A 72,089-nucleotide genomic window follows, 5' to 3' on the forward strand; every position below is an offset into this window, starting at 1 on the left:
TTTCTCATCAAATTTGTTTTAAAAAAAGTCTCGGTAAAATAGAAATGTTTCTTGATTTATAACGAAGAAGACACGATAAGGTTGGTCCAGTTAACTAAATGTTTTGACGTTTAAATTTCACTTAGTTGGCCAGCCCTGCTGGCGTTGGCACAAAGCCAACATGATTGGTGAGAGTGTGAGAATTAGGGTCATTGCACACTAAAACATAGAAACAACAATTCCAAGGCTGAACCATACAAGAAAACGGATCAAATTTAATTTTTCAATTAATATAAGTAAAGATTTATACACAAAGCATATTTATATGTATAAAGATGCTCATTTATTTCAAATGAGAAATCTGTCTGTCTGACTTTGAGAATATGATTTTTTGATATAATATTTCTGATAGTTAAAACTTATAAGTGAAATTGAAAACAAACATCTTTACAAATATTATTATTATATACATTTATAATTTAAGTAGACAAATTACCGGATGGTAAGTGGTCACCACAGACCATTTGCCACCAGCCTTGGATATTATGTTCATAACATGACCACAAATGTTAAATGAAAGATCGAAGATATTTGAAGACTAAAGATAGTAGGCATTTGGCATAAAATATGGAGGTCTAATATCTACCAAATAATGTCAAAACAAAATTCTTAGTGGCAACGACAATTTAATGGGTTGGCAAATTCAACACGACCATGAAGAGTTCTGGCACAGGATTAATGGCATTATGAGCTTACCGAAGCACATCCTTGCAATTTCCAGAATCCAGACTGCTATTGAAAAATTCGAGCTTAGGAAAATCGCCCCAACGCGGCGTTTGAACCCGGGACTTCCAGATTTTCAGCTTTATATCTAGTCACTGTATCATCGAGACATTCGAAATAAAAAAATAATACAAAAATATTATTATTATTATTATTTACCACTTCAATAAAGCAACATAGCTTACTCTATTAACTCTTTTTCACTGAGTTGAGTACCTTAGCTTCTACTAAGACAGCACCCTTACAAGTTCTGTATCACAGAATCTTCAAGACAAAAACAAATCGTAGCTCTTACGGCAACAGCCTTAAAAGCTATAATGCAACGGATTTTATATTTTAATTTGACCACGACATACTTGATCTTTTATTTATAAGTTAAGCATAAATCTCTTCAGCGACACATATTGAAAAGCGACAATGTTTTATGTATATTTCCGATCGATATCTCTTACGTTTTCAGAAAATGTTTTCCTTTACACGTTTCCTTATTTAAATATTTTAAGATAAAAAGATAAAATATAATCGCATCAAGTTTATTGCGTATTTTATATGCACTTTTAATATTCAGCCGAATAAAATCGCTTTATAATCGTACTTTAAAATAATTGTCTGGCTTCATTTATTAGTTCGAGCGATAGAAAAGCGGAATTTGAAATTGAAAGCTATCGTTTATAAACACTAAGCTTACATGCCCTTGAATGTTAATCTCTAAGATCGGCTTGAATTAACATTGGGATTTCGGTAAAATATTTCCTATGTTGGGGTCAGATTTGAATGAATTATTAAAATAAAATATATTTTTAATTATTCACATTTGATTTAGTTTGATAATGGTATTTAACCAGTTGGTACTTATTCTGTTTCATAATAATTTTAATCTTATTAATAATTATAAATAATAATTATTTTATTGTATTTTTGTAAATGTTTTTCAAATATTCTTATTTATTTATTTCACGTTTACTGCCCCGGCTTCAAACGGGTAAATTCATTAATATACAAAGATATAGAAATAATAATAATAAATAAATATTGGACAAAATCATCATCCAATGTAAGTAGCTAAAGCACTTGTGTTATGGAAAATCAGAAGTAAAGACGGTACCATAAACACCCAGACTCGGGACAACATAGAAAAATAATGAACTTTTTCTACATCGACTCGGCCGGGAATCGAACCCGGGACCTCGGAGTGGCGTACCCATGAAAACCGGTGTACACAAATATAAGGAGTAATAATGATATGACATAAAATAAAACAATTACCTCCATAAAAATAAAAGACAGTGATTTTTTTTTAAATTGCATCATTAGTTCCTGAGATTACCTCCTACATACAAACATACATAAATTACATCTTTATACTACTGTTATATTATATATTATATTATATTAGTATATAGGATGATAATCACAATTTAAGTTTTTCCTATAAGAAATATATTTTAAAAGGGTTCTATACAATAATACTTATTTTTAAAATAAATAGTAATTTTATCTTCGTAAACTTTGCCACAAAAAGAAAGAAAATCTGACACAACAAACATTACATCATATTTCTTTTGAATTTCGTCTCTCGTCGGTCCCAAATTAACTTATATCTTCAAGGTTGGTACACGGAAGTTTGGTCGCCATTTATCACAAAAGAATAGCTTAAATACACACACTCACACAAGAGTACCGTCGTATAAAATATTCTGTTACACGTCGATATTTTTTCGAGATTTTATGGGATACGTATAAATGTTACCTTGATTTGTTTTGTCGAAATTTCTGATTTAAAAAAGTATTTATTTGTGTATATTTGTTTAATATATACCGTGTGTATAATCGCATTTTATGGAGACTAGCAAATGTTCCACCCTATGGCCACTCCTCCCCACGACATTGTCCAATAATTGTCCAATATAATTGGCCAATGTCTAGGGGATTGTATTACGTACGCTGGGATTTCAAATCAATTCGTTCTTGTGTCTTTAATTACACACTCACTTAACTTTTTCATTAGATGATAATATGTAAGATATTAATCAAGTAGGTATTAACTTACTTCATATAAATTTGTGTATCCTGATTCAATCGAATAAGGATTAAAGATAAACAAACTTTATATTTATACATTTGTCACACAAATTTCCAAAAATGCCATATTTATAGTTTTACTGTCGAGGCCGTATATACACTAACGGGTTCATGAACTGCATCAAAGTTCAGGATTACTTTCGAATTAATATTTTTGATAAGTATGAAGGCTTACTCTTACTAGAGTCACACCTAATGACCGTGATACGCCACTGTGCGCCAATGCCTAGAATTTAGAAAAGAAGCAATTCTGTTCAGCTGCATTTATTGATGTTCAACAAGCGTTCGATCGGGTCTGGCACAAAGGGTTGCTGGCCAAAATTAAACAAATTCTTCCACAATTCGCCTACCCGCTGACATCTTCCTATCTATGCAACTGAAGGTTCTAAGTAAAGCATCGAGACGTAACATCTTCTCTCTACAGTTGCAAAGCGGGCTACCACAAGGCTCCGTGCTTGGACCAATCATCTATAACATATATACTAGTGACCTACCCTAGTCACCTGGAGTATATGTAGGAACTTTTGCCGATGATGCAGCTTTCCAAGCCTATAAATAAATATGATTATATTAATAATAATGCCATCTTTTATTTCTTTAACTTCATTCATTTAGATTTTTTCTGTTCTCTAACTAATAATAATAAATTACATTACCAAAACCTTATTTATTTATAATATAAATAAAAAGTATATATTAACACAAACATGTTAATACATTCATATCGATATTCATTCAATTTCAAGCCTCTGACTCTCCTAGTATATTATAATTAATTCCTATAATTAGCCTTTTTGAAAGCATTATTTCTTTGAAGTAAAGTACAAAGTTTTAATTAATATTTTCTCCTGCTGCGTTCATGTAATTTACTGTCCCATTATAGTAGCTGTGGTTCACAATTTCGCATTATTTTTAGATCATATCATATATTTCTTAACCGTAACCTATATCGGTAAATAAAAATCGGTATTACCGATTAAAAAAACGTAAAGTAACAGCTTGTAAATGTCCCACTACTGACCTTTCTATTTTGAGGAAAAGGTTACTAGAGTTTATTCCACCACGATGCCCCCATATGTTATGGTGGATAAACACGTGGTATATTTTATTAAAATTAGACACATTCAGGATTCTTCACGATGCTTGGTTCACCTTCCAGCACGAGATCACCTGATGGTAAGTCACCAGCGCCCAATGACATTGGTGCTAAAATATATATTAACAATTCCTTACATCGCCAATACTTCAACCTTCAGAACTAAGATCTAATGTCCCTTGTGACTGTTGATACCCTTCACACAATAATACTGAGTATTGATCTTCCGCGGTAGAATATAAGATAAGTGAGTGGTACCTATCCAAACAAACTTGCACAAAACCCTACCACCAAGTACACCAGGTACCACGTTATAGTCCGATGATAATTAGATAATATGTATTCCATATGATATATATAACTCTTTTATTATATATCTTAATTTTTCAAATCTGTGGGTTACAATTAAGACTAACGAGCTTAAACTATTCTTTTATAAAACTCATATAAACCTAATGGTTATAGCCGGTTTAATCTAGCATAGACTATTATTTTAAAGAATATCGAATAAGTTCCCTATATTAAATCGTAATCATTAAAATATGCAACGTTTAATATTCTACGGTATTTATATTCATAATTTTTTTCATAGAAGTTCCTGTAAAATGTTTGCTTCTGGAATTTAATATTATAAGGCCGTTGAAAAATACTTTGAATGTTACCTGACTGAACTTTTTAATTAAGTTGTAGGTGAGGGAAGTGCGTTCTAGATTAAATTGCTTCGTATATTTATCAAATAATACGCTTATTATTAAACTAGATAAAATCTGACTTTATTTGAACGATGTTTACCACTTCTTCACCTTGGGAATGAAAAGATCGCCTCCTGGCTGTTTCTATTCATATACAATTATGTATGTACTTGATTTGACAAAAAAAAAAGACCCGCTGAGTTTCTTTCGCCGGTTCTTCTCAGGTCAGGGTGTTCCTTTTTCCGAACCGGTGGTAGTGTTTAATTTGACCATCAATAAGTAAGTATAATGCTTCTATGTTGAATAAAGGAATTTGAGTTTGAGTTTGAGTTTGAGTTTAGACTTTGACTACCGTGGTCTCAGATATTCTACCGCCAAACAGCAGTTCTCAGTGTTGTTGTTGAAGGATGAGCCATAACTACACAAAGGATATAACATCTTAGTAACCAAGATTCGCGTCGCATTGGTGATATCAGGAATGGTTAATATTTCTTACAGAGCCATTGTCCAAGGGCGGTTGTGACCTTTTACAGTGGTCATTTGCACGTCCGCCTTTCTATATCATAAAAAAAGTCTCACGCTAATATTTTCTTATCGTAATCTTAATTTATATTTAGGTTAAGCGACTTTTATAACTTTGTCTTTGGATAAGATAATTTAGCGTATAATGAACCTTTTTAAAGCTTGTATACCACCGAAAATTAACTCAGTACCTAATATATTTTATAGTGAATTCAATTACTTTTACCAATTTTATACGACTAAATTGAGTTGTCCTGTATTAAAATAACCAACTTCTAACCTCTTTGTCATACTGTCGTCCTTCTGCCGCGTTTGTCTGTTAGTCTGAACGCGATAAACTCAAGTACCACGGGGTTTTTTATACGATACTGATGAAACAGTACATGTGTTATTCCTGGTGAAGGTTTGGTGACATTTATTAAGATTTTGAGTAAATTGGCTGAAATATGACGATGAATATCGGAAAAGGTCATTCTAACTGAGACCGGTCTTGGCTTGCGCCCCGTAAACCAATAGACTGATATTATGTATTATTATATAAACATTTCATGTAGATTGTAAATCCTTCTACTACACAAGCGATGCTGGGACGAATATTTTGTAATTATATATGTTAATTTGTTTTATTTAGTAATGTTAAATTATAATTCTGTAACAAACAGTCATATAAATCGCCATAACATAACTATAATATTGTTGCTGTAAGAGAATTTCATACTTATTCTTAGGTTCTCACTCTCATTCTCATTCTCACACGATACCTATTTTGTAATTTTTTCTCGTTAATTATTGTAGAAAAAGCATTAAAAATTGTAAATAAAATTAATTTAATTGGTTATAAAATTGTATGTGTAAAATATTGTAGTGGTGGTCTCTATCTGAACTGAAGATATTGTTGTAATATGATTTAAAGAGTTAGTGTTATTGAAGGCAATAAATTGACGGGACATGATGATGTAAGAATTGATTTATATACTTCTTCCAACGCCTATTATATATAAACATGCTATGTATAAATAAATGAACGATCGCCTACTATTATGATCAAATTAATGTCTTATATGTTTCAATAAACAAAATAATTGTTTCAAATATCGGTCAAAGCTATCCTATATTTCATCAGAATCAACAATCCTTTGTTATATTGTAAAAAATATATATTAATAATATTATTTTTGTAGATAATGATTTTATCAATTAAAATATACTTTATTCAAATAGGCTTTTACAAGCACTTTTGAATCATCATTTAAGAAACTATTTAAAGTAAAGTTACCACCGGTTCGAAATGTAGATCCTACCGAGAAGAACCGGCAAGCAACCTAGAAAAATATACCTGATCAACCAACCGGAAATAAGGAAATAATCCGACAAATCATCCGGTCACCGACCAGTAGTATATAATATTATTTGGCACCGATTTAGCCAGACGGTGATCGTATATGCTTATCTGACAACATATACCCTAATAAGCCCTTTAGCTTGATAAGCAAATTACAGAGTTATGCGGGCTTTGCTAATGAATCTCTGGTCTTCATTAATACGTCAATAATTATTTAGAGGTCATTGAATTTAATTTAAGATAATTTAATGATGACGTCTGATATATAAAGATGACGTCATTCGAAATAAATGAAAGCTAAAACATTTTTTTATGGAAATTATTTTAAGGTTTTTTAGTTGGAATATATCAATGAGTAAAAGCAGTAAATTTGTCTACTAGTAAATCTCACTGACTCATACAGTGTAAAACTCACAGGGTAAGTTTCTTACAGCTGTGCAATGGTATCCTCCCCTTTAAGATGTTGATCCCCTATAATGATACTGCTCTATGAAAAATACACATGACTATGGAAGACCTTCATCTATCACACACGCATCGGTACACAGAATATTTTATTATTATTTGTTAAATATTATAAACTTTATAAACCTGGGCTTGAAATAAAATCATAATTGACAAAAATCTCCTATTTACACTAAATCGGTTTTTTTTTTAATTCTACTTTAACGCGGGAAAACTTTTTGTATTAAATTTTAAAGCTTAAAAAGTTAAAAGTTTATAAAATATATATATATATATTTTATAAATATTTTATGTAATCGGTAGTCGGTAGGCGGTCGAGCAAATGGGCCATCTGATGGTAACTGGTCACCACCGCCCATAGACAATGGCGCTGTAAGAAATATTAACCATTCCTTACATCACCAATGCGCCACCAACCTTGAGAACTAAGATGTTATATCCCTTGTGCCTGAAGTTACACTGGCTCACTCACCCTTCAAACCGGAACACAACAATAATGAGAACTGCTGGTTGGCGGTAGAATATCTGATATGTGGGTGGTACCTACCTAAACGGGCTTGCACAAAGCCCTACCACCAAGTATATAATTATAATATAAATTTAACTGTATAAATAAGTATTTCTAACACACGCAAGTTTGATCACGAATATCTCCTTCGCCACAGATCCAACAGATGAATTATAATCTCCTAGATTTGCATTCAAACCTCAAGTCGCGACATTAGTAATTACTCTAAAAATATGTATGCTAATTTTAGTTTTTATTTATTCTTTGAAATTCAAACATGTTATTCTATAATGTAGAAGAAAATTGAATAAAAACTTTTGCTAATAAAAGTGATGACCATCACTAACTATATATCTAACAAAAAGATTGAATATATTTTTATATTTTAGTGATTATTTCCGAGTAAATTAATTTAGTAAGAAATGGAAGGTTTTTAGTTCTCTTAAATTCACTTAATTTTATATCAGCTTTTACTTTTGATCAGAAAACATCAGACTAAAAGGATATTACACGTTATTTGTCTATATTAAAATGTTGTACCTGGTTGAAATAAATCACGTACACCACAATGGCCAATCATAATGAAACACTGGAAAAATGAGTGTAACTTTTTCAGGTATGTGAGATTTTTTTGGACCATAACTTTCAAATGTCTAAAAAGCTTCGGTTAATGATAACAATCGGTTTATTGCTACAATTCTTGTATCATACCATTGAGTAATATTGCCTACGAGTGCCCCTGGGAATATTACTCATCATATTAATAAATATTAATCTAAAAAATGTGTATCTACCTTGTACGCGCACGACCAGTTCAACTTCTTCGGTATATTTGAAAATCGTTTTTAATTTAATAATACTAATGTACTTATTTTTTCACCACTACTATATCAAACATTCAAAAATTAATAATTGAAACGAATTTGTAATAAAATTTGGTATATGATGTACACATTGTAGTTATTAAGTTATCTATTTTAAGCGTTTTTTATACTTATGGGTTGGCTAGCAAATTTATCGTACAGTTTTTATATCAACCTGTGCGCGCGCATCACAAAAATCCTCTTTCATCATTTTTAGGGTTCCGTAGCCAAATGGCAAAAAGTAAACCCTTATGGATTCGTCATGTATGTCTCTTCGTTCGCTGTCACAGCCACTTTTTTCCGAAACTATAAAAACTGGTGAAACTTGGTAAGTAGATGTATTCTGTGAATCGCATTAAGATTTTTATACAAAGATATAAAAATCAATAAATTTTGGGGGTACCCATACTTACAACTGAATCAAAAAAATTTTTTCATCATACCTAGCTAGCAGTATTTTACCAATCGTAATTCCGATTTTTTGGAGAAAATGAAGCAGTCGAAATTAAAGGAAGTTGCGAAGAATGGAACAAGCACATAAAACAAAAAAAACATCTACACGAAATGTGTTTGTTTGGTTCGTCAGTTTTCAAGTAGTTACAACTCTCGATGCTCAGATCTTTTTCGCCGACTCAGTTCGGGTTACAACGGCTGCTATTTTTATATGAAAGTTTCATATCAATTGGATTAGTAGTTTATCCAATAAATACCAAAAAAAATAACTTAATCTATTCTTTAAAAAAAACATTTAGAAAAAACTTTTTATATAACATAGAAATAGCGTATTAATTTTAGAAATAAGCTATAATTAACTGATAAATAAAACATATATAAATATATCTTAATTCGACGCAATTGTGGTACTTATTAAGATATAAAAAAAGTACGACAATTGTAAACAATAATTATAAATTAAAAAAGTATTACGTTTGGAAATATACTTTTATACATTGCTAAAAACATTTTGTAAATGTAAAATGTTGATAAACGACACAACATCCGTTTGTTTGACTTTATAATACTGCGGCTCACGTGACTTCTCTGTTGGACAGATGCTTAAGCTCTTTCGGTTCTGTGCGGTTTTATATTTCGCTCATATCTGATCGCGGTAAACTCTGTGTGGTCTAACCTGAGTGTCTGTTTATATGTATACTGTATTATATATATTTTTATAGAGTTTCTTTTGCCGGTTCTTCTCTGGTCTGAGGTGTTTCTTTCTTTCAAAACATTCTTTATTCAAGTAGGCTCACAAAAGCACTCTTGAATCGACATGATACAATGTTGAATTAATCTAAAGCTTCCACCGATTTGGAAAGTAGATTCTAACGAGAAGAATCAGCAACAAGTTACTCTTTTCAATAAAGTACAATTAGATTTATATTTTAATATATAAGTTGAATTTTAATATATACTCTTACAAGAACTACCCCCTCCTCAAGCTGGACCGAGCGGAATCACATAAATATGACAGAGCGCTTAGTAACGGGTTTAATGTTCGGTTGTCTGTCGGTCGATTAGGTTCGAGTCTGTTCGTATCGGTCGTGATATTTATTCTGATATACTTATTAACTCTCTATGTATTGCAATATTCTTGTGTAGTTGATTAAAGTTATATACTGACGGTAATTGTGTTCGATTATAAATAAATAAAGAAGTATAGGTTAGCCACTCGTGTTATTTTTTTTATTTAATTAATCTTAGGGTTTGTTAAAATACAGATAGTAATGCCTGCCTCACTAAAGCAGCGCGTTAATGTCTCACTGATAGGTTATGGTTCCCCATTTAAGGAAAGGTGCTGGTGACATGCTAGTGACATGCGGGTTTCCTCACGGTGTTTCTCTTCACCGCCGAGCATGAAATGATTTTTAAAAACAAATATGGATAAAATGATATTAATACTCAAGTCGGTATTAATTGGTTTAGGTGTTAAATATAATAATTGTAGCTTAATAAAATTTAAATTAGAACATTTAAAATTAACTTAAAATGAATAATAATTTGGTGTTTTTGCACTTTCCTTTTAACACCTTTTTCAATTCGAACCAATGTCTAATTCTAACGTCCACCTATAGGTAAGGTAACCAATGTGCTAGGGAAGGTTATAAATTATATTTCGTCACGGTAGCATGCGAAAGCGATCTGTGGCGTCTGCCGAAAATACGTAGAGGGTATCGATGGTTTTCTAGTGGGTGTTACGGTGTACTAAGGCGTCCTGGGCACCGGCGATTCCCACATAGCACCCCCCCCCCACTTCAGGTGGGTAGAACTGAGGAAACGCATAATGCGTTTTTGCAGCGAGAAAAAAAAGGTTATAAGTTATCTATATTCCATTTTATCTAAATCCGCTCTTCATACAAGATTTATTGACAAACACCAAATCATTTAAATCACATAAAAACAAGTAGTATTATATTGAATTACAATATGACTTCATGGCTAATAAATTAACTTTTTGTTTTTTAATTAATTATAACTATTAAAATATTAACAATAAGAAGTTACACAAGTATTAACTATAACTGCCTTATATGTAGATGCAACATTACTCGAAGAACTTTAAAACATATTGACATTTGACGTCCTCATAACATCTGTTCTTGGAGTTATTCTTTGTGAACATTTTCCAAATATCTACAAAAGAAATTATGGAAATGTTTCGAATATTAATACATTTCCCAGCCTTTCATTCCCTTTTTTATCGCCTAATAAATTAAGGGAAATCCAATTTTAAAGTATCTTTATCGTTGGTTACTCATACTAATACACGCCGATAACTTAACTTGGGGGGCGCAACTTCGTGAATAAATACAAGTATAAAATCTCCATTGTCATTGGGACTGTAAAAAGTATTTGATATAATTAATAAAGTTATCTATAAAGGAACACAAAATATATCTTTGAAACCAGTATGAATAATATAAATAATTTTTTTTTTTTTATGTTAGAGGTGGCAAACGAGCAGGAGGCTCACCTGATGGAAAGTGACTACCACCGCCCATGGACATCTGCAACACCGGGGGGCTTGCAGGTGCGTTGCCGGCCTTTCAGGAAAGAGTCATAATCATCATCATCTATATTATGAGGCGCTAAAATATAAATACACGTAGTTATTAATATACGACCTCCATGGTCGAGTAGTATGTCCACCGGTTTTCATGGGTACGCCACTCCGAGGTCCCGGGTTCGATTCCCGGCCGAGTCGATGTAGAAAAGTTCATTAGTTTTCTATGTTGTTTTGGGTCTGAGTGTTTGTGGTACCGTCGTTACTTCTGATTTTCCATAACACAAGTGCTTTAGCTACTTACATTGGGATCAGAGTGATGTAAGTGATGTTGTCCAATATTTATTTATTTATGAATATTCAAAGGAGAAATTTAAAACACAATTTATTAGTACTATAACATTTATCAAACGAATAAAGAATTTGTTCATATATGGTTTGAATGCAATAAATAATCAATTAATTATAGCAGACTTGTAATTAATGCGTTCCACGGAGTAAATGGAAATCTATCAATCATTTTCATTATTAGCAACATATTTGTTAGTTGTTATATATAATATAGTATAATCTCATTAATCTTACTTACTTGTGTAATTAATATTGAAATTGATCATATTGTGGATATTTTAATTTTGATACTTATATATGCCTTATGTTATATATCACCTTGATTTCGATTTTTACCGCCTGATGATGTCATCAGCACACATAGACAATAACAATATTTATAAATAGTTATATTATTTTAATATTTATTATATATATGTATATATAGTTTGATAGTCGATAATTATCGGTCCATAGTATAAAATAAATTCGCTTTCCGCTGTCTGTCGGTCTCTACGTATGCTTAGATTTTTAAAAACTTTGCGACGGATTTTGATGCGGTTTGTTGAACAGATTTAACAATTTTTGAGATTTCTAATGCGATGTTGTATATAAAACATTTTTTTGCGCTTACATTGCAAACGCTGGCTGAACCCTACGAGATATATCATAATAATGTACTTGAGTATTGTACACCTTAATAAGGCTCACAAAAAGGTCCGCGATATTATATGTCGAAGCGATTTTGAACAGAACAGCATTAATTCAATTAAGTACCTTAAATACATTGTGCATTCTAATATAGATCAATATGGCTCCGAAATGACCGAAAATGCTGTGAATGTTGTATATAAAGACATTCTGTATATTAGTATTAGAAGTGCACACATGCAAAGCAGGCATGTACATATATGTTTTACAAAAAAGCATTTAAATAAATAAATAAAATACACAATATATACATACCACCCACCTTGAAGACGAAAATACATAAAATAATGACAATCAAACCGTCCTCTGTTGATAAAAGTACGATAGGCATTCCTTAGAATCAGGCGCATTTTTTCATAAAGCCTCCTTGACATGATCGATGTTCACACCGTCTCTCTTATTGTTATCCAAACGAGCAAAGATATTAAATGCTTCGAAACGGATTCAAGAAAACTGGGTGATATTTTTGTAACGGTTTTGGTTTCTGTTGCCGTCTGTTGTCTGTATTTATTACCGTTATTAAGGTTTCCGGCTAAAGCTAAAAATATTAGGCTCAAATAAAACAAAATTATTGGATGAGGAATACTTGGTGGTACGGCTTTGTGCAAGCCCGCCTGTGTCAGCACCACCCAATCCTCTGCTAATCTACCACCTAACAGCAATACTATTGTTTTCTGATTGGACGGGTGAGTGAGCCAGTGTAACTACAGTAACAAGAAATATCACATTAAAATTGCCAAGTATACTGGAGCATTAGCCATGTAAAGAATGTTTAATGTTTCTTACAGAACCAATGTCTATTGGCGGTGGTGACCACTTACCATCAGTTGGTCCATTTGCCCGTGCCTCTAGCTATATAATAAAAAAAACTTAGGAAAATCTAATAATTATGTGTGATTTTTTTTTTGTAATACAATGAAAAACTACCAATCCAATATCCATAAGACTTACACCATAAGATGCAGTGCGTTTCGTAGAAGGTTTTAGTACATAATTATTATTTATAATAAATATTATTACAAACCAACGACTACTACGCAGTTTATCCCGCTAAAAATTTAGATTATGGATGTGTACAACGTGCATTTCACGTTCTTGCAATAATTAAATAAATCGTCGCACTATTACGCACAAAATATGACAAGAAGATTTCGAGTTTAGTTACGTTTTGAAATTTTTATTGCCGATATAAAAAAAAATGGGGAGAAGAAAATAATATACACATCTTTTGCTATTTATAACTTCTTCCCCTGTTACTTGCGATCTTTTAGAAGCCTTTCAAAACACCATTAGGAAAAAAACACTGCAGGAAAATTTTGAATTTTAACAAATCCCATTCATTGCGTTTACGTATAAAACGGCAAAAATTGTCTGTCTTCTAATAAATTCACGTGAAACAGCCCCTGAAAATAACAAAAAAAATATTTTACTTTTCAGCTACAATTTTTTTACGGTACCGTAAACAAACAATATTATAGGTTATTTAAACAATACAAACAAACTGAATTATATCCTATACACTCAGCATAAGGATCATTTTTGTATCATATAAGAAAATCATTAAATGGCTTAGGTATAACGTTACATGACGAGTCATGTCTGAATAGTATGATTGATGATCACAAACATACTAAGGGTGGAGAACATGATATGTAATCAAAGGAGAGTGTATTAAAAATATAGATTTTACATGAAATAAAAACACTCACACTGAATGACTTCAAAATAACATAATTATGTAAAGTATACAGTATATGAGATCGAAGCACATACTGGTCACGGCTCAAATCACTTTTCTTAGAACTGATTAAAATATACTTAAATCGGAAACTTTAGTGCACACATGTTCTTACTATAAAAACTGCATAGATCAGCTTAAAATTAAAATATAGTGCTATGAGTATGCGATCACCAGCTACCTGATGGGCGTAGTTGTGAACAAAAAGAAAATATATTTAGCATTTACCAATATACATTGAATTGTACCCTTAAGCACTTCTAGCAAATTTTTATAGATGCTATTTTACCTGAAATCTACTAGGTGGTACCTACTAAATCGTGCATACCCGTCTTGGACGAGTGATCCAATCATTAGATATTCAACCGACAATTAGCAATTTAAAATAAAGTATTGAAGTTTGAGCAGCAGCATGAAGTGAAACTGTAGTCATAACATCTTAGCTCCCAAGGTCGCAACTAGCCATTGGTGTGACGTGAGGATGGTTAATATTTCTTACAGCGGCAATATCTATGAGCTAAAGTGGCTACTTACTATCAGGTGGCCCATTTGTCCATTAATATATATATGTTAGATGAATGTTGCAGGAATACATACGAAATCACAATAAAACAAATATTTATGTATTCATATACTTTATTACAAAAATAAAAGTAATTAACTAAATTTGAAATGACAAAGGCGTTTTAATGAAGCGAATATTTGAGTTCTGAGGCATTCTGTTATCATTCCTCTAGAGACGGTACGGCAAGGTCAGGCATTGTTGCATAGCGACAAAATAAAATTAAAAAATAGTGTCACAGTTACTAGAGCATTCAGCTAATTTGGAAGAGTACTTTGGGTACGACACGCGCAGTGGGTAAGCTTATCTAAGTAATAAGTTACTTGTTGGTAAAAGTCTGTCTGAAGTACCTCGTTATTACATATTTTAGCGCCAAAAAGTAAAACTTAGCATATCCACTAACTACACACAAGGGACATATAACATCTTAGTTTCCAAGATTGTAGGGGCATTGGCGATGTAAGGTTAAGTAAATTGTTGATATGTGACCACTCATCTTCAGAACTATTTTCACGTCTGGCTATTCATATTGTATTAAAATATATACATTGGCTGAAATCTCCTCACGATAGAGACCCTAAATTCAAAGCACCTAAGTTGCTTCTTATACACGACCAACACTACCAAGTTTCCAATATTGAATATTCCGAATTTGTCAGAAAAACTCAATTAGGTCGAGCCGAGGTTTCCGTCTAAGACTTACGAATCTGTTTTATGTATGTATGTGAACAATATGTGACTGTTCCATTGTATCATATCCGATTCCAGTATTATTTAGTCTGAGTCACATTTATTCACTTTTATATCTAACTCACTTCCATGCCAAATGGCAAAGAGTCAAGTAAAAACAAACATTTTGCCAAATCGTGTAGATTAGTGAGAAATGTCTGGCGTCGATATTATACGAGGAAGGAAAAACAACACTTATAAATGAATCTAGAAGTACCGTCAAGAATCTTTGTAACTACCCTTTTTAACCAATTTCAAAGTAAGTTGGAGGCTATCAATTCGGTTGTAATTTTTTTTTTTTTTGCTTTAGTACTCCTTAAGTATGAACTCATTAGGGTGATCATTTTTTGTTTAGGTTGTAGTTACCACTCCGATAATATAGGTCCCATTTAAATTTGAAGTCGGTTTCTTTTGGTTACAATTTACTTGAATTAAAAACATATCGCTCTTTATAGTATTTTCTTATAGGCCTTTTTTCATAAATATGGTAACGTTGCAGTTACTTGCATGCACTGCTTACTTGGCAGAGTTCTGGCTGCATGCCAGGATACTAGAAATACTTTCAATATCTAAAGTAATAAGTCTAAATGTTCTACTACTGGGCTAAGGTCTCGCCTTTTGAGGGAAGCTTATGTTACCTCGCTGCAACAATACGGGCGCGTGGCTACTACACGTCCCTCGTCTATTGTATAGTATTATTTGGTATTATGAATGAATTGTAATAAAGCAATTTAGGATAGGCGTAAACAAGGTTATACGATATAAGGTCAACGCCACATGAAATAAACACGAAATACGACTTAAATCAACGTCATCAAGTTTAATGTATCAAATATACCTATAATAACTTGAAAATTAATTAACATTTTTTTAATAAAAACTAAGATTTTAATACAAAAATTGATATGTTTTTAGAGTTTAATAAGCTTTTATTAAAATAAAACTTTTTTTTTTCAACATTAAAATTTAATAATTACACCGCTAATTAATTTCTGTTAATAATAAAATATTTACGTTGCAAAATGTTACGACCGTTTCCAAAATGATATGTATAATTCAATAAAAAATACTTATTGTCTTTAAAGTCAAGTGAAATACATAAGTTGTGGCGAAATGAATTTGCTAGATCCATTTAAAATCACCTCACATTATTGTATTTACGACTCTCTATTGGCAATGAGCTCTAAGTCACTTTGTGAGTTCACTATCTATTTATTTTAATATATATACATATAATAAAACTTAACCTAACCAATTTTAGCATATTCGTATTTTTGCTGCGATGTCGTTAATACGTAAGTACTAAGTACCTATTTTATTTAAATTCGTATTTTCATAAACTTCATTTTTAAAAGCTTCTTTATCCCTATGATTATTTCAAACCCAAATCAGAAAAAATAAAACTAAATAACAAGTAATACGTAATTAGTATGTGTAATAATTGGTTATAAAACGATGGTAGATTTTATAGAAGTGGGTGGGTACCACCACTTATGCTACAAGCGTGTATAGTTAGTGTAATTAAGCCACAAGGGACAAAACATACTATTAATAAATAAGCGAAAAGATTTTTTTAAGATTTGAGGACCTTCCGTGATTTTGAAAATAACATTTAGACATGTGATATCAAATAACAAAACAGAGCTGTCTGATATATTTATAATCTTGGAGCTCGAGACTCCTTTCGGGATTTTTCAATAAAGTAGGAAAACTTACAGTTGCATCAAGATATATTTAAAACAATGTTATGTATATTCACAGTAACATTGATCAATATGACATAATCAGTTTTAATCATTGTATAAACACGAGAAGTAGATGAAGTCAATTTTTTTTTTATGATATCGGTAGGCGGACCTGCAAATAGGTCACCTAATGGCGCTGTATGAAATATTAACCATTCCTTACATCTATAATTAAGATGTTATGTCTCTTATGCCTGTAGTTACACTGGCTCACTCACCCTTCAAACCGGAACACAACAATACTGAGTACTGCTGTTCGGCGGTAGAATATCTGATGAGTGGGTGGTACCTACCCAGACGGGCTTGCACAAAGCCCTACCACCAAATAATTCCTAATTAGGGGAAGTTAAAATTCCGTAGATATTTAAAAAAAAAACATTAAAAAAAAGGTATTTTATTTAACATAAGATTATATAGATGATAAAAAAGCGTGGAGCTAATACTTATTGACTTTCAAGCGGGATATATTATATATAATTGTATTTAACTAACATAATGTATTTCAAATGTTGGAAAACAGAAAATACTGAGTTTCTTACCGGTTCTTACCGGCAGAAACTATATTCTGAACTGGTGGTAGCTTTCAATATAGTTATAAATATATGTACGATCCAAAAGTGTTTCTAAAAGCCTATTTTAAAAGATATTTTGATTTTGAAATATTTCAAGAAATTTGACCTCTGTTTGCCTATTTAAAAGATTAGCAATTTTCCTTTATACCCCATCTTAAAGCTATATTTCAAAGTCACTATTTCAGAATTAATCCGGGAAAATCTCTCCTTATCTAACTGAACGAACGATGTCACAACAGACTCATAAAATATAAAGCTAGTATATTTCTTAAACTGTCTTGGCAACCGCTTTCGCGTTTAGCGCGTGCACCGAAATCAAAACGGATACGCGAGATTTTATGACATTTATTAACCGTTTACCCGATTTGATATCTCGTAACAAAGACACAAATTTTTTTTTTGTGTATTTAAATTTTTGGTGCTCGCAGGTTACAATCATACGAAGTATTACTATTTGACGAAATTCAACAATCGTATATATTTTTTAATGAATACTTTAGATCATTTAAATGTGAAAATTGATCAAATGACAAAGTTCCGTAGTTCTTATTTGTTTTATGTCATCGGTGGGTGGACTTGCGAATGGGCTACCTTCCATCCATCATTTATTCTGTTGCCAAACAACAATACTTAGTATTGTTGTGTTCCGGTCTAAAGAGTTGGTGAGCCAGTCTATCTTCAGGCACAAGGGACATAACATCTTAGTTCCCAAGATTGGTGGTGCTTCGGCGATGTAAGGTACGGTTAATATTTGTTAAAACGTAAATATTTATAAGCGGTGGTGACCACTTAACATGAGATAGCCCATTTGCCCTTCAGCCTACCTATTTCATATAAAAAAACCTAGACGGGCAGATTCGGAAACTACAAACCCTTAAACCTTTAAGAGAACAATTAGCTTGAGATTGTAATCATTAAAATATTCACAGGCGTAATTGTATGAATTCATATTTTAACTACAGAACCTTAAAACATATATTGAAATCATAAGGCGTCTCAGTTAAATATTTGAATACGAAAATCTCAATATTATTAAGTTTAGTTATCTAAATTACAGCGAAGTTGAACCCTTGTTACGTTTTAATTAAAATTGTTCCGACAATTTCGTTTCGACTTTTCGAGCAATTAATTGCTTTTAAAAAAATTTAACGTAAATTTTGAAAGATGTATCCATCCCTCATTTAGAGTTATTTTCTATTTGATAAATACCCCGGGGGAAAATATACTAAGACAGCTCAATTTTATTCTGTAAGAACTCACTTAGTATCTCACTTGTTAAATATTGACAACCTACTTGTCGATCGACTGCTTTGAGGTTTGTATAATTTCTACCACTATACATTATATTCCGGCTTAAAAAGTTAGTAAGCCAGAGTAACTACAGTCATAAGGGACTTAATCAAGTACTTAGTATCCAGGGTCGGTGATGGGGGTTGGTTAATATTTCTTAAAATGTTTTTATCTATGGCCGATGGCCAGGATTAAAAAAATTAAAATCAAAATATTCATTCAAGTCATAAAAGCACTTTTGAATCGTAATGTTAAAGTGTTGAATTAAATCAGGAAAGTATATTCTACCGAGAAGAACAAAAAGTCAGTAGTTACTCTTCTCCATCATTTTAACTACAGAGTATGTCAGTAAAGAACATTTTTTTTTTTATATAGAAGTCAATAAAAACTAAGTATACACTGTCCAATATATTTTATTCTTAGTTACAATTCTTGAATAATATATTAACAAATACTGATAAAAAAATAGATAACATTAAGTGCTCAAATATATATACAAATAGATATGAATTAAAAATAGTTACTGTATTAATCTTGACCGCGTGGAATGGTGACAAGAATGCTAGCAGCATTTCCCCGTTGAATCGCAATTCCGATCCTCTGGGCTAAAAACGAACCAGCCCTCCTGTCACCAGTGGAGCCAATAAGGCGAGGTGTTATACTTTTGATGAAGCTTTTTGCGCCACTAATCCAAGGGCCAAGTGTTTCGACAGCAAATGGGACAAATAAGTAATTTGACATAAGACACGAATATTTAGATGCTTCAGCTTTTTCCGCACCGGCACCGGCTCTTAACATTGTTTCTCGGATATGAGACGGGGCCAACGTGTCAACGCATGTAGCGTCCCACACAAAGACCCGTCCTCGTTCCCAGGGAACTAATGTTATTAAGAGGATATTATTATTAGCACAAAAGCATGGAGATTGTCCGTACCGTGGTCGGCTTTACATCACTGCGCTTTGAAAATCAGGTAACCCATCGTTTCCTGCATTTGAAATTTTAACAATCATTTTAAGTTTCCGACCTATCTGATTATTATGAAAGTTCGAAAATCAAGAGTAATTTGGTATATGCAGAGTTACTAGAATGTTATACATAGCATTCTGAAAGAAGACTAGCAGTCTCCCTTGACTGACCGAAATATATCAGGATGAATACGCATAATATTAAATACAAATGCGCCTTGCATTTTCGACGAGCTATATGAATATTATATTTCCCCTTTTAGCAGACGGTTGCACCGTTTTGTAAAAATATATATTTATATGCAGACATTTTAAATAAAATCGTATTTTATACAAAGTTGCAAGAACTCTAGCCATTGAATTATCCGTTTTGGTGAGATACACAGCTTAATAAAGTTAAAATTTCATTTCGTATAAAGGCCCATTTAGAATAACAACTTAAAATTTACAAGAAGCTATCAGGGTTAATTGTTAGATCCAACGCCTAGTTAATCGAAGCCTTCTGTGATTAAAATGATATTGAATTTATGATCATATAATCATTATGTTATTGGTGTGTCTGCTCACTATTTACATCTATTTCATATTCTTTGATTCTTATAAACGTTATGTTAACCTCTAAAATATTACTTTAAAGTTTCCACCAGAAAAAGACTTAACTTAACAATGTTCTTTTTTAGACACTGTCATAATTCTTTATTCTGAACTAATTTTTATTGTTCAAAACAAGAATGTAGTCCAGATACAAAAATAGAAGAAAAATTATCTGTAGTGATATCTCCCATGAATAATTCTACTACCAAGCAGAAATACATACTTAGTATCGTTTTGTTCCGGTTAAAAGGGTCAGTTAGCCCATGTACCGGCTCAAAGAACATAACATCTCGGTTCTCAAGGTTGGTGGCGTAATGGCGATGTACGGAATAGTGAAATTTTTACGATGCCAATTTCTATTTGCAATGACCACTTACAGTCAGGTAGCTCATAAGCCCTTCCTAACTATGATACAAAAAAATGTTCAAAATATTTTCTTATGAAGTAATATCTATACTTCAGTATTTAATTATTTGGTAACCATTTGATGTAAAAAATGTTGCGCAACGAACAAGTGAGTAAAGACCATTATTATATCTTATCGAGTTCGACTGCACAAATAACAAATTACGTCTCGTTCCTTAGACTCGGCTTCCAATCGCCTTTCCTTATCCTATTAAACCTCGTATTTCGGGAAACTGTTTATAATACTGCTAAATTATAATTTTCAAATTCGTATCTGAGACAAAAATAGCAAGAGGCAATTTAATACTGTTAATAATTTGACAGAAATATTTGTACTAAAAATGATTTTAAAAAAAGGTCGTGGTTGGAATAAGGATACTTGAGAACATTCTCTACCAATCAAGCTTAAGTTTTATGAGAATTACTCGAAAGCGTCTACGACTATTTAAATAGTACCTTATCAAATATTTAATACTCTGTAATTAAAATTATGGTAAAGAGTAACTACTGATTTCTTGCTGTTTCTTCGCGGTCGAATGAGCATTCCGAAACGGTTTTAGCTTCATATACTTACTTACTTACTTACTGGTACTTACATGTAGGATGATGATGTTAAATTAAATTTTAACACTTAAATAAGTATCTACTCATTTTTAATCAGTGTCCCAAAAATAAAGTTTCATGTTTTTAACTTAAAAAATGTCTGACTCACATAAAAACTTCAACCCTTATTTCACCCCCTTAGTGGTAGATTATCTAGTAACACTTAAATACATATCTAGTCATTTTTAATCAGTATCCCAAAAATAAAGTTTCATGTTTCTAACTTAAAAAATTACGGACTTCCATACAAACGTTCAAGCCCTATTTAACCCCTTTAGGTGTGGAATTTCTAAAATTCACTCCTTACTGAGTGCCATCATATGTTAGTTTATAAGTGTACAGCCTAAAATATAAGTTTTATACTTCTAGTTCTAAAAATGACAATACTTTCAACAACTTACAACTTTTCACTCCCCTTTTCAACCCATTACTACACTTTTTTCCAAATAAAAAGTAGCCAATGTACTTTCTCAGGCTCTAGACTATTTGTGTACCAAATTTCATTTAAATCGGTCCAGTAGTGTTGGCGTGAAAGCGAGACAGACAGACAGACAGAGATACTTTCGCATTTATAATATTAGTATGGAAGTATGGATTTCTAAAGCAGTTTTATTTAAAAGTAAAGCAGTTTGGTAAAACTCATTTAGAGACCAGACAACCACAAACCCAATCTGTTACTTAAATAAAATAAAACGCTGATCTTACTAAAAGGTAGTTTAAACCGATTGCTGAACACTATTAAGGTCATCAAGCACTTAATTTGCTTAAAATATTAGAAGAAATTCCTAGCCATGTATATTTGAAGCTCCTTGATCGATGTAGTGGCATTTGCTCAGTAGTGACACACACATAAACAAAATACTTTGAAGAGAAAATTCTATTACTTTACTTGCTTTACACTGTGTTTCAATGATTACAGTTCGTTCGTGTGTGAGAAGAGAGACTAGCAATTACGTCCTTCCGTGCGTGCGTGTTCGTGTGTGTTTGTGTGTGTGTTTGTGTGGATGTGTGTGTTGTTTAGTTATTCCACAAATTTAAGTTTATATATTCATATAGTAATTTATCATAATGCCAAAGAGACAACATTTTAATTCTCATAGCTGGTGCTCCATCAATTAGCGATGTAAGGAATGGTTACAATTTCTTACGTTATGAATATCGAGTGGCGACCAATTACCATCAGGTGAACCATTCGCCCGTCCACCTACCAATGAAATAAAAAAAAAGTATATATTTCTTCAATATCAAAATAGTATAGAATAACAAAGCGCTACTCAAATTTTTATCCACTTAAGTGCAAAATCCCTGCAGCACTTTATCGATACTGAATTCCGCATACACGTTCACACTCGGCGCCAGTAGAATGAAGGTCTGTTGCAACAGATCGGACAATTCGTTTTAACATTTCACGATTCTATTTCAGTCTGAATTAATATGCAAATGGCTTCATTTGCATACGCGGCCAGACATTCGTTGATCATATTTCAAGGTTTTGTGCAATTTTTTCACTTAATTTGCTATTTCATTCGTATTCCTTATTTACTTACCTTACCATTGCGACATTAATTCCAGTATATGTTATGACATAGTGGGAATTGCCATACGGTGTGTATTAACAATTTATGTTCATAATATATATATGTATATATAAGTAATGTAACAGCCTGTAATTGTCTGGTCTAAGGCTTTCTTCTCCTTTTAAGAGAAGGTTTAGAGCATATTTCACCAAGCTGCTCTGATGCGAGTTGATAGATACACACGTGGCAGACTTTCGTCATTCACCGAGAAAGAGAATGTGCTTCACTTGCTTTCATTGTCCGGGTTTGAAGCAATTTTCATACGATCATTCATAGCATCTATTCATAACATCTCGGCTGTATAAAACGAAGTTCACCATAAGCATTTATTTATTTATCATTGAGATTTAATATGTGTTGAAAGCCTGAAGTAGTTACCAAAATAATTTCAATTCCATTCCGAAAACCATTCGAAAATGAAATATCGCAGACCAAAACTAAAGAGGGAGAATCGGGAACTATTTCTATAATAAGGTCGCGAGTAAATTTAAATAGTGCTTAGATTGCATTGAAATCGTAACGCGATGGCTATAATATGCACGACTTTTCTACTTTAGATATTACGGAAAAATAATTCAAGAGATCATAATATTGTAAAAAGTCAGATTTAGTAAAGGAAGATATCGACTGAAGGTGATACGTGAGTGTAATTACCAGATCGTTGTCCTGCAGATCAAAATTAAGCGTGAGTTCTGTACGCATACTGAACTCTACAGTTCCTGATAGTTATTAAAAATATTTCTGGCCTTCTTACTTTGAAGAATCAGTAAGTATCTATTATTACTCAAATATAACAAGTAAAATATTCTTTCTTAATAACTAAATTGACATTGTCTATTAGAATATTCGTGGGACTAAATCTTGAATCCAAATTATGTAATGGTACACGTCGACGCGGGGGGACACGTGTCAATGCAAATTGATACCTTGTATTAACAAGACACGAGACGATGTGCGTAGTGTCGACATTTTCTTCTGACATTTGAGATAAACGTTTCTTTAGTGATCTGTTTTGTTTTTGAGAATATAAAAATAAGATTAATATTCTTAGCATTTAAAAGTTTTATTGAAAACTTATAATATATACTTTTAACGACGTAATCTCCAAGAATCATGTCTGTATTAAACGTTTACAACGAAATTATAACTTTTGGAAGTATTGTTGTTTGATATTACATCGTCACAGTTTGACTAAAACTTCTTTCTTAAATCATTTATTTTGTATCGCTAATAACCTGCCCACTTATATTGTTAACGTGACAGTGTGTTTTTATGGACAAGATGCGTGTGCGGAGTCCGGACACCGGGATGTTCCACGATATTCCTAATATTCTCCAGCTCTTCAAATATAGTGTACATCTTCTTCTCTTTCTCAAAATTGATCTCTAAGTTTAAGAGAAATACGGAAATACCGATTTTGACTGATCAAAAAGACAATGTTGACTTTTTTCGAAGATGTATCTACGAATTTTTTTTTATTATAGTTCTAAGTTTTAATCAAATCCATTTATCGAGAACTATTCAAACGGTTCAATATATAATATTAGTAAGATAAGCAATTCCTTTTAATTTTTTAACATGAGTTGGTATCTATTTGAAATTAATAGTATTTTTTATAAACCGTTAGACCACTTACCATGATAATTAGTATTTTTGTCGGTGTTCACTATTTCTTTTGAGAGAATCGGAAGGCAATAGATTTGCACCCTCCAAAGTCAACCACACCTTAACAAGACATACGAGTAGGTCTGGATTGCGGTCAAATCAAATTCGTTAATCCCGTAATTTATCCATGTTGAATCTCTGAACACATTCAATTCTTAATAGCTAGGGATACCAATTCATATGTCATATACAAAGCGTATTCGACATCATCATCATCATCATCAGGTCGGCGCAGCATGTTTTCTTCTTCCATACTTCTCTGTCGGACTACATCTCACAAGTAACATTCTTTGTAACCATATCGTCTTGCACAGAACCCATCCATCGTTTCTTGGGTCGTCCCCTACCTCTATATCCATCCACATCCATCCTCAAGACCTTCCTCACAACATGGTCCTCATTCCTCCGCATAAGATGCTCAAACCATGACAGCCGGCTTCCACATAGCTTCTCGGTTACCGGTGTCACTTTCAAACTTCCTCTTATGTACTCATTCCTTACTCTATCCATTCGCGTAACACCTATTCTTCTCAACATTCTCATCTCCGCCATACGTATACGAGATATGACTTTGATACATGATTCTGCTCAAAACAGTACATTTCTAGCTTATAATGCACAGTTCTATTTTGGTCTGTATATGATATTTTTTTGTACATAGCGTGTATATCTGTTTTGTAAGTCTAGTCAATAGTTTCAAGTCCAGGATTTTTAGCAGCGACTCGGAGTAAGATTATTGTCTAGCTTTTAATGTAACACTGACTCTCGTTTGTCTTGGCGTCCTATTGTAATATGATATCCTAAACAGTTGGCTATTAATTGAGATTTATGAAATGCGATAAGGGCCTTTCTATGGATATATATGTATGGAGGTCACCAATAATATACATACTGGTAATATTGAAAACTAGTTATTTTATAATAAATCTAATTCAATAAATACGAAATAAACCCATTCAAATACACATTTTATTCAAAAAACATAAATAAAACTAGCTGAATTCCGCACTCTAGCCCAGTTTCAGGAAACTTTTTTTTTTTAAATATTAACTTGAGGAAATAAATCGGAGCATATGTATATTTATTTGTTTTAAAATATATACCATACCAGCTGTTGCACGCGACTTTGCTTGCGTGGAGGTTGAATATTTTTACAAATTAATTTAAAATATTACATTAGATTAAGACTTTGTATAACATTATATATATATATTGTTTGTAAACCACTTTAGTGGTTCGATAGTCGTGCACCAGAGCCACCAGACTGCTCGCAGAGCTCACTCTCGAACAGGCTACGTAAAACCGTCCATGCGAAAAACAATCTTTTATTAGGTCTACTCCAGCCATTTTAAAGGTTTGACATTACACTTTATTAAATGTCATTGCGAAGTAGACTTTAATCGGGAACTGTATTCTCTTGAACTCAAATAGGTATCATGATTGTATCAAAGGTATTTGTGGAATATTCACCGTTTCTTCTTTAGCACATCCACTGTAGATATTAAGATGATATTAAGATGGAGTGCCGAGTGGATGGACTAATAGTAAGTAGGCTGGTGCTGTTGCATAATTTTGGAGGTGTTAAATTTCTGAGTAAAATTATTTTAGCCTTAATCTTAAGTGTGAGAATGTTTTCCGCCTCGGAAATCCAGCAGGGTAATAGGTTTTTTTATGATATCGGTAGGCGGCCGAGCAAATGGGCCACCTGATGGTAAGTGGTCACCACCGCCCATAGACAATGGAGCTGTAAGAAATATTAACCATTCCTTACATCACCAATGCGCTAACAACTTTGGGAACTAGGATGTTATGTCCCTTGTGCCTGTAGTTACACTGGCTTACTCACCCTTCAAACCGGAACATAACAATACTGAGTACTGCTGTAGTATACTGATGAGTGGGTGGTTCCTTCCAAGCTAACCTATATACGAAATGTTAACCCCTTTTTCACCCCTTAGGGGTAGAATATCTAGAAATGCTTAAATACGTATATATTATTTTTTTATCATTAGCCCAAAAATATTTTTTCATGGTTCTAATTTCAAAATTGAAGGACTTCTATACAAACTATAAACCCTTTTTTTACCCTCTTAGGGGTATAAATTCCAAAATTTCTTCTTTACTCAATAAAACGACCATAATGACCAAATTTCATGGCCCTAACTTTAATAGTTTACGCTCGGCGATTTTGAATCAGTCAGTCATATTTTTTATAAGTAAATGTAAAACATACAATCGGCAACTTTATAAAAATATTAATGTAACTGCTTTTCTGATTAGCTTTAACCTTTAATTAGTCACGCGGGATCGATTGGACTCCAAGCAATTGCGTTCTCATGTTTCAGTAAACATGTATGCACTGATTATTTTAGTAGTTCCCAAGCTTTCATGCCCTTCCATTTTCAGTGTTTCACTAACCACGGCACAGTCTACACCTGCTTAATGGACGAACATGGGGTCCATTGGACCCCACGCGACTAATAGTGTATGTAGTACAATGTTGATGAATTTCATACATATTATACGTTTAGTTATTTTTTTCACAATTTCAATTAAAATGACATTTTATTTTTCTGTTTCAATTCATTGGTAAAACACGATGACAAACCGCCACTTTAATGAAAATTAGTAGAATTAAAGGAATATTAGCGATGGTTATAGAACATGAAACGGAGCCAATTCATGAAAGTTACGATTACGTACAATTAACTTACAGTTGAGGTTTGAAATTAAGGTTTTGTCTCTGTATAGAGTGAAAGCAGGTTCATCTGTTTCAGAGAACAATGTAGGCAAGAGATAAAATTCTTCCTCTGCCCTAGGATTTAAAAGGTCGATTTCTCAATGACTTCAAATATTCAAGCAGAAGCAGTTCAAGTTGTTCCAAAGGCCGTTGTCATTGTTATGCTGAGTCTAATCATGGAAAAGCAATATTGAAGTTTGATCTTGTTCATATGGCAAGTAATAAATGTTATAATTTTTTTTATTCCATATTAACATTTGGTTATTTTCTAGAAACTTTATATTACTCATAAAATAAATATCTTTCATTGCTTAATTTGTTTCTTTTTCACTACTGTACTGACGCCACGCTAGTATACATCTATTCACTGAAGAAGACGTGCACCTTGACGTTAAATTTTAATATTAATAAGTATGAGTGGGTGACGCTCGTGCTTACAAGATATCTGAGCGTGAGATGGCTAAGTGTAAAATATAGCAATAAAGTACAAGAGAGATTATATTTTAATTAAAATTTATTAACTTAACGTAGAGTGTTGTACGTTCGTGGATGAATAGATGTATTTTGTCGCGATCTAGCTGAAGATTAAATTAGGTATGCTTAATGGTGGCATTTGCCAAGGTTTGACCAAACTTTCGGTTAAGACTGATGTATCTTATTTTTTTCTCACTGGAAAACGCGTTACGCGCTTCCCCCTCGTGATGTTAAGTGGGGGGGGGAGGATGTGGGACTCGCCGGTGCCCTGGACGCCGAGTGCGCCCAGGTACACAGGAATACCCAATAAAAACCAGCGGTACCCTCTCCGTCTTACGTCGGGCGCCACAGGATCGCTTACGCATGCTACCGTGATGCCCTGACGGTCGGCCCGCCTTTGCGGGCCTCCAACACCTAAAGGGGGTTCTCGGGTTAAGACTGAAGTACCTTTTTTTTTTTGTTGAACGAGGAGGAAATGCATTTACGCATGCCGCCCGGTCGGGGGACCGGGACGGGTATGTGGGACTCAACCGGGACCTAATGCCCCGTGCCAGGGCACGCTGATGCTAATGCCCTGTCCTACCCACTAAAACCATCCTCGGGTTTCCACCATGCCGCCGAGTGGTGAGGCAACGGGATCGCCAAGGGCATGCAACCGCGACCCCACCAGCGGCAGCCGCCGTAAGGCGGCTGAATATTCATGGAAAGCGCGACTAGTGCGCGCCTTCCCCCTCATCCTCCACGTGGGAATGTGACGAACTCCCCCGAGTCCGCCACTGGAGGCTGGGCGTCAACGAAGCTGACGCCCTGCGGCGGATAAGATGGTAGGCTCCGCCGCTGACCGCCGGTGTAAAACACCTGGGAGGCTCGAGTAGCGAGCCCTCCCACTCCCTCCTAGCCAACGAGGCCACTCACATGGTCCGCCCTGACGCCGATCAGAGACGTACCAGGAGCGGCCCCGCGGCATCCCTCCCGCCAGTCTTAGCCGCGGCCGACGAGCAAGCTCAAGCCGGCCCCGTTGCCCAGGGTACACCACGAGGAGGTGACTGACATGTACCCCAAAAGATTGAAGTACCTAACCAACCTTACCTAACCTAACCATTGAACTATCTCGGTATTTTCATGCATACCAGGCACAAAAATAATATTAAATTAAATTAAAAAAGAACATATTCCTTACCTGACAGTAGAAATTACTACAACAAACTTGATGTAATAGTAATTGCTACTCTTAACAAATAATAGCACTAATAAATAAAGCAAGGCAACATTTTCAGCTTTAAAATATTCTGCGTTTGCAATGATACTTCAAGATAAACTTTAACAACGTGTATTTTTATTAAAGGTTGGATATTAATTGCTCTATCAAAATGCTAAATTTTCGACCTTACTTAGCAAAACTCACATATAAAGGTGTGCGCTTGACGAGGGTTTCAACCTCTGATGCTATATTAGAACAAATGAAATATTTAAGCTAATAAACATTTGTCTGTAAATGGCCAAGGTTTCAAAATGTTGTTGGTAAAATAGTTCCATTCAAAAATAAAACAATACTTTTAACAAAATATAGTCTTTAAGGTAATACATAACAAGGACTCGTTCTCAAGTTTATACATGATATAATTTGATGTACAATACATGCTTCTAAATATCGTTGTGCTGGGTAAATTCGACGGAGAAAATGGGACAAAAAAAAATGACTGGCGCTTGCCCTGGTACCAACCCGTTTAAGATGCACGTGAACAAACCAGTGTCCCCTTTCGGTTCCCACTAGACTATTTCTGTTCCAAATATAAATCACAAAACCTTATGTAAGATAATAAATTAATACACTACATCTTGCATATTATAAATTTAAATTAAACAAAGAAAAAAATACATTAACTCAAGCAGAATTATCCGTCCCCTGAGGATTTAATATCCAATCTACATTGTTGCATTATACCTTACAATTCTACATCTTAAAAGGCTTTATCACTCGTATTTTATTCAATTCATAATTTCTATTCTAAAATGAGAATTTTCCGACATTCAACATTTAAACGTTTAAGATTAAACTATTCACAAATGTTTGTATGGGTTAATTACGCAGAGTGGTGCCATCCTGTATTCAACTTTGATGTTTCCACTGAATAACTTTATATACGTATAATGTTTTAGTTTGTAAGAGCCGCACTATTTATTGGATGAGTCTGAATAGAAGTTAAGTACTTAGATACTTTGCAAGTTCTTGGCGATAGTTCCTGTATATGAAATACATGGAACTTTAAAAAAATACTGTTCAAATCTCAAAAAGCACAACAGAGTTGTTAGTTGAATAATTTGTGTTTTTAATAATCGATTTCGTGCTCGATAGAGTTACGTATGCTTGACTGAAGTAGATGGAGCGGCGACTGGATTAGCATCGGTCACGGGTTGACAGCCGTCATTAGAAAAATAAAGAAATTATCAAAAATATAAAAAGATATTAATCATTTTAAAAGAGTAAAATATCTTTGATATTGATACAATGTCTCATCCATCTAATCACGAATCTGATAACGAGGACCTCATTTACCTCCGTTATATATTTTATGAATTTTATTACAATAAAGAACATTGTCAATAGAGTGGGAGGCAAATATGGGTAAGGCTTACGGTAGTTTTAAGTGTCGAATTAATGTTATAAATTACGATGTATATAAATTTTATAGCATATAATAAAAACTCTTTTATACTAATATTATAAATTCAAAAGTAACTGTGTTACGTTTTAAACCGTACCGAAACCATTGAACCGAATTTCATGAAATTTAGTATGACGCAACTTTGGCCTCCTAGTAAGGAAGGTATTTTTGCTCCTCACACATGACGACTAACCCCTAAATCGAAGCTGCTGGCGATAACTAGGAATATAACATAAATGCTCTAATGCGGGCCGGCTTTTGTCTATTTGGAAAATATTTAGATAACATAGATTTTTGCATCATGAGTATTAATCCTAACCAATTATAAATGCGAAAATGAGTTTTTTATTTTTTTTTATTTTTACACTTTCACGCTTTGACTACAACTAAAAAAAAACATGATATTTTGCAAGCACTTTGTCAGAGATAAAGGGATAATAGACATACCTACGATGGACATACCTATATGCCCTCTTTCTCGCGTACTGTCAAAACTACTTGGATATATCTAATTACTTGCTTAACTTGTTGTTTGTTTTATTGTATGACTGCTCTGTTGGTTTAATGGCTGGGTCTAAGGCCACAGATTCTGTGGTTATAGGCTACAGATAAGGTTCGATAAAAAATTAATCGGTTACACTGTCGAAAAATGTCATAGTAACAACAAGAAGATGAATGTGTGTATACTTCTTTTCTTACGTACAGTCGTTGGTTCTGCACCTGTCTGAACTCTTTCCAGTCGTGTTCGACTTGCCATCCCATTGAATTATGAGAATGAAGAAATAGAGTGCACATGTAATTGTACACACACATGCACTATGATATTTCCTGTGTTGAAAGAAGGCTGGTCTCCTATGAAATTGGCTGAACAAAGTCGCACCTTGTATAAAAGCAAAACCATCGGCAAACGTTATCTGCCATTTTTTATTTCCTAACCTTAGAAACTATCTGCATCTCCTGGTACAATTTTTATGTATATTGGTTTAGTATTTTTATTGACTTAATAAGTATCCGTTAAATTATTTAAAAAAGTTACATTATATAACCGTCATTACTTCTGATTTTCCATAACATAAGTGCTTTAACTACTTGCATTGGGATCAGAGTAATGTATGTGATGTTGTCCAATAGCAATGGTCCGTATTGACTTTCTTTTGCCATTATTTCTTAGATTATACGTAAGTAAAGGAATATTAATGAAGTAGTATTTCATTGACTGGAATATTCATGAACAATACTTTATTAAATATATTTTCCATATATTTAAAATATTAGAATTATATTCTTAGAATCGATGCGATTAGTTGTTAATTTATAATAGGAAGATAGGAAAGATACCGATGCGTATTTTACGTATTAGTGTCGTTGAAATGCGGTGGCCAAACCACAAGAATAATTAATATTCGACTAAATAAAGAAATACGATATAACCGCAAATGTCTATGCCAAATTTATAAAGCTTATGTTAATTTCAGCGGCGCGTTCGAAGTTGATGAATTTTTAAACTCACGTCGTTCACGTCAAATTTATTCGAAATTTCGGCGATAAATTTGGTTTATGCTAAAACAATATAAAGCGAAATTTGAGATATTTATAATACAAACCGAATTAGAATATAAATTTCAATTTGCACATCACAAATTAAACAAATTAAATCAAGACAACTGGAATGCTGATATCAAAATAATTGTCTAGTGACACTATGACGTCATTTTCTTACGCCTTAAATCCACAGAGAGAATTCTAGAACAATTTGAACTGATTACTCAAATATACATATAACAAAATATAACCAATAACTCAAATATAAACAGTAACTTTCTCTCTTACATCATTTATCAAATTTATTTCGCTAGTAATAAGCGAGAAATTATGTTTTAAAATGACAAATTACTATAGCAGAAACTAATAGAAAAAATCATTAAATTCATCAGGCAAAGTTAAGCCTTCAGCTAATTCCTCTGCTGGACACAGGCCTCCCCCAAGGAGCGTTATTTACCTCGGGTCCACCTTTTCGGTTCATCATTCCGGCTGAAGAGTGACCTACGCTGCGAGACTTATTAATCCACAGTCTTCACTATAGAATCCATGCTCTTAATATAATAATAACTTATGCAAGAGTGTTGTTTTAATTAAAATACATATATATATTTTTATTTTTTTTTGATTAAAGTATTTATGAAACTGACACAAGCGCCTTTTTCAGCACAATACCTGAAAAGCCGATAGAAATACGGACAAAAGGTAGACGTCGAAGTCAGTCGGTCGTGTAAGCTTGTTACGAAATACACGGACGAAGAGACTTGAATAAATTATGTTCAGTCAATTTTTACCGTGAACTATTCTTACTTGATTCTCGCTTGTTATTGAATCACAAAAGGTTTCTGGGTAATTTACAAAACTATAGACGTTTTTAAAGAATTTTAAGAATAAAATCCTATTATTATAGTTCATCATTCAGGGTTTTATTATTTAGATAAAAACTTGTTAACTATTTAGGAAAGCTTTTTTGTAATGATATACATAAACTTTGGCACTGTGAGAAATATAAGACATTCTATACAGTTTCTTTATTAGTTCTCATCCTTGCTAATGAATAAAAATATAATATTTATTTAATTTCATGAAGTAACATTTTGTAAGAGTTCGGCCTGTAAAGGCTTCCATAAAGATCGACATATTCCGACACATTCAAAGATCTTCGCCGGTTTTTTTTACCACCAAACAATAGTTTCGATAATCAAGCTCCCATTTCTTGCATATTTGCAAAGTATAACGAAATATCTCTATATACATACCTGGCGTCGACATATTCCATAATACTAATTATTCAACAAAAAATCACCCATTACCTCATCATCTGTGAATCAAGTCAAGACTTTTTAGTTCACGTATATTTTTCGTTAATGTTGTGTAACGCGTTGATGTATAGTTACATATCAGAGAGTGTATCGTCCTTAATATAATAAATACTAATATTATATTATAAATATGAAAGTAGCTCTATCGATCTGTCTGTCCGACTGTTAATCTTTCACGGTCAAACCACTAAAGTGAATTTGATGAAATTTGCTATGAATTAAGCTTGAACCACGAGAAAGAATATAGGTTACTCTTTACGCCTAACGCCTAATCATCAAACGAGAGCGAAGTCTCGGGCGACAACTAGTATTATATAACATGTATATCGTAAATTTACCTGTACAGCAATAAATAAATATATACAAGTGGAATTATAAATTGAAATTAAACACATGAAAATTAACAGAGTTGAACCAGCAATATTAGGCTAAAGTTGATGTGTTCTGACTGGGTAGTCTCGTTGCACCAGCTTGATTTAGGAATATAATTCGAAACACACACAGACTTGCGTATTTCTAATATTAATAAAAGGGCTTCATTTCATTTCGTTTGTCCTGTCCACGTTGATACATCGTTTTGTTTGTCGAAATATTTCGTTTACTCGCATAGCCAAATTAAATCCACACGCCAAACTGAACCTGCAAAAATAAAAATATCTCGCTAAATATTAAGCAATAAAAAAAGCAGAGCAAGTGAATTCCAAAAATCCAAAACAGAATTACGTATCGGTGTGACTGGGGATTCACTGGTCCGATTTCACTCACTGAATTCTAAGGAAATTGCATTGTACGAGGTACTGACGGGGCGAAATGTGTTGTTCACCCGCAATCCTAAAATTACACACTATTGATTCTTGCCTCGACCAATTGTCACAGTTTCGTAGTCATTCCTTTCATTCGTAATAGTATATTATGTGCATAGTAATATATACGTACGAATATGAGTGCTAATTAATAAATAAAATTTATATAGATTATATTTAGATTTATACTCGATACCAACTACTCATCAGATATTCTACCACCTAGGAGCTATAGTTAGGTGTAACTCCATCACTTACCATCGGTTGGTCGCCTATCTCAATGGGCAATGGTGACCACTTGCATCAAGTGGCCACACCCAGCCAGTTCGACCACCAATTCCATAAAATACGTATATAACACAAATGTACCATTTTGTACAAAATAAAAAAGTATGATATTACAATTGTTGCAATCACAATACTTTTCACGTGATAAATAAAGGGGGGCGGGGGTGAATTTTTCAACACATGGAGGTATTTCTTCTTTGACGCGAATCAACGATTCTCGCTCGAGGCTTACCCTCGTCATATTGCTTTTGAAGGATATACTAAATGTGAACTAAAGAATTCTCCTTCTTGCTCATTTAAACAACGTTTAAGCATTGTGAAACGTATTTTGAAATCATGGAAATATTTCGTTTCGAATATTTTTTTCTTATGTTACTCAATACTTATAGATGATATTACTTTATTTGGATTTAAATTTAAGGAAATACAGGTAGTATAAAAAAAAAATAATAATGTCATAATGAATGCAAAATACTAGTATTTAAATGTTAATACGAATCATTTTGTTGAAATGTCGCACTACAAAAGAAGTAAACCAAATGAGCCAAATTTATTGTCTTGGTGTTCGTAACGTCTCGACGTGACACTCACCAAACATTATACTACTTTTGTAGTGTGCGTGTGCTTAGTGGCTAACTGTTGGCCACTATTTTTTTCGACGCGTTCTCATCTTTGACTATCATTCCGACATTAGATATAAATAAAATCAAAGGAATAGGGTTACTTTAAAAAATCTAAATTGAAAACTAATTAGTTAAAATATTTTCAAAGATTATTAAAATGTTTTTATTTTATTTAAGAGTTTTAAACTCTCTTAAGTGGAAACAATTTAACTTTTAATGATGTAAATCTTTTCAAGCTAGTTTACGAGTTCGATATTCTTAAGGAATATTTATTTGCTTCCTTAAGCAATTTTCCGTTTGACATTCCATTTTTTTACATATATTAACAGCCTGTAAATTTCCCACTGTTGGGTTAAGACCTCCTCTCTCTTTGAGGAAAAGGTTTAAAACATATTCCACCACGCTGCTCCAATGCGGATTGGTGGATACAAATGTGACAGAATCTCGTTGAAATTAGACACATGCAGGTTTCCTCACGATGTTTTCCTTCACCGCCGAGCACGAGACGAATTATAACACAAATTAATTTAGTTTGAATAGTAAGGCTGTTTAATGTGTTCGTCTTTTAAATTAAAAACTAGAGGTGTAGTCGGACACCTGGCTGGAACGAAGTTGCCTTCGCTACAGATTGTGTATTAGGTAATAGACAACATGAAATAAAATTGTTATTAAAACGCCCGTGTGAATTACAACAATGACAAAACCGTTTATAAAACAAAAATACAGGAAGAACTCTTTCTTCCTGTATTTTTGTTTTATAAATGGCCGGGAAAGGTCACCTGGAGGGGTCATAACGCTTTTTTTATTAAGTGACCATTTCTGCCAGTTCCCCCACTGTAAGCCGCGTGAAAAAACTCCGCCCCAAAAAAGGTAAAATTAATTATATAAATTGTACAACTAGCATTAGCATTATTAGCATTAGCAGCCTGTAAATTTTCCCACTGCTGGGAAAGGCCTCCTCTCCCTTTGAGGAGAAGGTTTGGAGCATATTCCACCACGCTGCTCCAATGCGGGTTGGCGGAATACACATGTGGCAGAATTTCGTTGAAATTAGACACATTCAGGTTTCCTCACGATTTTTTCCTTCACCGCCGAGCACGAGATGAATTATAAACACAAATTAGCACATGAAAATTCAGTGGTGCCTGCCTGGATTTGAACTCGAAATCATCGGTTAAGAAGCACGCGTTCTAACCACTGGGCCATCTCGGCTACAACTATTATAAACTCATTATGAAAATATCAGCATCTCAAAAATGGAGGATCTCTTATTCCTCGGTTCAGGTGCGAGCCAAGAATGCAGCGAGCTTACATATAATAACATAAACATAATCAGCCTGTAAATTTCCCACTGCTGGGCTAAGGCCTCCTCTCCCGTTGAGGAGAAGGTATGGAGCATATTCCACCACGCTGCTCCAATGCGGGTTGGTGGAATACACATGTGGCAGAATTTCGTTGAAATTAGACACATGTAGGTTTCCTCACGATGTTTTCCTTCACCGCCGAGCACGAGATGAATTATGAACACAAATTAAGCACATGAAAATTCAGTGGTGCCTGCCTGGGTTTGAACCCGAAATCATCGGTTCAATCAGCGAGCTTACAATCAATTTTAATTGGTATTATTTATACTTATAAATCTGAAATTAACAATGTCTGTCTGTTGCTCTTTCACAGCGAAAACGACGTGAAATTTGGTATGAAGGAAGCTTAAACTCCAAGGAAAGACATAGGGTAGTTTGTATACCTAACACCTGATCCTAAAACACAAGCGAAGTCGCAGACGACTACTAGCTTAAAATAAATATTTTTTATATTGCAATGTAATAATATATTATTAAATAAATTAACTTATTATATAAATTAATTATTGTTAAATAACAAACAAGCTGATGACTGGCTACGGAGAGAGAAGTCCTACTCGAGTATTTCTCAGAAAAAATATAGTTACAGGATAGATCACCACAAACGACCGCTGTAAATCTCCGTGTCAAATTAACAAGGGACAATTTTGTGTCTATACAAGTTCAGTAATTACGTGGACGAAAAAAGATGTCCCTAACTGAATGCGGGTCTATTTATTTTCGTCAGGGCATCGATGCGAGCATCGATTATCAGCAGAGGCAAGTTTTTGCTTTGATATTTGTATGGGTTTGTTTCAATTACATTTTATAATGTTTAATATAACTGACATGATATCTAAGGGTGCGTTTTGCCTAAAATAATTGTAAATTTATGTTTGCAACATTAGTCTTAAATTTTCAGATACCAATCTTTTTTTATAAAAACACTGCTAATACTGTTTTAATTTATTAGATTTTGAGAAGAAGAACAAAATCTATGTCTATCTCTGACACATTTCTTTAGTGGTGGCCTTGTGCAAGTCATCAGATATTCTTTCGCTTCAAAGCGAAATCAATGTTTCGCTTTGAAGGGTGAGTAGTCAGTGGAACTACAGGCACTACGGCCAAAACATCTTAGCTACCGAGGTTGGAGATGCATTGGCGATGTGAGGAATGCTTACCATCAGGCGCCTCATTTGCCCATACGCTGGTAGTTTTAAATGTAATCTTGTAAAATGAAAAATTAAAATTTCTCGCAATAGTAAACTTGAAGAAAGAAGGTTTTAATTTAGATTTTGACTCTATAGCTCTGGTATGGAAAACGACATATATGAATTACTTAAAATGTATTTATATGCACGAAAATCAACACACTAACATACATTTTTGTCAGATAATATTTTATAGCAAATATATAATAAACTTAATCCTTTTGAAATCATATGTAACCGCATGACCACGTTTCGCAATTTGCTTAATAAATCGGTAACATTTTAAACAGAGCGAGGCGATGCTAAATAAAAAGATGATTGTTAATATCTAAAAGGAAAATCCATTTTTACATAGAATATCCCAATTTGGTGATAATTATAAACATAAAAAATGTAATTAGAATGATAGTATTAACGTATACAAATACGAATGACTGTATTCGATCCGTAAGACATAAAATATATCATATCTGCTATATATAATATAAATATATAAATCTTAGGTTACGTTTAAGTTTTTATATAATCTTAGAATGTCAATACTACAAGCGTTATATTTTTATCTCAAACAATATCCGGCGTTTTATTACTTCATTAAAAAGTTGGGTCCAGGTGCACATACTTTGAATTTTTCAGCGACCTTGTGGCGATATTAAATTTTACGACGGGTACATTATTGCGACCCTACTCTTTATATAAGGAGTTCCACGGAAAAATGTAATATTAAGGTTATTCTAAGAAGTATGTAATCAACGATAAGTTTTGCTAAATTGTATATTTTTGGGTAGTAATACATATATAAGTACATGAATAGGCTAATTGGAATAATGGCGATTGGTTACCATCGTCCATAGACATTGGCTTCGTAAAATATATTGGTCATTCCTTTCAAAACCAATATGCCGCCAACCTCGAGGACTAAAGTGTTACGGTCCTTGTGCCCTATTTCCACTAGCTCACACTTCACACCAGAACAGTAATGATTATTTATATCTGGCGGTAGAATATAAACATAAAATACCTACTCAGACGGCACAAAGCCCTACTACCAAGTGAATATAATAAATATTACATAAAAATAATATGTAAACTAATTAAACTTCATTATAAAACGTAGGCATATAATACCCTATAATCGCATACTTATGCTGCCCTTAAAAAATCCTACTTTAAGAAGAAGACTTCAAATCAGTCGAGTAAATTAGATGCTTTACATAATTATACGGAACCATGCGCCATTGTTTTATACATATACATATAAGTATATAGTCGTGGCAAACTCGTCATTTCCGAAAGACTCTTTATAAATAATTAGCATGCGGACCAGGTGTTTTAGGAGAACAGCATTAAGCATAATTAGTGGTTTTACCCTCGCTAGCAAATTTTATAGCAAATTCTATGTCCAGTTGAGGGCAAAAAAGGTTCAACTTATCATTGAATAATAGATTATAATATTGTCCGTGATAAAGTTGAAAATAAATAAATTTAAAAATGTTATTTACAGTCTTGTCTCGTATCTGTTTGAAACGGAACTCTGTTGCAGGGACATTTTTCTCAAATTGTTTTTATTCTTACGAAAAGTATGCAAGCATTATGAATGGGAATTTTAACCATTCCTTACATCACCTATGCGCCACCAACCTTGGGAACGTTATGTCCCTTGTGCCTGTGATTACACTGGCTCACTCACCCTTCTAACCTTAACCTTAACCTTCTTTTCTTCTTTTATTAATATATATTTTATTGATATAGGTCATCATCCGTCTGCCCTTATCCCAATTGTATTTGGGGTCGGAGTAGCATGTCTTCTTCTTCCATACTTCTCTGTATGACGTCATCTCACAAGTAACATTATTTCCAGCCATATTGTCTTTCACACAATCCATCCATAAATTTTTTGGTCACCCCCTTCCTGTGTATCCATATCATCCATCCATATCCATTCACGTAGGTAATTGATTTATATGATAGCGTTAGCATAGTATTAGGCCTTACCGATTTCAGCTACAGCGACCATTCACAAGGACGACTAGGACAACACAGGACATATAATAGTTTACTTGGTGGTAGATCTTTGTGCAAGCCCGTCTGGGTAGGTACAACCCACTCATCAGATATTCTACCGCCAAATACCAGTACTCTGTATTGTTGTGTTCCGGTTAGAAGGGTGAGTGAGCCAGTGTAATCACAGGCACAACGGACATAACATCTTAGTTCCCAGGGTTGGTGGCGCATAGGTGATGTGAGGAATGGTTAATATTTCTTACGCCTTTGTCTATGGGCGGTGGTGACCACTTACCATCAGGTGGCCCATATGCTGGTCCGCCAACCAATAATTAAAAAAAAAAAAAAAACAAGTGTGTGTCCAAATACGAATGCACTCTATTGCCTCTCATAATCCGATAAGTCCGCAAATTAGATACTCGAACTCATTTCACCGCTAAACATAGAATGAAATATAATAACTTTATTTATGATACACATCTATTTAACAGGCACAGTATATAAACTTAAAATTGAGACAAAATGGTCGTTTTTTTTTTTATTATAAATATAATAAACTATAAATTAAGACGATAAAATTAAGAGGATGTCGATACTATATAAGACTAACGTTGTAGCTATATTCCAATTGGAACAACTACGCCAATATGACATATTATGTTTTTACAATAATATCGTAATTGGCAGAGCCGAGATGGCCCAGTGGTTAGAACGCGTGCATCTTAACCGATGATTTCGGGTTCAAACCCAGGCAGGCACCACTGAATTTACATGTGCTTAATTTGTTTATAATTCATCTCGTGCTCGGCGGTGAAGGAAAATATCGTGAGGAAACCTGCATGTGTCTAATTTCAACGAAATTCTGCCACATGTGTATTCCACCAACCCGCATTGGAGCAGCGTGGTGGAATATGCTCCATACCTTCTCCTCAACGGGAGAGGAGGCCTTAGCCCAGCAGTGGGAAATTTACAGGCTGCTAATGTAATGTAATCGTAATTGGTGCTGACAAGTCGTCATTAACTAAATAAAACAAAAAAGAAAAAATTAAAGTCGCAAATACTGATCTGAAAGATGTCAGAATTTTCAAAGATGAAATTCAATTTAAAGATAATATAATTGGATTGATTTGATTTTAAGATTTAATCTCGGAATTGCTCTTCTAAATCGGATACACGATTCGTGCCTCAGAATAAACGGCGCGATTATTCGTCGATTTGTAAAGAATAACATGTTATTCGAGGTAGCTGGCGAGGCGAGCAGGACGAAGGCAAAATTATAATTTATTTATTTACTCAGGTATATGTTTTACAAATACAATTATTATTATTTGGACAGCTAGGCTTGGCGTGTCTTACAGCAGTCCATGCGTAAAATTATTATTATTAGCGAACGTCATTACGACCTAGCGCTGTTACTTCATTTTATATAACGTTTTTTATTTACATAATACAGTTTTATTTATGAACTATTAAGTAATTTTCAATATTAAATGATCACTTCGCTTTCGCTTGGAGCTTTGTGTTAGTCGGTCTGGGTAGGTACTAAACACTCATCGGATAGTCTACCGCCAAACAGCAGTACCGAGTATTGTGTTCCGGTTTGAAGGGTGAGTGAGCTAGTAGTTAAGGCAGAAGGGACATAACATCTTAGTTCCCAAGGTTAGTGGCTGTGTGCCGCGTAGGAGTGTTGTGTGGAGGTTTGCCCTGTGGGTGTTACGGTGGGTGGGAAGATCCCGAAGGTGGACACAACGAAAGCTTTATCTAGGATGTCTTAACCCATCCATGGGACTTATACTGGTTGTTACATTTGCTAGTTTTTAAATCGTATGGAATCACGAGAAAAAGTAATTGTAAACATATTTAATATTAATATTACATTTAGTAAGTTATTATAATATATCATTACATATATTATATATCAAGGCACAAATAGAAACAAATAGACAATAAGTACATAAGAACGTTTACTCAATATTGAGCAGGTTGATGAATTCGGTCATAAACACCTCAATGTATGAGAATGATATAAGAGATAAAATATTTTGGTTGAAGAATACGAAATGTAGTTTATTTATGAAATATCTTGAAAAATTCGAGATATTTTCTGAATTTGTATTTACATTAGTCAATTTTATCTAATCAAACATTTTTTTTTATGAAATCGATTACAATGTCAGCGATATTTTATTTTATTTTAAAGACAGTATAAAAATCCAATTTTTAATCGACAAATTTATGACGTCAAGTTTTCGACTACGCAAACGTCAATATATCCTTACTGGGGCAAGGTATTCGTTTCTATAATAAAATTCTCTAGATATTTTTAACGTTGGGCTATATTTGTATTGGTTCTATTGGTTAAATAAATAAGACACAATACTCTACACAAGACCAAATAGGTGAGAAAAAAACCGTGTTAATACTTATTGACTTTCAGGCTGGATATAAAAAAAGAAACAGCATAAATATATAGAAACGTATATAAAAGAAAGAGAAGGAGAGGGGACGGTCACTTGTAGGGGGCATAATTCTAAAGGGGGATTTTCCCTAAAGTGAAAATGACATTGTAAAAATTTAATTGTGTTTGATTAATGATAAGATGAACCGTATAAACCTAATATTATTTTATTTAGTGTCTTACTATTGGAAGAGTTTTGTGCAGGTCTAGGTGAGTACCAACCTGTACCTGAGAGTGTGTGTGAGTACCTGCTTACTATAATAGCGCGAGTTAGAAGTACTTTATACTGATGTGTTTTCGTTTAAATGTTGACTATTTTTTTATATGAATTGCAGCAATGCCCCAAATGAATTAAGGAAGTACTAATATTCCTATTTACCCCTACTTTTAAGCTATAGCCTAAGTGGTCAGGACCGCTACTGCGACTTTTTAAATCGCTAGGCGTTCTGTAAACCATCAAGCTATTGACGACTACTTTGTGACTGAGTTTTATACATTAAAACATGAACAAGGAACTCGTTTAGCGAATTCAATAATATCTAAGAGCTAACTTTGAAATCACTGCGACGTTAATTTTATTTTAAAACGTAATAATCACACAATAGCAATAATCACAAAACTAACCATGCGTCCAAATCACAAATTAAAATTTAACAGTACAATATTAATGTACAAAGAAAAACACTTTCAAACTTTTTAAATTCAAAGAAAACAATCTCTAATTACCAGAACAATTATAATTCTGCTTTACTTAACAATTTCTTGTTATTCTGGAACACTTGAGTCTTGAATCTGAATTCAAGACAAGGGTGTAAGCGAGCGAAAATACGGTTGGTGTTAGTAATTTGAATTGGTAATACGTTTGAAATGAAACCAAATGCGATATTAAAATATACAGGTGGTTATATAATACGCTGGAATTATATGTGAATTTTGTCGTTTGATTGTTTTGTGAAAATGTGCTTTATAATTAATAAACATAAACATAACAGTTTATAAACATAAACCTTGTTCCGAATTTAATCTATACAAATATTATAAATGCGAAAGTAACTCTGTCTGTTGATCTTCCACGACCAAACCGATTTTGATGAAATTTTGTATGAATCGTGCTTGAACTTCAAGGAAAGACAGGTTTTTATGACTAACTCCTAAAGACTAAAACGCGATCTTAACCGCGGATAATAACTAGAATTCCATAAAAAATAATAATAAAAAGCAAGCAAGTTCCGCTGAATATTAATGTGGTTCATTTAATAATATTAATAACTGTATTGTAAACCTCTGCTTGTACAATAGCAACCCTGACTTTTTGAAGTATATATTTGTGTTTACAATATTGACCTAGCGGTCAATTTGTTATTCGAATATAACCGTTGAATCAGTAGGTTCAATGTTCTGTAGAATTTTGTGGTTTCATCATTATTTTAAGAAAAAAAATAACGATATTTAAATTAAACGAAACGCTCAAATGGTCTGTTTATTCAACTTTATATATTATTTGTTTGAAATTCAAGGAACGTTAATGAACTGAATTTTATTTTGTAGTCTACAGATAAAACGTTAAATTTGTTCGGTTGCTTCAATTTTCCTACTTTTATTCAAATAAGCAAAATGAGTTTGATTTGCATAAACTTAACAATAAAATATAAAATTCATTGTTCATTCAAAGACTATCTTATCTATAACTTTTGTAATATTTCATATTGTATTTTTAGTGATATTTTTTGGTTATTCTTTAAATTATATTTAGGATTCCGAAGCAGAAATTATTAAAAAAAAAAAAACAATTATCTGTCACTTTATTAAATCATTTCATAACAAAACGAAAATACAAACCAACGTTCTCATTATATTACATATCCTTAATATCAAAATAAAACACCAATCACCTATACAAACAAAAATACTATTACCAAACCAATTTAAAATTGCATCTGCTCTCAAATGGCATCGACAGCTACCGTTCTATATCAAGCCAGCGAGCAGAACGCCTCATAGTTTTTGATAAGACGATGAGGCGCCCAGTTTCACCACGCTGGAGGAAGAAGACATACAATAATTAAACATATGAAAATTCAGACTTAAACCCGCCTTTCTAACCATTGGGAGATTACGACTCGTTTAGTAGTGAAAAGGACTGATAATTTTCACGACATATGTACGTATTGTGTTAATTTAAATAAATGGGATCAGATAAAGCGAATTATGAATTATAGTTATGTCATTTTCACTATTCAAAACACCTTCCTTTTCCTTACTGATGGCAGACTTGAGGCATAATTCTATTACAACTCAATAGAAAACCTTTTGCATGTTTCAAGGTTGCACATGTGACGTATATGAACGTTTCAATGGCTCATTATCAAAAAAACGATCAGTAATGTATAGTAACGATTCATTATTGACAGTATTATGACCTTGATTCTGTCATATATCAAAATGTAAGTTTATTCCAAGGCCAGAATATACATAAAGTTAAATTTTATTCGATTTTTTAACTATTATTCAAGCCATTTGTTTATCTGTATCTGGCAAATTGCCGCGTCTGACTCATTTGCGTGCCAAGTTCCTGTTGCACTGCCATTTGTAGTAAGTTATGAATACTGTAAAATTTATATCAAAATCGAATATTGCATATAACATATATCGTCATATCTATTGAACAACAGAAATAAATTTCGATGCTTGCATCATGCTTATATTGAATTCGTAGCTTCTAGTGAGAAGTAGCAAGTTCATATTATGGAAACCCTCGTCGGTCACGGAATCACGGTAGTTGCTCTGTCTAGTCGAGCAAATGGCCGCTACTAGAACATTTAACCTTATTGTCATTGTTTTATTTAATATATGGTACTAAAAAATAATTATCACTTAGTCTGTAACAATATTGAACGTATATTTTAAGATCATTTTCCAAAATTAAACATTTCAATTAAAATTATTATAATTACATCAATGTAACAATTTCAAGACTGTTGGGTTTCAAGATATTATACACGTGATTAACATATTTATTATCATTTACGAATTATAGATGGCGTTATGTCAGGTCTTTGATATTTCTGAATCGCGATGGCAAGAATCGCTCACAGTTTGTATACTAGAATTGAAAGATACACAATAAAGATAAATATAAGTGACCTGTAATAATAAATAAATAAATATTGGACAACATCACAATGTACTCGTACATTACTCTGATCCCAATTTAAGTAGCTAAAGCACTTGAGTTATGGAAAATCAGAAGTAACGACGGTACCACATACACCCAGATCCAAGACAACATAGAAAACTAATGAACTTTTTCTACATCGACTCGACCGGGAATCGAACCCGGGATCTCGGAGTGACCTACCCATGAAAACCGGTGTACACACTACTCGACCACGGAGGTCGTCGAATCGTATAAATATTTTTATTAAAAATATAAACATTTTAGATTAGAAAATTGGATGCACCAACCTTTGATTAATCATATGAGTAGATAGACTGTCAAAGCTGATAACACGTCGACATAAATAGTGGCCAACGTTTGGACACTAAGTACGCGCACACTAGTAAAGTAATATGACATTTAACGAGTGTCAAGATACACTCCTAGATAGTAAAGTTGGCTCATCTGTTCGAGTTCTTTTGTATTACGTCACTCTATCTATCTTTATATAAATAATCTAATCGTTTTATGTTTGTTACTATTCCTTAGAGCGGGCGCTGTTAAACATATTATGCTCCACATTAATTGAGTTACACCTACCCTTTCAGAAGGTTGTATCGCACACCTGATACGATAGAGGCGTAACTTGAAATGCCAATTTTATACAACAGCTAACAAAAAAAATTGTTTTAATTATAATTAATTATACGTAAGGGTAACCTAGATTTGTCTTATGTATAGCTTTAAAAAATTGTCTATCTGTTGCAAATTATATCACAACGTTATACGTACGTATAATGATTTACTGATTTATTAGTTTACATTAGCAGCCTGTAAATTTCCTTGCTGGGCAAAGGCCTCCTCTCCCTTTGAGGAGAAGGTTTGGAGCATATTCCACCACGCTGCTCCGATGCGAGTTGGTGGAATACACATATGGCAGAATTTCATTGAAAGTAGACACATGCATGTTTCCTCACGATGTTTTCCTTCACCGCCGAGCACGAGATGAATTATAAACACAAATTAAGCACATGAAAATTCAGTGGTGCTTGCCTGAGTTTGAATCCGAAATTAAGATGCACGCGTTCTAACCACGGGCCATCTCAGCTCGGCTTCATTAGTTTATTAAAAGTAAAATGCATACAACACATAATTATGCCTTTCATAGAAAAAATAGATTGCGTGCATTGATATACGACTATATTTCATGTAGCAATATTATTAAAGTAAAATTAGATTGAACGGATTATATATAAACACCACACTGGCACGTAATTTTCGAAAATGTAGATAATGGTCTAGGTAGATAACTTAACATGTACGTACGTGTACAATTATGCTGTACTTTTCAGTACTGATTATATTCAAAACAGCTTTAATTTTTTTTTTTAAATCTACTTTCATATTCGTAGTAAGTGAACATACACTCTAAAAAAAAAATTGTATAATAAGCTCAAATCAAATTATATTAGAAATATAGGATATGTTTTTTTTTATAATACAACTTTTAATTAATTATGCAAATAAAAAATATAAAGATATATTATACTTCATTACACATAACACTATCTATAACAAAATGTTTCCAAGTGAGCACAGATTCATAATTACAATTAGTATTTGTTGTCAAAGTTAAAAAAATTGCCGACCTTTGTCGAAGCACAAGACCGTTGGATTAACATAAAACGCTCATGACCTTGACGCCTTGTGTCTTGACGTCATTCTTAGTGATAAGTTTTAAAGATTAAATTTTAATATTTGACGATAATTCTGATGCTATCATTAATAAAGTTTCGATCCAGCAGAATTTAATGTGATCGATCTGTTAATATTAAAAAAAAACTGAATATTTTCTTTCAAGTCCCATATAGACAACAAGAACGCAGACGAATACAATCAATTGTCAATTTATTTTTTAAATAAATAAAACATAAAATTACATAACTCATTGTCAACGAACGAAAATAAATTGTAATAATACAAATACCCTTTTGAAATGAGGATCGACGAGAATCTAATAAAGAGATCTACTTTTAGACAAATTACTTTGGATCAGAATAAATGGCTTCCATTTATTAAATTATAAAAGATATAATCAATAAAAATTTTTTTGGCATAGGCTGGGGGACGAGCTTATGTGCCACCTGATGGTAAGTGGTCACCACCACCCAAAGATAATGGCGCTCTAAGAAATATTAACCATTCCTTACATGGCCAATGCGTCACTACCAAATTTTACCTACCACCTTTTGTCACATATTGCTTAAGTTTCGAAAATATTTTGTCCAAATTATCACTTTATTAATTCCTTAATGTAGATTACAATTGATAGATTTTTTACTTTTCTTAAAATGATTATAATCATTGTTTTAATTTTCCGAGAAACCGCGGTCACCTTGTGGCTACAACATGAAAATATTTACCGAAAATTCCAGGCTAAAGCTCGACAAGCCCCACCGAATTTTCATCTGTTTATAATTCATCTCGTGCTCGGCATTAAACGAAAACATCAGAAACCTGCATATGTTGATTGCAATCCTGTAACATCCACCAACATTAATTGGAACAGCATTAAATTACCGTTAAACCAACAACTTTAAAAATGTTCACGTTAAAGTTACTTTCTTAATTTAAACTAAATAAGAATGCTATTTGTTAAAGTAATGAAACGTCTTCTTTTATTTAAAAAAAAGACAAGTAAACCAGCGAGATTACTGAAACCTTTATTGCTAAATGTCCTTCACAAATTTTATTGCTCGTACTTTTAGGGTTAGGGATCACTGTCAGTTTAAATTTAAAATAGCAACCTGCTTTCGTCGTTGTATAATCCGCCATTTGTAATTTAAAGGGGATTTCTTTTCATTAAATCGGTTTTATTTTCACTTTTGAAATATAATTGGAGTCGCTGTAGTTTAATTCTTTACAATTTTTCATTATTTTACAACGAATCGATAATTGAAAATAATATCGTTCGAATTGAACATTAAAGTTAATAATTAGTTACTTTAATTAACTTGTTGTTATGACTTTGCATAAGCAAGTATGAGTTGGTACAGATTATTACACATTTCGCTGATGCAGCGTCATAAAGTGACCCTTGGGGTCCCATTATGTTGAGATAGAACTACTAGCATTGCACAATTTCTTACCAGATGTTAGAATATGAAGATGGTCCAGGTAATATGTGCCCTTATTAATTTCAGTTGATTTTTAACTGACTGATTAAGTCTATAATAAAGTGTGAGCTTTATTTGTGTTCGACAATGATCCAAATAGAATGGAACTACGACCATCACATTGCCATGCAACTAGTACAACCTCAGTAACAAATGCTTTATTCAAGATCGTGGAAACGAACAAAACTCTCTTATAAAGAATATACGTTCCAGTAAACATTTGAATTGCTGATCGTTGAAACGCATGTGTTTAAGAATGTAAAGAACATATCGCTGGGTCATATACCGACAGTCACTTTGCTATAAAAATAATAAGAAAAACCTCCGTCTCTCTAGCATCAATTTCATTAAATCAATATGGATTTACCAAGTGAACAGTTTGATACCATTGCAATGTCTGGTGCTTTTAAAATTTTATTCGTCAGATTGAAAACTTTGCAGCCAAGAGTGAAGTTCCTTCTTTGAAAGGGAAGTAAATTTTTAAGTTATCTAAGTTCAAGCTGACAGAAGACACACTAACTTGTTGGGAAGTGTTTTACTTTCGTATTCTTCGGGACTTTCTTATACATACGAATTGTGCTCCGTGTCTGTTAACTGTTCCATATGTATTATACATGCCTATCGTGACTGTCTCATTGGTATAGTGGCTAGCTAGCAAAAACCTTGGTTCAAACCTTGGCCCAATAAAAACTTTTTTTTTCTTTCAAGAAATAATTATATGCCTTTTAAAACATGTAAGTGTATTTTTTTATTCTATGTTTAAGAGGATAATAATAAAATAAATAAATATAATATTACTAAAACGATTTATCTCAGCATTTAAAATAATTAACTTAAGATAAGGAAGGATTGCGAGTTTATGTAAACGTGAAAATATCACGTTTAGCTAATTATTTCTTTATTTTTTGGAATAGCATGCGATTCAGATTGAAACACGCGATAGAAGTAAAACTTTATCGCGTGAGAAACGTTTTAAATAAATGTTAAATATAGAAAACCTTTACTCAAATATGACCTTATATTCATAAAATATTTACCGTCAAACATTACATTTATACACATTAATATAATCATTTTTCTAACTCAGAAACGTAAAGGTATCCAGGGATTCTGATAATGTTATTTTAAGTATCCAACGTATGTGATAACGTCTAACGACAGAAGATACACAGCAACTGTAAAAAAAAATAATAGAAAACAAAATAAAAACAAAAGCGCTTTAAAATTTAAAGCATATGTAAGGTCTTTAATTATTCTAAGCCTGTTATTATGGTTTGCGATAGTTGGATAGAGTAAATTCGACAGAGGTTCATCTCTGTGAGCTCGCCAAGAATATTAATAGGCAGGTCGACTCTACATCACCAACGCAGATTAAATATCCTCTTGAATTTGATTTTTAGTCGATGTTTACATTCATATTAACGCTATATTCATCCTGTATATTTGTTTTGTTATTTTGAATTAAAATTATATATAGTTTTTCTTGATGGTTTTTATTAGGTTGATAGGAGCCAGAAGGCCTATTAGATGGTAAGAGGTCACCGTCGCTCCTGGTACATGCACGCCTGCCAAATGCATCTGCCAGACTTATAACCTACCTATGACTTATAATATGTGTATTGAATATTTTTAATAATACTGTTGTTGAGTTCCGAGCATTGCTACATAATCGTGCAGGTTTCCTCACAATATATTATTTTATCATCTACGATGAGTTATGAACTAACGTAATAAGGAGTGATATTCACTCAAACTATTGTCAAATCAAACGAAAATTAAAGACACATTTGTGCGTATAAAATACTGAACATTAGTAACAGCCTGTTAACGTAAAACTGCTGGCCAAAGAATTGGAGCTTACTTCACCACGTTGTTCCAATTGGTAGGTGGATACACATTTGACAAAATTTCATAGATTTAGACAGATGAAGGATGACGTGACACACTCACAATGTTTCCCTTTACCGCCGAGCACGAGATGAATTAAAAATACAAATTAAGCACATGAAAATTCAGTGGGTTTTGAACCTGCAATCATCTGTTTAGATGCACACGTTCTAACCACTGGCCCATCTCGGTTCATTAAAATATTGCTACCATATGATGGTTAATAGCTGTTATTGAAAGATATAATACTTTATTGTAGTACAATATTAGCTTAGATTATTTATATATCCAGATAAGAGTGTCGCACTACAAATGAACCGAAACAAAAACCGTTTTTTATGGTATTTGTTGGCAGACGAGCATATGGGCCACCAGATGGTAAGTGGTCACCATCGCCCATAGACAAAGACGCTGTAAGAAATATTAACCATTCCTTACATCGCTAATGCTCCACCAACCTTGGGAACTAAGATGTTATGTCCCTTGTGCCTGTAGTTACACTGGCTCACTCACCCTTCAAACTTGAACACAACAATACTGAGTACTGTTAAAATATACTTTATTCAAGTAGGCTTGTACAAGCATTTTTGATTCGACATTTAACAAACTATATTAAGTGATGCTACTACCGGTTCGGAATATAGATTCTACCGAGAAGAACCGGCAAGAAACTCAGTAGTTACTCTTTTTCAACATTTAAAAATACGAAGTAATGTTAGTTAAATTCATACTAATCCATACTAATATATTATATATGCGAAAGTAACTCTGTCTGTCTCGCTTTCACGCCAAAACTACTGGACCGATTTAAATAAAATTTGGTACACAAATAGTCTAGAACCTGAGAAAGGACATAGACTCCTTTTTAATTGGAAAAAAGTGCTGTAAAGGGATGAAAGGTTGTAAGTTGTTGAAAGTATTGTCATTTTTAGAACTAGAAGCATGAAACTTATATTTTTAGGCTGTACACGTATAAACTAACATATTATCATGACACCTACTAAGGAGGAATTTTTGGAAATTCTAAAGTGAAATAGGGGTTGAATGTTTGTATGGATGTCCGTAATTTTTTAAGTTAGAAACATGAAACTTTATTTTTGGGATACTGATTAAAAAGGAGTAGATACTTATTTAAGTGTTTCTGCATATTCTATCCCTAAGGGGGTGAAATTAGGGTTGAAAGTTAGTATAGAAGTCCGTCATTTTTAAGATAGCAACATGAAACTTTATTTTTGGGATACTGATTAAAAATGACTAGATACGTATTTAAGTATTTCTGCATATTCTACCCCTAAGGGGGTGAAATAAGGGTTAAAGTTTTTATGGGATTCAGTCATTTTCAAATTTTAAAACATGAAACTTTATTTTTGAGATATTGATAAAAAATGAGTAAATACGAATTTAAGCGTTTTTTGAGATTCTACCACTAGGGGGGTGAAATAATGGTTGAAAGTTTTATGGACGTCCGTCATTTTTTAAATTAGAAACATGAAACTTTATTTTTGGGATAGATATTCTAGATACCCTAGATATTCTACCCCTAAGAGGTTTAATAGGGGTTGACATTTCGTATACAGGTTAGTCTGGAAGTCCGTTATTTTGAAGTTAGAAGCTTGAAATTTTATTTTTATGCTACCGATTTAAAATGAGTAGATACGTATTTAAGCGTTTCTGAATATTCTACCCTAAGGGCTGTAATACACACCAATGTGGTGTACAAAGAGGTCATTAACGTAATATTTTAAGTTAATTTGTAAAAAAAATCATATTCTACGCGAGCATAGCCGCGGGTAACAGCTAGTAAAATTATATATGTATGTAATATATCCTGCCTGGAAGTCAACAAGTATTAGCTCCACGCTTTTTTATCATCTGTATAATCTTGTATTGAATAATATGCCTTCTTTACCAATGTATTTTTTACAAATGATTTAAATTTATGAAACGACAAAGTCAATTTATCTTTCCGCAATAAAACGGAAAAGTTAAAAATGTCTCCGGGGTATTTTTTTTAGAAACGCATACCTTGCCCCAAGAAGGATTTATTGACTTTGCGCAGTTTGAAACTTAGCGTTATAAGCTTATCCTTACTTCTTGAGCACATACAATGATTATCACTGATTTTATCAAAGTGATCAATGCTACTGTGGGTGGTACCTACCTAGACGGACTTGCACAAAGCCCTACCACCAAGTAAATTACTTTACTGGGGTGCTTAGTGTTTCGATGCATTCTCAGCTATCATTAAATCATTCATATTTTCCTTCAACGCTAATCACTAGATGAATAAATACAAACCAAGCAGATAAACTCAGTGATGCCTGTCCCGAGTTTGAACTCAGAATCATTGGTTAAGATTCTCGTCTTGTATCCACTGTACCACGGCTCAAGCTTGATTGTAATTTCATTGAGATAATTTTTACGTGGTACAACATCCTAGAAGTATAAATACATTTTGAATATATTTCAGTATCATGAGAGGTTTTTAAGATGCATATTTCAATTCATATCAACGTAAATATCAAGCAATGCATACTCGCACTCGCACACGAATATGGGATACTGTCAACGCTTGGTCATTCTGAAAATTTTTGCATGGTTGGAATCTGATGTTGATACGAATATCTCGTATTGAAGTAAAATTTCAAAGAATGTATTGAGTTATTTTCTGAGAGGTGTCAGCGTCTTGCGACTTACGTTCTAACGTTCAAGTAAATGGATTACATCATCTCAAGAATAAAACTCAATGACATCCCATTATTGGAATTTCGCATAATATCAAAAGTGGACACACAATAATTAAATAAATAAAATTACTCAATCATAGTACATTTTTATAAATATATTTTTTAAATAAAAATATTGAATATAGAAAAACATTTTCGCTAAAGCGATTTTTTGTTCTCATCCTGCTAATTTTAAAGCATCTGAAAATTTAGTAACCTCAAATGCCCTTACTATTAATCCAGCCTTGGTAATTGTTCTAACAAACAATGATAACATTATAGTCCTGTTGGTTTATCAGCTTGCTGGTTCTGCAGTAATGGTGTAATAATTCTGAATTCAAATCTAATTTTTCCTCAAGTATATCATGTTATACCTACTTCCTTGTCTCCTTTGGCTTTGCGTAGTGATATTGGATTGCTGTGCATCTTCTACAGAATTTATCACGGGGAATGTTCCAAGGAATTGTTGGGATTAATCCCAGCTGCTAAATTTCACTTTCGGACATCTCGTCATCATCCTCCTGCCCTTATCCCAATTTTACTTGGGGTCGGCGCAGCATATCTTCTTCTTCCATACTTCTCTGTCGGACGTCATCTCACAAGTAACATTCTTTCTAACCATATCGTCTTTCACACAATCCATCCATCGTTTCTTGGGTCTTCCCCTACCTCTATATCCATCCACATCCATTCTCAAAACCTTTCTCACAACATGGTCCTTATTCCTCCGCCTAACATGCCCATACCAAGACAGCCGGTTTCCAGATAGCTTCTCAGTTACCGGTGCCACTTTCAAACTTCCTCTTATATACTCATTTATTACTCTATCCATTCGCGATCATTCGCGATCTTCGGACATCTCGTCAAAATTCAAAATATCACCCACACCACCTAGATGTCCGAAAATCCACAACAGCGCGATTTTTAAGACATTTTCTGCCTCGCACAACCACTCTGTGGAACCAGCTTTCGCCGGCGGTTTTTCCGAACCGATACGACTTTCTTATATACGCTCTTGAAGGGGTACCTTCAAGAAAAGACCTGCAAGCCCCTCGGTGTTGCAGATGTCCATGGGCGGTAGTAGTCACTTTCAATCAGATGAGCCTCTTGCTCGTTTTCCACCTCTAACATTAAAAAAAAAAAATGCTGACGAGACTAGAATGAGAAGTAAAGAAGAAAAGTCCTTTAAAGCTGTATTGTTTATCTTACAAAACATGAACCGTATCAAAATATTATTGAATCCACTATCACCATTACAAGTCTTGAAAACTCCAATTATAATCACGTTAATATTTTTTTTTCAATTCGACGATACAATATTTCCCCTTAATCCTTACGATTAAAATCAATCAAATATTAATTATTCACTTTCAATCTTCTGTTGGATGCAGGTTCGTTGTTTGCTTTCAATATTCATAATCTGCTCGGCTTATTTCATTTGCACTACGGACGCTGAGACTAATAGCATTATTTAATTATAATAATTTAAGAAAAACCTATTTTTTTATAAAAACAATATTTACAAATAGCTCAAAATAATAATTCTCAATACTAGTAAAGTTTTAAACGATTGTAGTGATTATAAATACAAGTTTAATTGAATAATCTGAGTTTATAATTGAGGAAAAGATACCTATGTATATAACGTTTAGATGTTCGTCGATGTTCCAATTAATGTATTGATGTTATTAATTTGTTGATTTAATTGATGTTTGTTTTAGTAATTTCTGTATTTTATACTTTTATACCTTAATAAATAAATAAAAACAAATACCTTATAAATACATGATACACATCTATTATATATTCATGTAATAAATTACCAGTTCTGTAAGAATTCACTTCGTATTTCACACGTGAAATGTTGACATTCGACTTTCGTGATACGTCATATTGATACGTGTATCCTATAAACTTTATAATTATAATAATCAATGTCACGTATCACATTCTGTTCAAGATAAATAGATGTTATAAAAAGTGTAATGAATGTCACTTGAATTCAATACTAGTGGGTGGGTGGCTGACGAGCAAAAATTCCATACGATTTGTTCGTATGACAGATATTATTAATGGTGTTACTTACGCCGTAAGAAATATTAAGGACCGCATCTGCCTTTATCAATTGACACTAAAATGAATTTGTAAAATAGGGGGTACTTGTTACGGAGGATCAAAACCATCTTGGAAATTAAGAAACTCGACGAAACTACTTGCTGGGCCCTGTATCATCTTGGGATATAGTTGTGAAAAAATGAGGTAGGTTTTTAGATTCCGATTCGTTATGACTCAGTGTAATTGGCCAAGATTTGAATCTTTGGTTGAGATCCAAGTATTCTATCCACTGAACCATATGAACACTTCAATTCACTTGTAAAATATAAATGAAAACAATAAATGGTTGTCTTGTAAAATATATATCGTTTTAACGTGTCGTTGTTTATAGAAGAAATGTTGTCAGAGAATATACTCGATGATAAATTGAAATTGACAAGAGCAATTTCATTCTCAAATCATATTAGAGATTCATGGATGAAATACTTTTGATAAGGTTGTTTTTCACTAATCATGATAAATCAAACAAATTAAATTTCCGTATAATATTTCAGGACTTATTTCCCAGTTTCGTTCTACTTATTAAATAATCTTTTCTAGTTGACATTGTAGTAATTGGAGTTCAAGTGACAGAGTTTTATTTGTGTCCATTGTAATATGGTAAGGGTGTGATGTTTTAGTTTTGTTTTTTATTTATATTAGCAGTTTAGATTAGGGACTTAAAAAGATCATACAAAATATAAACTTTCTGTATAAATAACGTCATGTGGAATGATGGCAAGAATGTTTGCAGCATTTATTCTCTAAATCAGTGATGTAAAACACAGGCAACGAACATAACAGTTTAATTCGCAAGATTTGTAAAGTATTGTGATGTATAGAATGGTTAACATTTCTGAAAGTGCTAATGTCTTTTGGCTGTAGTGATTACTTATCATCACGTGGTATTTGCTTCAGCTAGACCTTTTATTATTTCGCTGGAAAAAAACCAGGACGCCTAGTGTAGAATGCCCAGCAGTACCCTCTTCATCTCTTCAGAAGGCGCCAACGGATAGCTTCCTACCGTGACACCCTAACCGTCGGCCCGCCCAGGCGGGGCTCCATGTTCTAGAGGATTCCTGGAGTAATGAGAACCCCCCTAGTCCCAGCGGCGCCGGTTGAGGTGTCGAGAGAAGGTGCGTGTAGCGCTTTTTCAGCGCCTCGAGAAGACTCCGCCCATATTTAATGCCAGGGTATATCTCTGGGCACACTCAATCAGGGTGTAGTACGCGGTGTCCACTGGTGCACTACGCACGTGGCATGAAGGAGCCACCTTCTACTGCTCTATCCCTTGAAGGTACTGGCCGAAGCATTCGTGTCCGGTAAGAACCTGCGTCATCCTGAACGTGAACGTTCCGCGTATTCTCTTGACTCAAGTGGGGACGTACCACCTCCACTGTCACCAGGCTCGCCGTAGGTGATGCCAGATCCGCCACCGATGAACCATAAGATGGATCTTGGCTTAAAAAAAAAACAAAAACGGAACAAATATACTATCTAGAATTGAAGACGATATTTCTTGTATGTTACTTTTAACGTCACCGAAAATCCATTAATTATACCCCATATCGTTATAATATATTTGTGCAGAGTAACATTAATAACATTTACAAAATCTAATCAAATCATAGCACACGCTTTTAGCTAAGGGATTAATTAATAAACGAATACATAGGGACATATCTGTGTCAGTGATTGGATAGTATATTCGCTAGATTTATTGCGCTTTGGCGTAAAAGCAACTTAAGCTTTTAGCTTTATTGATAAATCCTTAAATCATAACTATTTTAATAAATCAAAACAAAACCTGTCATAGGTTTTGAAGTTCCTAAAAAAACTTTTGAATAAACGCGAAGATTCGCGGGGCTCATCAGTATCTATTTAAGAGGGTTAATATTTCTTACAGCGCCCCAATGTCTATGGCCAGTGGTGACCCAAAAACATAAGAAAAAAGTTATGATGGAATTAAAACAGTCATATCCACAGATGAACCTTGAGGTATAGTCATTTTTAGGGCAGTTGTGTAAAAGACATAATTTGGGAGAAAATACCTACTTTGTAACTTTTATATATTTAGATCCGGATATTAAAGATGGAAACGTGAATAGAAATAAAATAAATTTATACGTGAATCCCTGTTCGTGTCAGCTGACAGTATTCCTAATAGAAGGCTCGTGAGACCATACGTGTGGACAATATTGGATAATTTTTGGGTACTTTGATAAATGTATAATTATACATTAGCGTTTATATAACTTTTTTATTACATTTTTTTTATGTACGTTATCGTTTATTTATTATTTAATTATTTTATTTATTAGTAGTTCTAGCAACGCAGTAACACTGACTTTAATTTAAATAAATTATTGTAATAATTGAGCGTCTTCAGTGTGCGTTTGTCTCGTTAGATCGTCAATTGGATAAAGTTGTTAATAGAAAGGATGCAGCGACGTCTTTTAATAAAGATTTCGCATAATTTATTAGAAATAGCTGTGTGAGTCAGCCATTGTGTACCTAAGTATGTTATCTTATATAATACAAGATTATATAATTAAAATCTATATTGCATAAATCATAGACCTTGTTTCAGATTAATTTTATTGTTAAACGCCAATATATTTATATTGCAATCACTCGATGGCGGATGATAATATCCCCTTAATTGGAATGAGACGAGAAGTAAAATCGTAAAATTGTCGTCTCGTTGCAATTGGAAACAGCATACTAACTTTTATTTGCAATGGAGAATTCATATTTACGTCCTTTGCCTGATCGGTTCGTCAAACGTCAGATGGAAGTCAAGTCAAAATCATATGTCTTCCTGATTACGGTCATTCCAGCCAAGTTTGACTAGACAACTTCGGAGGACATTTCATAGTGCCCAAGTGTGTACATAACCGCAGGTGCACTTTACATTCCCTTACTCTCGTAATCTAATGAGATGGTAAATGTTCAGGCACAGGACCCACCGTTTTATGTACTTTCTGAGGTACGGGAAACGTCAACGTGTGGGTACGTATACACTTCCAACTTCCAGCTCTGGCTGCAGCTAAGAATTTATCGAATGAAAAATACAATAAATTTTAACGGCCTGACCTGGTCTTCGAATCGAAAACCTCGGGATATACTCCTTGTATCTAGTTTTAACACTAACGAGGCAGTTAAAGTTGTATATCCAGTAAAAAAGATAAGTATTTGTAATTGGAAAGCAATATTTAATTGATAATTTAATTTGTTGCTTATTCCAACATACTATTCAAATATTGATTGGTTTTTTTTATGATATCGGTATGCGGACGAGCAAATGGGCCACTTGATGGTAAGTGGTCACCACCGCCCATAGACAATGGCGTTGTAAAAATATTAACCATTCCTTACATCACCAATGCGCCGCCAACCTTGGGAACTAAGATCTTATGTCCCTTGTGCCTGTAGTTACACTGGCGCACTCACCCTTCAAACCGGAACACAACAATACTGAGTACTGCTGTTTGGCGGTAGAATATCTGATCTGTGGGTGATACCTACCCAGACGGGCTTGCATTATTGCTTATTAAATCTATGTACACATTCTGTAAATAATAAATTGGTCATAATAACCAGCAAAGTGTATTCAAATTTAATAATTACAATTTTTAATACTGGTGAGCAAAATTATTTACGAAATTGAAAAATCGAATCTTTACTAGGATTTAAAAGCGGTTTTGGATAATTGATGAGTTACAAAAAGTTTTAAGGGGTAAAAAGATTTTTGGCGCTTCGAAATATTTGACGAGAAATTCAATTTTAAAATTTATTTTCTTGCACAGCCGACTATACTATATAGCACACACTACAAAGACTACATAGACATTATAAACTACAGACTGTATAGTATCGTTATCCTCGCGTGCTACTTACACACACACATACAGACATGCGCACACATAAACGCGCGAGTTTGTGGAAAAAAAGTATTGTGTGGTAGAGGTATCGTCCTTGATTACAACATCACCAATCACGTCTCGTGGCAATGCACCGTTTTTGAGAAAATTAAGAATACCTCGCCTATTAACCTTGAAATATGTCCAGTAGATCATAATATCGCTGTAAGAATAGAATAAGTAACACATTTTGTTTAAGTTCGTAAAGAATACAACTTAAAAGACGTAAGAAGAATTTTCTCATATGTCAAGACGCTGAATGAGTGTGTCAAATATCTATGTTACGAATGTATTCTGACTATTGTAAATATGTTCTCTGCTGTCTTCGGTGTAGATACTATGTGATCTTGTCGGTCTTACACCGAGAGTGTTTTTCATGAAGTCGTAGGAGTGGAGGTAGTGCCGTTGCCGTCTGAAGAACACTTCCTGGGTTGCACGCTGTTGGGTGTTAGTAGTCAACTTGGAAACCGAATGGTACACTTATTTGGGACACGATTGCAGTCATTGTTGTTTAAAACTTTTTGTCATTATTTTTTAGTTTTAAATGTTTCTTAAATGAGCGTTTTCTTATTCTTATTGCGAAAATAATACTCTCAAAACTCGATTTCTAGCAGGGTTCGCGGATTTATATCATGATATATATCACGATTTATATCAATTTATTTTTATCTTGATATATATCAATTGATTTTTTTTCCTCTCTTCTGAACAACACTCATAGATCAATGCGTAAGGCCTGACTCTGAATGATTACTTTTTATGATTAATAGATTACAAATTAATATTAAAATAAAATTAGTTGATTTATGTCACAAACAAATGAATATATAATAATAAAAGGTACTTGTTTTTTAAGTGTTCATTAAAAATTTCTTTCTCAAATAGATAGACACTGATTCCTTTGTTACTTTTTTTTAATAAAAAATGTGGTATTTCGACACTTGTATTATTTTACAAATTCCTTTTACATTTTTAAGTGTTTACAGAATGAAATTCGCTTCGTTTTCTTAGCCTGGATATATATCAGATATATATCGGATATATATAAAAAAATCGGATTTTTGATATTCATTATAAAAATCGGATTTTTTCGAACCCTGATTTCTAGACAAGCAATAAAATGTGCCAAAAATATTTTACTGGGAAGCCTTATAATATCGAAACGTACCTGTGAGTTAAATTTAATGACGAAATTCAGTTTCCGCTTTTCGGAGTTTTATTCCAGCTTTGTACATTCATTTCACAAGATAAATTTAAAGCTATCATTAGTTTCCAATATTGTTTCTACCGAGAAAAATCGAAAAATCTCCGCATTTACCCTTTTCTCGAAATTTACGCCGTTAATTTAACGCGGCGGCACAACTTTGTGTGTGTTCAGATCTTTACATTTATTTTAAATGATATATATGTATTTTTATAGAAATATATTTAAACATCTTATATTGTAACCAGTTATCTATAGAATAAGGTACTGTTTAAATTAAATCTCCTTCTAAGTAATTCAATTTTTGACGGCCGTTGTGGTGGACAATAATTTGGTTTGAAAAATAAACAAAACCTAGATTTACGTACTCCATAGGATTTGTTAATAACTCTATCATATTGTGTGCTACGATCAGCTCTTGATTAATATATCCTTATTTATAATAGAACGATATTCGACTCAACTACTAACATGTACTTTAATTTTACTTTCAGAGTTTCGATAACAGCTTCTTCGACACTCAAAATGCCATTCCTCATGTCTGTGCTGTCCTTCTCGTACTTATATCACAAAATTTAAAATTAGTTGATTTTATTTTAATTTAAACTCTCAACCAAATGATAACGCGTTAATTCGATATCTGATGTTGTTTAATTGTCTTTACGTTAGTTGTATGCCCATAATGTTTAGGTATTTATAAAACTAAAATTAATAAAGATTTCAATTTTAATAGTTTTGATATTTTTGCATAGTATACAAATCTCTCGATTCGTATCATGTCTATTAAGATGTTCCAGGCTTAGTTCCAGATATATCTCGTCTGTTAGTAAAATTGTCATACATTCACACAACAGAACAGTAACAGCCTGTAAAATTTTCACTGCTGGGCTAAGGCCTCCTCTCTCTTTAAGGAGAAGGTTTGGATCATAGATCATCCACCGCGCTGCTAAAATACAGGTTGGTTGATACACATGTGGCAGAATTTCGTTGAAATTAGACACATACAGGTTTCCTCATGATGTTTTCCTTCACCGCTGAGCACGAGATGAATTATAAACATAAATTAAGCACATGAAAATTCAGTGGTGCTTTTCTGAGTTTAAACCCGCAATCATCAGTTAAGATCAAACTACTGGGCCATCTCGGCTATTATACATTCAAAACGATCCTGTATCAACAGAAACCCGCGGTTTCTCTTAAATTTCAAGAATCACACATTTGAACCTTATACCTCACCTGAACTTCATCTTTATAGTAAACAGTATTATTTTAGAACAAAAAACAACAGAAATATACTTTTAATTTTTTACGGCGCTTTTGTTGGGCAAATACTTTTATCAACATTACTATATTTATGATTTTGATGATCATTTAATTTTTAAGCGTTAATATTTTTCACCTTTTTAAAAGCTTTCTATTTAAGTATTGAACTGTTTTTTAAGATTCCGCGGTTGAAGAAGAAGAAGCTTTAATTTTTCCATTAGGTTAAAAGCGTGTTTTAGAAAAACGGAGATCTATACATCAAGAACCTTTTAAACTACTTTTATCAATTTTTTACGTTAACTTAGGAATTTGTTTTTGTTCACAGCTTCAAGAGGCTGTAAACTTGAGTACATCGTTTTAATTTCAACTTGATACCTTCACGCGTTCCCTAGATTAAGGGTCTTGAAATACAGACAGACGGGCAACAAAGTGATCCTATGAGGACTCCGTTATTTCTTTTGAGTAACGGTAAGTTCATGACAATATTTATTAGCGTAATTTATTTATGTCCTGATCAGCATTACCTTCTGGGTCCAAACTAAACCAAACTCTAATGCACTCAAAAATGTCATCAAAATCGGTCCAAACATTTAGGAGGAGTTCAGTTACATCACATATGGAAATAGTAGCACATAGTTTCCAACTTTGGTTTGAAACTAACACTAATTTTCAATAGATATTGGTCTGTAAAGCTAATTTAATCACTGCTCTTATAGGTATTTCTATGTAGAGTATAAGCAAGTATAAAAAACACAAAATACTTGAAGTCTCAGATTACAAATCAAAAGCCAGACGGAGTGCTCGGAATATTTTAGTGAAGCAATAAAAGCAAATACATAATCAAAAGCGAATACAAATTGATAGTGTTTGCAGTAATTAATAATTTATTTATTTCGTAAATGATTCATAATTAAAGTGTCACCACTTTTGACGTTTGCAAGCGTGTTTTAATTAAGACAATCATTCACTTGAGACATCATTCAATTTCTATGACTCTCCGTCAATCTTTAGAAATTAGTTAATAAATACAAAATAAGTAATTGGTTTTATAGTAAGTTAGCAGTGTAGTGATCTGGCTCAGATCGTCACGTAATGAAAAAGCGTTACTCCGAGCGAAATATTGTCATGGAATTACGGCTATTTTGAGATCAAAATCAAAATATACTTTATTCGTGTAGGCTTTTACAAGCGCTTTTGAATCATATTTTATACAACTATTTTGAGTGAAGCTACCACCGATTCGGAATATAGATTCTACCGAGAATAACCAGCAAGAAACTGAGTAGTTACTCCTATATGTTAGTTAAATACAATTATATATGTATATAATATATCCTGCCTGGGTCAACAAAAATTAGCTCCCCGCTTTTTTATCATCTATATAATATTGAATAAAATAATATGCTTTTTTATTAATGTACATTTTACGAATGATTTAAATTAATGAATTTAATAAATATTCGCTTAATAAATTCCATCTTTGTTTAGATCCTTAATCCTGACGATGTATCCAGACTGTAGTAAGAGAAATATTTGAATTTCAAATGAAACACTTACTTTAAATACATATGTCCAATGATCAAAAACTGAGTACTACAAAATATAAAACGACGATCGATGCGGTTTTCACGCGATACTTAGATAAAATTCAATCAAACATTTTCATTTCTTACTTTAGTTACCGTAAGCCTATTGTATCTATTTTGGAAGACAATGACACAATTGAAAGTACAAAAAGTGTTAAGTATTGTTGAAATTAACGATGACAAGTACATTGAAAATTATATAAATACAAATACTATCCATAAAGAATATAGTTGTATTTCAATTGTCATTTCAACTAATCTGTAAATGCTTTGCATGCATATACTGTGCTATGTTACCCATCAATTAAAAATAAAATATAAAACCTCTTTTAATAAACCTATTATGATCGCTTTTGATAATTATTTACATTATATGATAGCTTAAAATACTTGTCAAATAAAATTCAACAGAGCAAAGATAACTGCGTTTCAGGCCACTCGACTTTAAATAGGATGTCATCTATCAGCCGACTGGTTTAGATTTAAAAGAATTGCGACGGACGTAACGGGATTCTCATTTTTTACTTTTTCAAAGGCCAATAAATTGCTTTGGTTTAACATTTTACGAACTGACTTAAATTTATGGAAGTTAAAGTTTAGATTTTTTTTTTTGGGTTTTTGTATTTGAGTTTTTGTTACTCGTTTGGTTGGCTAATAGAATTTTTTTGTTGAGGAAATTTCAGTCGTGCGTATGTATTATCAACTCGTCACTTACATAGCACTACTTTGTATTGGCCAGGGGTGAGTGAGCCAGTGTAATCACAGGCTTAAGGTACATAATTACTTAGTTCCCATGGGTGGCGCATTTACGATGTAAGGGTATACTAATTATTACTTACAGCGCCAATGCCAGTGGGTGGTGGTCAATTACCACCAGGTTGCCATTTTTATATATAATAGATAGGCGCCTTGACAAACGTGTCAAGACGCCTATCTATTATATATAAAAAAGTTATTACTCGGTGGTAGGGCTTTGTGCAAGCCCAGGTACCTAACAACCCACTCATCAGATATTCTACCGCCAAACAGCAGCACTCAGTATTGTTGTGTTCCGGTTTGAAAGGTAGGTGAGCCAGTGTAACTACAGGTGGGTGAACGTGGTACACCGCGCATCAAAATCAAATACTGAGAGGGTGGGCATTGGATTCTATTGCCCGGAGGGCTCAGATCACTTGACTGTGTCTCGTGGTATAGCCTTACTCATTAAAGGGAGCACTTCCAAAGTTAGCATCAAGGTCCACTTAGCCACCTGCAAAAAGATCATGCAGACCTACCGACGCGGTAACGAAAAGCTGCTTGAGGTGGAGCTTGAAGAAGCCGAGGCGGCCATATACAACAACGACACATCCCAAGTTATCACAGGGATAATGTCGGGGCGGTACAGGGCTGCTTACAGCGTTACAGAAAGATTCGTGGGCCTGGTTGAAGATGAGGGGCGAAAAGACGTATTCCCTGGTTCTTCACACCAACAGGAGATCCAGTGGTAGAAGTGGCCAGATGCACGAGAGTAATGCTAGCCGACAGGATACTGGCGATGGCAAAGTCCATACATAAACGCGACATCAGAGTCGCTGAGGCTGTACTCTCTCTGATCGAGCACGGAGCAGGACCCGCTGGATTGCAGTAATTAGGATAAAAAACAAAAAAACTACTACATACAGTATTTTTATATATTATATATTATCATATATTATTTATTATGGATTATTTATATATTATTTTAAATTGAAAAAAAAATGTCAGTGTGGGCCACGTCTTCCAAGAAGACGACAAGCTCGAAGTTCAGCGAAGATCTGCTGATGTTCAGTAAAAATATAAAATAACGCCAAAATTTATAAAAACAAAATGTAAAAAAAGGCACGGGCAACTGTGAGCCCGTGGATGTTGTAAATTAAATAAATAAAAAATAAAAAAAACTACAGGCACAAGGGACCTAATATCTTAGTAGCCAAGGTTGGTGGCGTATTGGTGTTGGAAGGCATAGTTAATATTTCTTACAGAGTCATCGTCTATTGGCGGTGGTGACCACTTACCATCACTTACGAGCAAATATGCACGTCCGCCAAAAAAAAAACAAAAACACTATCATTATTATCTAAAACAATTTTATACAACTCAATTAGAATTTGTGATGCGATAAATGTAGTTACATATAACAAGAAAAAACTCAAATATATATATTTGTACTGTCTGAGATTCAACGTTGTCTTCAATTCCGAGAATGACGCCATCAGAACAAATAAAAGTTTCCTTTATTGAGAAGTTTCGTTATCCGAGAGCATTGTTTACGAATAGTGTAATCAGCTTATCTGTGGCATCGGAAGAAATATTTTTATTGAATCGTAAAATTGGTATAGCTTAAGTTACTTGTGTATTGTGTAGTAAGAAATACTTTGCAGAAGATATATTAATACAGTCATTATTACTTTACTTTAGTGTAATGGGTATATATATAAGTTAAATATGTACTTAAATAATTTAATAGTTGTATATAAATATGACATCTTCATATTTTAAATTCTCAGCAAATTAACTAATATTAAACTTATATTAATGTCATTTATATTTCTAGTGGCTAGTTTATTCGTTTTTGTTTTTCTCTTTTAAAAGTATAAGAAATAATAGAAAGCGTTAATCTCCTACAGCTCGACGAGAGTCTTCTCTCTCCTTGAGAATAAGGATTGACTCCTATTCTACTACGCAAGACAAATGCAGCTTGATAAGCACGTAATTAATTACAAACAAAAATTAAACGGTAATTTGCTTTTGATTTTTTTTAAACCTTATGTATGTATGTATGTATGTATGTATGTATGTATGTATGTATGTATGTATGTATGTATGTATGTATGTATGTATGTATGTATGTATGTATGTATGTATGTATGTATGTATGTATGTATGCATGCATGCATGCATGCATGTATGTATGTATGTATGTATGTATGTATGTATGTATGTATGTATGTATGTATGTATGTATGTATGTATGTATGTATGTATGTATGTATGTATGTATGTATGTATGTATGTATGTATGTATGTATGTATGTATGTATGTATGTATGTATGTATGTTTATATGTATGTATGTATGTATGTATGTATAGTATATCTATTTGCTTTTGATTTTTTTTAAGCCTTATGTATGTTTAGTATATCAGTGATATGTGTAGCTTTAAATAGTCTATACATTATTTTACTCAGTTAAAAGTTACTTGACCAACTACCAGCAGCATCGAGTGAGGAACTTACAACGATATATTTCAGGATCTCTGTGTATAAGATTTATCTATGCGCGTGACTAGAATACGTTACAGCGTGGATGGATGTTTGTAAGGCTGACCGTACACTGAAAGTTTCATACCCACTATCTAAATGATTATCGATGGCGATAACGCTATAAAATAACTTAAACTAATCCCTTGAAGATATACTTATGGAACGTCTATATTTATGATAGAGCTGACTTGAAAAGAAGGTTATCAATTTAGTCTATTTTATATATTTTGTTTCTGTGTGGAATTTTATATGTCCTTGACAACGCAGCCAATTTTAAACAAATTTCCATACATATTTGTTTTTATATTTTTTTATGGTATCGGTTGGCGGACGAGCATATGGACCACTTTACAGAATTAATAAACTTTTATTCGATAAATAAATATTAAATACGTGTAATTCACATAAAAAAAATTAATATTCTTTATCAAAGCCAATTTTATAAAAAATATTAAAATTATATTTAATTTAAGCAAAAAATATATGAATAATCCTAAATATGAATAAATTAAAAAACATATTTTACTAAACTATGAAGTAATTTTGAATATTTAATTTTACTTGTAGTATTTCTAACAGTTTAATAATATTTATAACCACGAAACCATTTAAACCAAATTATTAATATAATTTAATTTAATATTATAAAATTTGTACACACTCATTATTTCAAAATTCATGTACAGCTTGAATCTGTGAGAAAAAACAAAATGGCGTAAACATCAGACTGCTCTGAATAATGAATGAGCAATGAATACAAGACCGGTGTGATGAACGAATGAAACGACCTCAGTACATATTACAGGGATACCTTATTTATTTTATCGTCTGCTGGCGCTGAATATATATTTTTAATTATATGTCAATACAAATAGCACTGTAATAACGCATGACAATATAATGCTAACTTACAATGGGGGAGCGTGGTGGAATAAACTCCAAATTTAAAACTCCAAACAAGAAGAGGCTTTGGTTCAGAAATTATAATATTCGCGGAATACTTCTTTCATACATCTTAAGATTTTATGGGACAGTACACTCGACACAACAGCTCAACAGCTAAGTAATTGTTATGACGTTTATTATGCGTCTTCTGTCCCAGTGAGTGCTAAGCATTTTTTGATAAAATTAATACAATCTAAGTATACAAGTAAAACGTTCAATGCCAGGTAATAATTAATATTCGGTGGGAAGATATTGTGCAAGCCAATCTGGATCATTCTAATGCAAGACATCAACTTTGTGTTGCTCTAATTCAATTTTTTGACGATATCCGTGGTCGAGTAGTGTGTACACCGATTTTTGTTTTTGTAGATAAAGTTAATTAGTTTTCTATGTTGTCTTGGGTGGGTTGGGGTGTCTGTGGTACCGTTATCTGATTTTCCATAACACAAGTGCTTTAGCTACTTACATTGGGATCAGAGTAATGTATGTGATGTTGTCCAATATTTATTATTTTATTATTATTGTTATTTTAAAGGCGAGTGAGCCAGTGTCGTTGAAATGATCAGGATATATTGTTACATCATTACGTCCCTAACATATTGGTGTTAGGTCTTTGTGCAAGGAATAACTTATTCATCCAGTGGCGTAGCATGGGGGGGGGGGCGGAGGGTGCGATCCGCACCGGGCGGCACTTTGCCGGAGGCGGCGCTGCGGAGGTTTAACTTTTTTTAAAGAAATTATTTTTTTTGCCTCACACGCTTAATAATTAATTTTCAAAATAAAGTTTCACTTGCTCTCACCTAAATAAATCAAGTGAGTTCAAACTCGATAAGAAATTAACTGTCAAAAGAAGATAAGAAATTAAAATTATCTGTCAAAAGTGTTACTCGTACTACCAAAATGTCGAAAACCGCCCGTTATTTCGACTTCAAACTCGAGAACGATCGCAAAAATAAGAGCGGCAAATTTGGAATCCGCACCGGGTGCTAGTGACCTATGCTACGCCACTGCATTCATTTCTTCATTCATTCATTCATCATATATTGTATCGCTAATCAGCAATACTTACTATTATAATGTTTCGGTTTGAAGAGTAAGTGAGTCAGTATTACTAGAGGGGACATGACATCATAGTTCTCAAGGTCCGTGTCACATTCACGATGTGAAAAATGGTTAAGATTTCTTACTGCACCAATGTCATTCAGCATTCAGCCCGTCCATCTATCTGTTTCATAAACAAATGTAGAGGTTCATTATTGTTTGAGAAGCTGTGATCACATTGACCAGATTACCACGAATCAAAAATAAAACAAACAAAGAATTTAAATGCATGCGCAATAGAATAAATTATTAAAAAAATAATGTCTTCAAAGATAATTTGATTCATGAAGAAAACCGATTATATCTGAAAGTTTTCTTTAAAACGATAAGACACTATAAAACTTTTATAATAAAAAATATGCACTCACTTTAATAGAGTTTGCTAAGTCTTTGAATAAATAGTCGTAGTTATAATAAGAGCTAGTTCTTATCTCGAATTAGTTATTTAGATAAAAGATAAATTGAATCTAAATGTTAGTGCTGTGAATTCGTAAATGTAAATTGAAATCTCAAAGGAACCGTATCGTGTTTTTGTAAAAAAATATGCTCAACTTAAATTATTTTAAATGAAACCTGCCATGTTTGGTCGTATGGTACGTACGTGCTTTATCTCTGAATCTATCTTTGTGTATTTTGTTTATGTTTTCGCCAATATATAAAATGATTATTGAGAAATATTTTTTCGTTATTTATAAATATTTTTTTTATGATATCAATTACGAGTATATACATAATACACACGATAATTTACTTGGTGGTAGGTTTAGTCCAAGCCCACCTGGGTAGGTACCATTCACTCATAAAATATTCCGCCAAGCAGCTTTGCTTAGTATTGTTGTGTTCCGGCTTAAAGGATGAATGAGCGAATGTGTGCCTGTAGCACAAGAGACATAGCATCTTAGCTCTCAAGGTTGGCGCATTAGCGACGTAAGGAGTTCTTAATATTTCTTACAATGCTAATGTTTATGAGCGATGGTGACCGCTTGACAAAAGGTGGCCCATTTACTCGACCTACTAATATAATAAATAACTATTTCTATAATTTATAATCAATGTCATTTAAACAAATACAGTAAATTAAAAACGAATCTTAAGTGTTTGTTATAAAGAGCTATATCAAGGCTAAGTTTTTGGAGCTGATTCCTTCACGCAGTTCCAATGCGGGATGTGACAGATTTCAATCTGACACGTAACGCAATTCTCAGGACATCTTCCATCACCGAAAATAACGATATTTATCATAAAATCAAATTTGGCAAATAAAAAATCAGTGTTTGCTCGATTCAAACCCGCAATCTTGAGTTAAGAAACACGTTTTCAAAACAGTTTTCTAACCACTCCGCGGTGACAGCTTCTTTAGTCATTAAAATAAAAACTGTAAAGTTATATTTAAGGTATCATTTATATCAACTGCCACGTATAATTCAAAGTGTCGCAATAAATATTCCCTCGGTCTATGTAACCGCAGTCAAATACGAATATTATGCCGGGTCGACACTAAACATTTACCACCGACAAACGTGCAAAAATGTCTATAGTGGAACTCTAAATCGATGTTATTATTTTGTAAAGTGGTTGCTCTGCAAATATACGTTAGTCTTAATTTATAAAAACATTATAATATTATCTTTTATTAATTGAAACTATGTTCTTTTACGCGGCTTATAGTAAAGTGAATTCTCTGAAGACTTCTCGTAAGGAAAAAACGTTATGCCCGTATCCTTCTTCTATATCCGGTTTTATTTAAACTTATTTATTATTATTGTTTAATCCACACGGCCCAGTAAGAGAACCGAGATGGCCCAGTGATCATAACGCGTGCATCTTAATCGATAATTGCCAGTTCAAACAAGCACCACTGAATTTTCATGTACTTAATTTGTGTTTGTAATTCATCTCGTAACCGGGGGTGAAGGAAAAGATCGTGAGAAAACCTGCACGTATCTAATTTCAACATAATTCTGCCACATGTGTATCTACCAACACGCATTGGAACAGCGTGGTTGAATATGCTCCAAACCTTCTCCTCAAAGGGAGAAGAAGCCTTAGCGCAGTAGTGGGAAGTATACAGGCTGTTAATATTAATACACACGGGATTTTCTATAACAATTTTATTCCATTATATCTATTTAATATATAATGTAGCAAAAACAACTTATTTCCAACCAGGTGTTCCAAGATACTTATTATTTTTCTCTTACTTTCTCTGAGTGCAACTTTTTTTTCTCCTTCCCTTTTATTTTCATGTAATATTTATGTTCCGTCTGAGTATTACCGCTTTAATATATTTCTTATTTGTTTAACTCGTGGGGAATGCCAGTTCGCCTCTTGTTTAATTTACAAATTGCGTTGGCAAAATGAAAAAAAAATACGTATGTAAAAATAATCTGCCCTCATATTATAAATGCGAAAGTTACTGTGTCTATTACCTTTTAAAGCTTAAACCGTTGAACCAATTTAGATGAAACTTTGTGTGGCGATAGTCTGAGTCCCGGTTAAGCACATAGGTTACTTTTTTAATTCATCCCTTTATGGGATGAAACGTCGTTTGGTGGTGGTTTTAGTACAACTAAAGTTTTATAAATTTCGCACGAATAAAGCCGCAGGTTGAGCTGGTAATATATATTTGTGACCTAATATCAAAGACAGCGATTGCCTCGGAAAGTTGTGTTTTTAATTATATGTCTTAAATATTTTTATGTCCTAAATTGGTTTTTCTGTATTTATTTATTTATTGATGTATTTTAGTGGATGCACTTTATATGTGGCAGAATTTCGTTTGATAGAAGAAGCTATAATGATGTTTGAAGCTGAGCACGAGATGAATTATAATCAGGAACAAAACAAAAGAACTGTATTTTTTGCGAGCCATAAATCAAATCAAATCAAAATGATAATTAGACTTTTAAAGACAATTTTTGTATCTTTATTTTACTGAAATATATTAAGATGGAGCCCGACCATTAATTATTATTTCCTTATATTAAAATCTCGGTTGACGACGTTAATTGTAAAGTCCGGCCAAGTGCGATTCGGACTCACGCATAAATCGTTCCGTACCATTTTGGCATCTATAAAAAATGGCAAAAAAATTGTCTGTTGTATGGGAGACCTCTTAAATATTTATTCTGTTCATTAGTATTTTTTTGTTATAATGGCAACTAAACTACATAATCTGTGAAATATCAACTGTCTAACTATCACGGTTCATGAGATACAGCCTGATGACAGACGGATGGACAGCAGAATCCTTAGTAATAATAATATAAAACGGGAGACCAGTTTTACCCTTTGGGCACGGAATCCTAAAAATGATATTAAAATATAATATCTTCTTCTAGAGCCACCAGATTTCTATTGAGTATAATTATAATTAAACGACTTCATGACAGTTTACAGCAAAGGTCTTCAATCCGCGGCCCGCCGTGGCTGCCTTTGCGGCCCAGCGACAGATC

The sequence above is a fragment of the Vanessa tameamea genome, chromosome 22, assembly GCF_037043105.1.
Source record: "Vanessa tameamea isolate UH-Manoa-2023 chromosome 22, ilVanTame1 primary haplotype, whole genome shotgun sequence".
NCBI lineage: Eukaryota > Metazoa > Arthropoda > Insecta > Lepidoptera > Nymphalidae > Vanessa > Vanessa tameamea.